This window comes from Lytechinus variegatus, chromosome 13 (genome assembly GCF_018143015.1).
Source record: "Lytechinus variegatus isolate NC3 chromosome 13, Lvar_3.0, whole genome shotgun sequence".
Classification (NCBI taxonomy): Eukaryota; Metazoa; Echinodermata; class Echinoidea; order Temnopleuroida; family Toxopneustidae; genus Lytechinus; species Lytechinus variegatus.
In genome coordinates this window covers 5,312,687-5,384,775 of record NC_054752.1, presented here as the reverse complement: position 1 = coordinate 5,384,775, position 72,089 = coordinate 5,312,687, and the positions used below count along the sequence as shown (strand labels likewise).

The window sequence follows — 72,089 nt, the reverse complement described above, 5'->3', positions numbered from 1 at the left end:
TTCTGATAAAAAGATATTGTATTATTTATTATGCCTCTTGCTTTTTGCGATATCCAATCTCTCTCTCTTCTTTTTCTTTACAGCTGACATCCTTACCTTCCTTTAAATTCTTTTAACAATGGCGTCTGAATTAAGTTCTGTACAAGAGGGCGCTGTTTGTGAAGAAGCCGACTGCAAATCAAACACTGACGTCACGTTCTACGTGAAGGAGAAGAAAAAAATCTGTCATGATTGCGCCTTAAAAAAAGAATGCATCGGAATAGCAAGAAGAGGTGGGCTTAACATGTACTGTGAGAAACATGATAAATTAATTGATCTATATTGTAAGACCCATGGCATACCTTTATGTGTCTCTTGCACTCTAATAGATCATGGGCAACAGCAATGTTTGAAACAAGACGTAGAGGACGCACTCCCGGAAATCAAAGCCTCTCTCGGCATCCTCAGCAAAAAGGTGATCGACAGACTAGAGATGCATGGAATCAAAGGCATTGAGATTCGTCAGACCAGACAAGTCGCGGACGAACGTTTGCAAAAAATTCAGAACAATGTTGATTCCGTAATCGAAATCGCGATCGAAAGAGACACAGCCAGAGAAAGGAAAGATGCTGATAAGATCGACAAGGAGATTGATGGGGAAAATGAACAAATTTAAAAGAAGATTAGAAAGCTCCAGGATGAAATTGAAAGTAACAATGAGAAGAGAGAGAGGCGGCATGAAGAAAATTGTTCAGTTGCAGAGAATAGACGAAAACCGATAATTGATAAACAGCGCATTCTTCATGCTGACATTCAGAAGATCGCTAAAAAGATCGATAGAAAGATTGGAGAGCTTGAGAAATCATGGCAAGACGATACCAAATCAGCAGAGAAAGCAAAAGAGACACTGGACAGAATTCTTGAAGAAGATAAAAATATTGTCACAGATGGACATCGTGTGCATGCATCAGTGAGTGAGGAACTTACATGTAAGAAGCAACTGAATGATGATGAGGTGAAAGAAATAAATCGTGTTGTATCAGGTGTGAGGTTTGTGAAGGGTGTTGGGAGAGAGAAGTATGATGGAAGAATTGATGGGTATGATGGAGAGTGGAAGCTCATTGATACAATCAATGTCAGAGATAAAATCACATACCCCTACATTGTTGGATGTTTAGATGAAGATAAGGTGATGATCACAGATTATACGTTTGGTGAAGGACATACCTATATGTTAGATTTGAACAGTAAATCCACACAGAGAGTGATCAACGGTAGTGATACATCATATATAAACTTATGTGCAGTACTGGCTGATGACAAGGTAGTATGTGGTAGATGCATCACAGGTTGTACAGGAGACAGTCTACCTGGGTGCATCAGTGTATACGACAGACAGTGGAATCACATCAATGACGTCACAATACCAAGAAACACGACGCGTACTGATGTAGGGGTGCACGTTGCAATCGATCAGGATGGGATGATCATCGCTGCTGAAACTGGTCAGTCTGAGATATACGTCATCAACCTAGCTAATGATGAGATTATCAATACCATCACGTGTAAAGAGGAGATAGCAATGTGCGATGTGCTGTCATCAGGTCACATCATCGCTCAACCCAGAATAGAAGATCGCAGAGCACTCATCATTGACAGAGAGGGTGATCATAGGGAAATCCCCCACAGTGATGTCATCTGGAATGTGTGTGTTGATCGTATGACAGACGACCTCTACGTCGTGACATCAGATGATGAGGACAAGACGTGTGTGATTGATCAGGTGATGAGTGAGGGTCATATGAAGAAGAGAAGAGTAGCATCATTCCCTCTATCAACTAGACTGAATAAACATGATAGATTCAATCACCTAATCGCATCTCGAGTGATTATGACGTCATCAGGGAATATGATTGCATCTGATGGAGATAATATTCTCATATTCAAAAAGACATTCATCCTCTATATAGATCCGTGACAGATAATAAGACCAAACAAACAAATGATATTGGGAATGTTGCTACATCTTACCATTATATGCTTATATGCTTTCAAATTGAAAAGAAAAAAGCACAGTGAAAACGCATGATTCATTGTAATCCATGGTTTCTTTGTGGGTAAGCTTCATATTTATATTGAAAACCTATCAGGATTATACTCTTTTATTGTACACGTTGTTTCAGAATATCTTACTAGTATACCAGACTCCGGCGTCGCTTTGTTGGCGTGAGTAAACATTAATATTAATTATGTCTGCATAGCAGCTTTTTATTACTATACCCGTGTATATTTCATTTTAGTTCAGTTCAATATGTAAAAAAGAGCAGTAAAATGTTTCTCAGTTATGTAATCATGCCGGTACATTTGGGTAAATTGCACTTTGTGCTCTTGCAAAAAAGAATACATTGTACATAACATAAATCATGTATCATTTTACAATTGGGACTTGGTAACCTGTAACTGCCACCAAGTTATTTAGACAAAGTCAAAAGATCCAACGTTTAGACGGATGTTGAAAGTTTATTCCAAACAATTCCATGAAACTGTAACAAACATTGAACAATTCAAACAATTAATTTCATACCGAATATGTACATTGCCATAATATCTTTTCCAATTAAACATATATTAATCAAGTCTTATTAAATTACTCTTTTAGTGAAATTTCCTCAACTATGACATTTCAAACAAGACGTATACGATCATTTAACATTTTATACAAAAATTCTTAACTAATTCTCATCATACATAACCAATTGTCATGTCACTAAGTTTCAAGTACAATTACGTAATATAAACAAAAAGCACATCAATATCAACCAAATTCCGAAACATAAATATCTATCACATTCCAGAATCGTTAGAATAATATTACATGAAAATAAAGAATTGATTAATAATTTATATCAGCAATATCATGAATAAGAAAAACTTTTTTCGATCTAACTCACCTCGTTGACTGGACATAAATAACTTTTGCATGGCAGTAATGCTAAAATAGATTTTGCAAAGAGGAGCCGTAAACGAAGGTCTCCTTCAAGGTCAAATAACAGCAAAGTGACAAAATCGAGAAAATAGTTATTTTGGGCTGTCATGGCACTTTGCGCGCATTCATATCATAAAATATAATCAAGAAAAATACGTTTTATAATTACACTGAATTGGCAAGTTAGACCGAGAAAAAGTATATAAAGTACAAATATAAACTACTATTATACACAGAAATTATGATACAATTCGTTCGATTAATAATTTAAATAATGTGAAAATAAATAATTATCTTTTATTATCGGAAGAATCACTGGTAAAGAGACTTAAAACTAATTAGCGCAGCGCGTAGATAATAGGGTAAAAAACGCGCATCCACAAGGGGCGCGGGAAGCTGCCAAAATGAAATTGGGGGCAGCCACATAAACAAAATGTACCAGTACAGTGTTTATTTACTAAACGGGATCTGTTGTTACCAGAATGCACATTTGAAAGTGATTTAATCCATTTTGGTCATCTATAGCTATGTTATAGCTATGTTATGTTTGTTTTTGGTTTTCGGGGTTCATTACAGGAAAACGTTTGGCTTATTGCTTTTTAATCTAATTGCTATATGAATAGGTGATTTTGCAAGAGTTAAACGGGAAATTTATTTAAATTGATGGCTGGTTTTGCTTTTGAATGTCCTTGTGCATTTAGATTAAAATTGTTTTTAATGAACAGTTGCATATTTATGATAAACTTTTAATACGTTCCATTCAAGAAGGCCTACGTCAATGACTGTTTTGCTTGCAAGAATGTCTATTAAATCTATGTTCAATTACGATTTAGTTGCAGGCGCATGAAAACGATAATTGCAATTTGCTGGATTTCTTTCATTTTCATCCTAACGGAAATGGTTTTAATGATGCTTTGTGTAATCGAAACTGTTTGCTTACATCTTTTCTTCCCAAGAATCTAAATGAATATCTGCAAGAGTTTAACAGAAGACTTTTTTTTTATTGCTGCTCGATTTTATATCAACAGATTCAGGTACATAAAGATTGATTCATTCGCTTAAAAAACATGATCAGTTAGATGTTTGTGGTAGACCGATGTAAATACGTTTATTTTAATACTGTATCGGGCAGTGACTGTTTTGCTGGAAATTTATGTTCAATTATGTGAATGACACAGACGGAGGAAATTGTGTATTCGCAGGCGCATTTATTATAATCACCTAAAGATCTAAAATCGGTTAGATTTCTTTTATTTTTCATGCGTACTGAAGTTATTTATATCAATGATTTATTCAAGATTTTTTTGACTACATCTTTTCATCTAAAGAAAGTAAATTAACTTGATTGGGAAAGACGATCAAAACTTAATTGGGAATCTGGAATGTTTGCGATAGTTGTTTTTTAAACGGTTAATCCAAACATCTTTTGATGTTTTCATGTATCATATTTCAATATGAACCACAAATTATAAACAATAAATCTTTTCAAAATGAACGAATCCTTGTTCATTTTTGTTTAAAATGTCACCTTTCTCATTCTTAGAATTTTTTATCACATATCTGCACTCAGTCATCCACTTATCTCACTTATTGATCTTTGTCCAATACACACACTCCTATTCCTTCCATAACTGAGTTTACTTGAGCGAATAAAAAGGAAACACGTGAAAACAGCATATACATTTGTATAAATGTAATTTTATATGTATTAATCAATACAAATAAATAGATAAACAAACACACATATATATATCTTCCTGTCACAGTTACATGAAGATAATTTCATCTTCCTCTTACAGCTACATGAAGATAATTTCATCTTCGTTAAACAGCTACATTACAGCTACATTAAGATAATTTCATCTTCGTTTAACAGCTACATGAAGATAATTTCAACTTCGCTACTCAGCTACATGAAGATAATTTTATCTTCCTCTTACAGCTACATGAAGATAATTTCATCTTCGTTTAACAGCTACATGAAGATAATTTCATCTTCGTTAAACAGCTACATAAAGATAATTTCATCTTCGTTTAACACCTACATGAAGATAATTTTATCTTCGTTTAACAGCTACATGAAGATAATTTCATCTCCGTTACACAGCTACATGAAGATAATTTCATCTTCGTTTAACAGCTACATGAAGATAATTTCATCTTCGTTTAACACCTACATGAGGATAATTTCATCTTCGTTTAACACCTACATGAAGATAATTTCATCTTCGTTTAACACCTACATGAGGATAATTTCATCTTCCTCTTACAGCTACATGAAGATAATTTCATCTTCGTTACACAGCTACATGAAGATAATTTCATCTTCGTTTAACACCTACATGAAGATAATTTCATCATCGTTTAACACCTACGTAAAGATAATTTCATCTTCGTTTAACACCTACATGAGAATAATTTCATCTTCCTCTTACAGCTACATGAAGATAATTTCATCTTCGTTTAACACCTACATAAAGATAATTTCATCTTCGTTTAACAGCTACATGAAGATAAATTCATCTTCCTCTTATAGCTACATGAAGATAATTTTATCTTCCTCATACATGAAGATAATTTCATCTTCGTTTAACAGCTACATGAAGATAATTTCATCTTTGTTTAACAGCTACATGAAGATAATTTCATCTTCGTTTAACAGCTACATGAAGATAATTTCATCTTCGTGAAACAGTTACATGAAGATAATTTCATCTTCCTCTTACAGCTACATGAAGATAATTTCATCTTCGTTAAACACCTACATAAAGATAATTTCATCTTCGTTTAACACCTACATGAAGATAATTTTATCTTCGTTTAATAGCTACATGAAGATAAATTCATCTTCCTCTTACAGCTACATGAAGATAATTTCATCTTCGTTAAACAGCTACATGAAGATAATTTCATCTTTGTTTAACAGCTACATGAAGATAATTTCATCTTCGTTTAACAGCTACATGAAGATAATTTCATCTTCGTTACACAGCAACATGAAGATAATTTCATCTTCATTTAACAGCTACATGAAGATAATTTCATCTTCTTCTTACAGCTACATTAAGATAATTTCATCTTCGTTTAACAGCTACATGAAGATAATTTCAACTTCGCTACTCAGCTATATGAAGATAATTTTATCTTCCTCTTACAGCTACATGAAGATAATTTCATCTTCGTTTAATAGCTACATGAAGATAATTTCATCTTCGTTAAACAGCTACATAAAGATAATTTCATCTTCGTTTAACACCTACATGAAGATAATTTTATCTTCGTTTAACAGCTACATGAAGATAATTTCATCTTCGTTACACAGCAACATGAAGATAATTTCATCTTCATTTAACAGCTACATGAAGATAATTTCATCTTCTTCTTACAGCTACATTAAGATAATTTCATCTTCGTTTAACAGCTACATGAAGATAATTTCAACTTCGCTACTCAGCTATATGAAGATAATTTTATCTTCCTCTTACAGCTACATGAAGATAATTTCATCTTCGTTTAACAGCTACATGAAGATAATTTCATCTTCGTTAAACAGCTACATAAAGATAATTTCATCTTCGTTTAACACCTACATGAAGATAATTTTATCTTCGTTTAACAGCTACATGAAGATAATTTCATCTTCGTTACACAGCTACATGAAGATAATTTCATCTTCGTTTAACACCTACATGAAGATAATTTTATCTTCGTTTAACAGCTACATGAAGATAATTTCATCTTCGTTTAACACCTACATGAGGATAATTTCATCTTCGTTTAACACCTACATGAAGATAATTTCATCTTCGTTTAACACCTACATGAGGATAATTTCATCTTCCTCTTACAGCTACATGAAGATAATTTCATCTTCGTTACACAGCTACATGAAGATAGTTTCATCTTCGTTTAACGGCTACATGAGGATAATTTCATCTTCCTCTTACAGCTACATGAAGATAATTTCATCTTCCTTTAACAGCTACATGAGGATAATTTCATCTTCGTTTAACACCTACATGAAGATAATTTCATCATCGTTTAACACCTACGTAAAGATAATTTCATCTTCGTTTAACACCTACATGAGGATAATTTAATCTTCCTCTTACAGCTACATGAAGATAATTTCATCTTCGTTTAACACCTACATAAAGATAATTTCATCTTCGTTTAACAGCTACATGAAGATAGATTCATCTTCCTCTTACAGCTACATGAAGATAATTTCATCTTCCTCATACATGAAGATAATTTCGTCTTCGTTTAACAGCTACATGAAGATAATTTCATCTTTGTTTAACAGCTACATGAAGATAATTTCATCTTCGTTTAACAGCTACATGAAGATAATTACATCTTTGTGAAACAGTTACATGAAGATAATTTCCTCTTCCTCTTACAGCTACATGAAGATAATTTCATCTTCGTTAAACACCTACATAAAGATAATTTCATCTTCGTTTAACACCTACATGAAGATAATTTTATCTTCGTTTAACAGCTACATGAAGATAAATTCATCTTCCTCTTACAGCTACATGAAGATAATTTCATCTTCGTTTAACAGCTACATGAAGATAATTTCATCTTTGTTTAACAGCTACATGAAGATAATTTCATCTTTGTTTATCAGCTACATGAAGATAATTTCATCTTCGTTTAACAGCTACATGAAGATAATTTCATCTTCATTTAACACCTACATGAAGATAATTTCATCTTCGTGAAACAGTTACATGAAGATAATTTCATCTTCCTCTTACAGCTACATGAAGATAATTTCATCTTCGTTAAACACCTACATAAGGATAATTTCATCTTCGTTTAACACCTACATGAAGATAATTTTATCTTCGTTTAACAGCTACATGAAGATAATTTCATCTTCGTTTAACACCTACATGAGGATAATTTCATCTTCGTTTAACACCTACATGAAGATAATTTCATCTTCGTTTAACACCTACATGAGGATAATTTCATCTTCCTCTTACAGCTACATGAATATAATTTCATTTTCGTTACTCAGCTACGTGAAGATAATTTCATCTTCGTTTAACACCTACATGAGGATAATTTCATCTTCCTCTTACAGCTACATGAAGATAATTTTATCTTCGTTTAACAGCTACAAATGATCTTCTATGATAGAAGATCATTTGTACATACTACAACTAAATCATTTGAATATAATATAATATAATAATATTAATAATAACTCTTATTTACCCAGGGTAGCCACTCTCAGCTGTAAGCTGTTCTTCCAGCGGGCCCTGCATAACATAATATGTTATTATTACCCTTCTCCATTCTAAATGCTGAGCGCCAAGCAAGAAAGCAGAAGGTCCCATTTTTATAAGTCTTTGGCATGACTCGGCCGGGGATCGAACCCACGACCTCCCGTCCATGAGGCGGGCGCTCTACCACTGAGCCATCATGTCCAGTCAAAATATTATTTGAATATCTGAATCTACTGTAAAAAAAACACCATGGAAACATTTATAGAGCTATGTATTATTTGGATCGTTACAAGGATAATGCTTGACTTATACTTCTATTTACTCTCAATTAGTGCATTTAAAATGTGATTCTGCTGTAGTCTAAAAGAATTTATTGATTACTTGTATGTTTTTTGAAACACAGTGCCTATATTGTAGATGCATTTGATTGAAGTAAATATGGTTTTGTTTTCTAAATACCGCCTCAGACTCTTTATCTTGTCTAACTGAATACATGATTCAAATTTATTAACTTCAATCATTTGACAAGAATATTTTGTTTTTATAATACATTCAATTCAATCTTTAAATCGCAAATAAAATAAGAAAACAAAGAAATATCAAATGTGAGTAGGTACAAAATCTATTGCGTGGCTTTCCATGAGATGAGGTTATGAAAAAAACCTGTAAGGCTGGATCGCCAAAACATGACAGTATGAAACATTATGTACGAAATTTGAATTTTCAAATATGTATAAACCACTAAGAAAATGATGGAGTATTTATGGTGTAATTATGATGAACATATATGTAATCACATAGGGGTTCTGAATAGTTTGGTTTGTAATCGATAAAATTCGTTTCATGATTCGTACTAACAAGTGGGTGTTTCATAAACCTGTTCGTAAGTAAAGAGCGACTTTAAGAACGACTGGTGATCCTTTCTTTTGGTAAATATTATATAGTATCCCTAAATTAGACCTCAAAATAGCCAATCTGGAATAAAATTATTGGAAAAGGTTTTTCAACTGATTTGAGTAGGTATTGTTGTCAACATTTACCAAAAAAAAGTTAGGAGGAATACGGGTTGAGGAAAGTGTTTTTTTTCAAGGTCAAAGGTCAATGACCTTTTCATATATACCGTATAATGATATCTCTGAGATGGAAAGGCGCAGGTTGGTGATAATGGTGTCAAAATGCACAATTTTTTACCAGAATATCAAATAAAATAAAATGAAGTACCTAGCATGCACATTCGCCGATGAAATTCAAGGTCAAAGCCTTTCAAAGGTCAATGACTTTTTTACATTATATACCATACTGTATAATGGTATCTCTGAGATGATAAGGTACAGGCTAGTAATCATGGTGTCAAAATGTACAGATTCTTACAAGAAGGTAAAATAGAATGAATGTGAGTACCTAGAATGGACATTCACCAATAAAATTCAAGGTCAAAGCTTTCAAAAGGTCAATGACCTTTTTACATTACATATATCATCATCTACAGCGCGTCCCAAAAAAAACTATACACTTTTGAAATGGCCGCCAAATAAAAAATCTAGCACTTTGGGGAAAAAGACTCATATATATGGAAAGCCAATGAAGTCAACTTTCAAATGACACCAGAAAGTTGGAAAACTATTAATGCTTGAGCGAGCACTGCCCACTGGAACAAAGGGTATGAAAATTAGGGTGGGCTGGAATTAGCCTTCCAATTTATTTCAGTTGTTGAGAGGCAAATCATTTCGAACTTGCAAAGTTAAGGGCGTTGTAATAAATTATTGATCAACCTTGATCAGTTTTGATATCTTACGCAAATTTTTTAAGTTATTTCATTGAACTTTTATGCATGAGTGAACACAAATTACACTTTTGAAGCAGCATTTCAACTGTATCATTTGGATCTCTTTTGGGGCAGCATTTCAACTTTATCATGGGGATCTCAGCAATGTGCTCATGTGAGTCGGCCAGTCGGGAGAATAGGGGGTGAGAATCGTGAGATAGGGCTTAAGTGGGAGAAGTAAGTTGATGAAATAAGGGTCAACAGAACATTCAGCCCCTGCCCCCCCCCCCTCTTTCCCACCCTCCCCTCCTGTTGAGAGACTGATGGCTATTCTCATGTACGTGTGAAGTCCAGAGCAGAATGTTGGTTTAATGATTAATTCTTAGGGCATCAACTTTTTCCTATCAATCAACAATTTATCAGTAAATCAACTCATTCAATGTGCAATGTGATCAATAAAACATTCACCTTTTCCAATAAATCATTTCATTAATCATCATAATCATTAAATTTTTTTGGTAATCATTCAAACTGACCATCAGCCAACGGTCACTTGGCAGTTAAGTTTTGAAAAGGCTACAATCCAGGAGATGAGACAGTGAGAGAGAGGGGGGGGGGGGGGCTGGAAAATGGAGATGAAGAGGGGACGGTACCTATGACTTTTAATTTGTAAAAGAACAAAAAGAAGAGGAATGCCCTTTTAACCAAGTCTTAGCATACCTCGCCCTCTTGCTTGTAACAGGTACATGTACCATCACATTACTCTGACTCTCATGAACACACTTCTGATGTCGACAAGATAAATATGCTACACTAAAATTACAATTCCTGTTCACTCATGCAGTACATTTCAATTTAGTAATTCATGAAATTTGCCTATTAAAACCAAAACTTATATCACTCATGAATAGCAGAACACCCTTAGCTTTGTAAGTTCCAAAGGACTAACCTCTAAAAAAAACTGTATGGCTAATTCCTGCCCAGCCTAGCCAAGCTTAGTCTCTCAGGAGAGAAGTGGGGGAGGGGTAGAGATGGAGGGAGGGGTTGCTAAATGTTCTGTTGACCTTTAGCCCATCAACTTACTTCACCTACCTAAGTCATATTACCCCCCTCTTCTGACTGTCATGAACACATTGTTGAGATCCACATGATCCACATGATTAAAGCTGCACTAAAAATTGCAATTCATGATCACTCATGCATTAAATTTCAATTTAATAACGTATGAAATTTTCACAAACAACAAACTGATCACATCTGATCTTTAATTCACCAAATAACCTTCAACTTTGCAAGTACAAAACAAAAAATCTGAAAGAAGTTGGAAGGCTAATTCCAGCCCACCCTAATTTGCATACCCTCTGTTTCAGTGGGCAGTGCTCGCTCAAGCATGAATAATTTTCCAACTTTTTGGTGTCATTTGAAAGTTGACTTTATTGGCTTTCCATATCTATAAGTCTTTTCCCCCAAAGTGCTACATTTTTTATTTGGCAGCCATTTCAAAAGTGTATAGTTTTTTTTGGGACGCACTGTATAATGGTATCTCTTGGATGAAAAGGCACAGGTTGGTGATCATGGTGTCAAAATGCACAGATTCTGATCAGAAGATCAAATAAAATAAAATTAAGGACATAGAATGCATATTCACCCATAAAATTTAAAGCCAAAGGTCAATGACATTTTATACATTATATACCATATTACATACTGGTATCTCGAAGATAAAACGACGCAGCTTGGTGTTCTTGGTGTCAGAATACACAGATTCTTACAGGAAGATCAAATAAAATGAAATTAAATATCGACAATGCACATTCACCCCTTAAAATTCAAAGACATAGGTCAATGTCCTTTTTGACATTAGATAATAATAATGGTATCTCTGAGATAAAACACCGCAGGTTAGTGATCTTGGTGCCAAAATGCAAAGATTTGTACAAGAATTTTCTGAAAATGGGTAGGATAGGTCTAACTCTCATGTCACAGCTAGCATCATCTGAGAGCATTTCCAAACAGCAGAGGAATGATGATGAAGTGAAGGCCATCATTAGAGCTGCATGTATATCAACTTAAACAAAGATGAATTCCCGTATTATTATTAATTACCTCTCATTGCGAGCTGCCAGAATCTCTTGAGATGCTAATGTTGCAGGACAAAACTTCATATCTGCTCTCTGCCGTACGTCACCTATAATGCTATTTCTACTAGGTATCAGTATGTACAAGGATCATTATTTGGTCCATACAACTGAGTGTTATCATGCACAAATTAGGCATATGATATGATAATGAAATTCAAAAGGAGATAATAGCTTAAAAGTACACATCCATTGACCTAACAAAACTCCTACAGCACCACGTCCAGTTCTTGAGAATCAAGCTATGCAACATATCAGCATTAATATAGACCCTAGTCTGATATCCCTTGACAGAACGTTATTAGGCTTTCATTGAATGGGCCAGATCAAAGTCCTGAAAATGTCAGAAAGTTTGCAAAAGTTTAATTACTCTTTGCTGAAGTTGAGACACTTAACTTCATTTACTATGACAAAAGCTGCAGCTCTAATGATTGTCTTATTTTAATCCTTCATCATTACCCCTGGCTACATGAAAATGTTCTTAGATGATGCATGTCATTAGGGTTAGGCCTATCCTTTCCATTTACAGATTAAGTTATAGTTTATAGTATTGATTGTAGCAATTGAGGTTAGTGACCTATTGCTACAGAAAAATTAGTACCTTGATTTAGATTCATAAAATGCATATGTAAATGCTGCTACTTTAGACAACTTCATCATTTTAGATTATATCATACATGATTTTTTTTTACACTTTTGGCAATGCATTACTACAATATATATTAAAAAGTGCTATTTGATATCGATTTCACCTCGAACTTGTATTTTGACATCATCATTGGTCAAGGAATCAACTAGGCCTATTAAATTTGTGTTCATTTTCCATGCAGGACAGTCTTTTTCCCATCAGAATCACTATATACAATGAAGTTATCAAGTTATCGACCTATTTACTTAAATTCCCTGACGTTATTGATATAGTTGATTGACTTCTAACCCTTAAATATATTTTCCATGGCCGCCATTATTTATCCTTATTTCAGAGTGAAATTATTAAACATCCAAATTTTCATTACAAATAGGTATCTTTCTTTCTATAATTCACAAATAAAATGTGAATATAATAATTATGAATTACTATCTTTTTTTTGGGGGGGGGGGGGAAATCATGCATGGATGTATAAATATTTATTAACTTTTGACCTTTGACTCTGGATATCAAAGGTGAAGGTTAATTCTTTATGATTATTTTGTGCCTTTTCATCTTCTTGCAAAAATTGCTTGTTGACACCAAATCACCAACATGCAGCATTTTATTTCAGATATACCATTATACAATATATAGCCCATTGTAGGATCTTATTCAAAATTAGATAACCCTTTTGTTAAAGTCCATGTTTTGTTAAACTCTTTTGTTAAACTCCATGTACAGATGTGGACTGCATACCTTAGTAACTAAACTGTAGGCATGATAGGTTGTCTGGTATTTTAACAGGCTGGGTTGTCATAATAAGTAGACTATAGTTTAACAGGTGTATAGGATTACAGACTCTTTGTGTTTCATATTTCTGTTTGGTGTGCTGGCAAGAAAAGCCAAGCCAGCTCACTCTCACTTTTGATTTCGGAGAAGAAGGTCCAATTTGGGGTGTTTCCTAACCAAGGAAAAGGGCGTGTGCCACCCTACCCAGTGCAGGGAGGTTCCTTTCTACTCGATGCCGAATTGTAAGTAATGCTTGGTTCATACGTTTTAATATTAATACAATTCTTATGCTTAATATGGCATGTCTGTTTTCAGAAAGAAAGACAGATTTACATATATATATATATATATATTCTGCTCATTTTGTCACCAAATGACATCTTACTCCAGTCTTCAATGTGAATATAATTATCCTTACTAAAATGAACAAAGTTGTATTTTTGAAGTCTGTTAAAGTCAATTATATAATTGATCTACGATTCAGAGAGAAATAATTATATTAGATTTCTCAACTGTTATGTATTTTCTTGACTATCAGAAAGCTCATGCTAATAGAAGCTTGTTATTCATTTACTTTGATAATAAATATGAAAACTAATTTTGATAAGCTGATATCTTTGTGAATAGAATATTGTTAGGGCCTTTGCTGTTAAGTATTTGGTCTATTCCTATTTTAGACGGCTGTCAACCTAGGGTCAGCCCAGAGTCAATGTGGAGTCAATGTAGGTCAGGGTAGCACCTACCCTCTATGTCCAGGTCATGAGTCAAAATGCATTCGAGGGGAATGACTCGCTTGAGTCAGACGAACAATAGCTTCGGCTGACTCGACCGTAATTCTTCCAAGTTAGAGCTTCAACTCAACTCTTGTTCTTCATTCTTCAAGGACACGTGTCTTCGCTGATGACGTCAGTCGTGTTCTTCGTCGTCGTCGTCGATCATCGGCATACTTGTTCCTCGTCATAATCGTCCAATCTTCGTAGTCGTCGTGGTTTGTCGATCTCTTCTGTTTCGAACTCCGCATTTACCCGATTGAAGGTTTGATCAAGCAATCGATAAACTTTCCAAGATTTTCGGTAACATAATTTAAAGGCCTATTTCCAGATCAATCTCTTCCCATAAACTTGGGACAGTCAATGATGATTATACTCCTTCTCTATATGAAATGATTTATTGAATATCTGTTTGCAATTATACTTATGTTCTCAACGATTCAATGTAAACGACTTATTATATTTTGTGACATTAAATTGATCACTTCATTTATATCTTGAATATCCTTTGGTCTTTTATTCAGGGTGGTTAAGTAGCCTGTAGATTAATAAGTTAATTAGAGCAGTTTCGCTCGTGACATTTGGGGGCTTGTCCGGGAGGTACTTAGCTGTAAAATTCCTAGTTAAAGTCAAGGATTACTCATGTTGAAGGGAAATAGTTAACTGTAATATTCCTATAAATTTTCAAGGCTTATTGATGTTGGAATTAGCGAGTGTAACATGTATGTTCATGAGATGTGTTTATTTGTTTTGTCCTTCTGATTAGGTATTTCAGATCAGTGACATTTGTGACGGTTCGAGGAGACGGGAACTCTCGCACTGTGGTTGCAAGCTTCTGGCACAAGCAAGTGACATTGGGATATTTGTAAGAGAAGGCAAATTCTAAACAAAGAGTCTGTTAACCTAACATATCTATTTCTAACAGTTTAGGATCAACCATGGATTCAAATTTGTTTGAGTTTGGGAGAGAGTTAGGGTTTACAGGTCAAGACCTTTTGTCATTTGTAGAACAGAGAGAAAAATTAGCTCGAGATGAGCGACATGCAGCTAGGGAAGATAGGCAACAACAGCTAGAGTTACAAAAACAAGAGGGAATGTTATTAGATAAGAAACTTGAATTAGCTCGTATCCAGAGTAGTTCCGAAGTAGGAAGTAGTGACGGTGACCGTCGTTCTTTGGCCCCTTCCCCTAAACTCCCTCCTTTCACGGAAGGAAAGGATAGTATGGATGCGTATCTTAATAGATTTGAACGCTATGCTGAAAATCAGGGTTGGCCGCAGACTAGCTGGGCCATAAGTCTTAGTGCTTTACTTCGTGGTAAGTCATTAGATGTGTACTCAAGGTTGTCAGCTGATCAGGCAAAAGATTATGCAACACTGAAGGATGCTTTGTTGAAGAGATTTGAACTCACGGCAGATGATTTCCGTAAGAAATTCAGATTTTCTAATCCCGAGGTAGGAGAGACTCCTAGTCAGTTTGTTGTAAGGTTGTCCCATTATTTAGATAAGTGGATAGAATTGTCTGAAGCTCAGCGCTCATATGATGGTATTGTACAATTACTTCTAATGCAGCAAGTCTTAGAGAAAGGAGGTCAAGCACTAGCGTTATTTCTAAAAGAAAGAAAACCAAAATCTGCAGATGAGATGGCAGGTCTGGCAGATACATTTGTTGAGGCACATGGGGGTCATTTTGGAGTACCTAAAAAGAATTCCCCCTTGAACCATAAGAGTAAACCTAAGGGTAATACTACGGTATCCAATGCGCCAATTGCTGAGAACAAGACTAAGGGTGAACAATCAGGTCATCGTAGGAAGGGTCCATGCTTTGTTTGCAACAAAATGGGTCATTTTGCGCAAGATTATAATGTTAGATTCCAAGGCGCGAGTTTAGTTAGTTCTCCGAAGCCACCAATAGGTAAGCGTAGGAACCAAAAGAATCAGTTAAGAGAAACTCAAGATTCAGTAGGGAAACAGACATCAGGTAGTTGTCCCACTTGTAGTTCTTCTGGGTCTCAGGAAACTCAGATCACTGATAGTGTAGAGTTAGGAGAGTTCTTAGTGTCTTCTGCTGAGTATATTGAATCTCCTTCTAAAGAAATTCTAGAGATAGAAAGGCATAGGGAAGTCACTAGTATGTGTGCTACTTGTAAGCGTCGTTGGCATGATAAGCTTCCAGTTAGAAATGGGAAACTTGAATCACATGATGTGAGTGTCCTTAGGGATACAGGTTGTTCAGGTGTAATCGTGAAGAAGTCACTGGTATTGCCAGAACAGTTTACTGGTCAGTCTAAGTGGTGTGTCTTAATTGACCAAACAATTAGGAAGTTCCCAATAGCTAGGGTCAACATTGATTCTCCTTGGTTTGTTGGCAAGGTAGAAGCTTTGTGCGTAGAGACGCCTGTATTTGACGTAGTTCTTGGTGAAATTGACAATGTGAGACCAGCGAAGGATCCAATTCCAGATTGGAAACCTGGTCAACCATGCAAGTCGCATGACCATGTGAACATGGCAGTTCAGACTCGAGCTCAAGTTCGTGAAGCTCAGCGGCCACGGCCGACTTTGAAGGTTCCGTCAGCCATACCTGATGTTTCTTCAGAAGACATCAAAGAGGCTCAGATGGCTGACCCCACGCTAAAGAAAGCGATGGAGTATGCTAGTTTGAATAGTAGAGATCGTAAAGATAGTGAAATTTCAGGACATAGTTCATATTTTGTCTTTGATGGTGGATTGTTACACAGGGTTTTTCAACCAAAGTCTGTGCTTAGTGGTAATGAAGTTAGGCAGTTAGTTGTTCCTATACCTTATCGGCAAGCTGTGTTGAAGTTAGCTCATGAGAGTATAATGGGGGTCACCAAGGTGTAAAGAAAGTAACTGATAAGGTTTTAGCTAATTTCTATTGGCCTGGAGTCCAAGCAGATATTACTCGGTATTGTAGGTCTTGCGATATCTGTCAGCGAACAGTCCCCAAGGGCAGAATTTCTAAGGTCCCTCTAGGCAAGATGCCTGTGATAGATGTTCCTTTTCTTAGAGTAGCTGTCGATTTGGTAGGCCCAATTAAACCAGTAACTGCTAGAAAGAACATGTATATTCTCACGATAGTAGATTATGCAACCCGCTATCCTGAGGCGGTTGCGTTGGCAAACATTGAGACTAGTACAGTAGCTGAAGCTATGGTAGAGGTCTTTTGTAGAGTTGGGGTTCCCCAAGAGATTCTATCGGATCGTGGTACCCAATTTACCTCGGAGATGATGCGAGAAGTAGGGAGGTTATTGTCGATTCGACAATTAACAACCACACCCTACCACCCCGCTTGTAACGGGTTAGTTGAGAGGTTTAATCAAACACTTAAGCAGATCTTGAAGAGAGTATGTGCAGACCGTCCAAGTGATTGGGACCGGTACTTGGCTCCTGTTCTGTTTGCGTACAGATCAGCCCCTCAGGCTTCACTTGGCTTCTCGCCTTTCGAACTCTTATATGGTAGACAGGTTCGAGGTCCTCTTGAGATACTTAAGGAACTTTGGAGTGGTCAGGCAAATGATTCTGAATTGAAGACTACATATCAGTACATTGTTGATCTTAAGGATAGGCTTGAGAGTACCATGGAAGTAGCACAGGAAGAGTTAAGTAAGTCAACCTCGCGAAATATGAGATACTATAATGCCAAGAGTAGGGTTAGGAAATTTGTTGCCGGAGATAAGGTTCTGCTTCTCCTTCCATCAGATCACAACAAATTGCTATTACAATGGAAAGGTCCTTTCAAGGTAGTCCATAAATTGAGTGATCTTGATTATCGTCTCGACATGAACGGAAAGGTGAAAACCTTTCATGCTAATCTCTTAAAGAGATACATTGACCGGGCAGAAAGGCCCTATGTTCCTTCGTCTGTTGACAAGTCTGAGGAAGATATCACTTCTGCTGGAGCTTTAGAGGTAGTTGTTGGAGCTTCAGTTATAGATGGGTATGAGGATAGCATTCAAGAGACTCCCTCTATCCCTAGTAGTATAAGGATAGATGTCCCAGTGTTAGAAGCACAGGAAACCATTGATGATGTTGAACTTGGTTCTGATTTGTCGACTCAACAGAGAAACGAAGTTAGTTCTCTACTTGAGGATTTTCCGGATGTAATGACTGATGTGCCAGGTAAAACCCTTTTAGGCAATCATTCTATTCGTTTGACTTCTGCTGATCCCATTCGACAAAGACCATATCCCGTCCCACATGCACTGCGTTCTGTGATACAGGATGAGACAGAGAAGATGGTCAAAATGGAAGTGATAGAGAAGTCAAATTCTCCTTACTCGTCCCCAATAGTCATAGTAAAGAAATCAGATCGCAGCAATCGTTTCTGTATAGATTTCCGTAGACTGAATCGCATCACAATATTTGATGCAGAACCTTTGCCAAGTGCAGATGAAATCTTTGCTAGTCTTTCTGGATCTTGTTACTTTTCTAAGGTGGACTTAAGCAAAGGTTACTGGCAAATCCCTTTGTCAGAAGATGCCAAAGCCGAGACAGCTTTTCAGAGTCCAAGTGGATTGTTCCAGTTTCGTGTCATGCCGTTTGGTTTGGTCAATGCACCTGCCACTTTTAGCAGGGTCATGAGGTCTTTGTTGGCAGACATGAAGCACGTCACCAATTATCTGGATGACATTCTCATTCATACTTCGACTTGGTCTGAACACATATCTACCTTGTATGAGCTTTTGGGAAGATTGCGAGCAGCAGGGCTCACTGCTCGACCCAGCAAGTGCCAACTCGGTTGCACAAAGGTAGAATTCTTAGGCCATATTGTCCAAGCAGGTAAGATCCAACCCATGTTGGATAAGGTAGAGAAGATCCGTGATGCTAAGAAGCCTGAAACTAAGAAGCAGCTTCGTGCATTCATCGGATTAGCCAGCTATTACCGGCGCTTTATCCCAAATTTTGCGTCGAAAGCATCGCGTCTGACAGACAAGACAAGGAATCGGGAGCCTAACCAGTTGAAATGGACTGCTGAAGAGGAGGCAGCCTTCAAAGTTTTGAAGGAAAGTCTCACCCAGAGCCCCATCCTTTGTCTGCCTGATGTTCAGAAGAAGTTCATTTTAAGAACGGATGCATCTTCTACTGGGCTTGGTGCTGTACTCCTTCAGGAGCATGATGGAGAGAAACAGCCTGTTGCTTATGCAAGTCGCAAGCTTCTTCCGCGTGAACAAGCCTACTCGACTATTGAGCGTGAATGTCTCGGATTGGTATGGGGAATAAGTAAATTCCGTGTTTACCTTGAAGGTACAGACTTTGTCCTTGAAACAGACCACAAACCACTTCTATACCTCAATCGAGCAAAATGTATCAACAGTAGGGTAATGAGGTGGGCCCTTTCCCTCCAGCCATTTCGCTACCGCATTGAGGCAATTCGCGGCTCCGAGAACGTAGGAGCAGACTTTCTAAGTAGGTTGTAAAAAAAAAATGCACCAAAACATTGAAATGCATGCAATTTATAAGATTGAAAATTGTATTGCAGAAATAAAATGATTTAATTTGATTTAAATTTGGAAAACATTTAAGTCGAATCTTTATACACCTATACAAATGGAGTAAATTACTGTAGGTGCTATATAGTGAGCATAGTAATATTTCACATTTATCATGCGAATCATATATTTTTACTTTGAATAAGATTTAACTCGTTTTTGGAAGAAAATCAGAGCATTTTCATGAAATTGGGGAGCAATTGTAGGATCTTATTCAAAATTAGATAACCCTTTTGTTAAAGTCCATGTTTTGTTAAACTCTTTTATTAAACTCCATGTACAGATGTGGACTGCATACCTTAGTAACTAAACTGTAGGCATGATAGGTTGCCTGGTATTTTAACAGGCTGGGTTGTCATGATAAGTAGACTATAGTTTAACAGGTGTATAGGATTACAGACTCTTTGTGTTTCATATTTCTGTTTGGTGTGCTGGCAAGAAAAGCCAAGCCAGCTCACTCTCACTTTTGATTTCGGAGAAGAAGGTCCAATTTGGGGTGTTTCCTAACCAAGGAAAAGGGCGTGTGCCACCCTACCCAGTGCAGGGAGGTTCCTTTCTACTCGATGCCGAATTGTAAGTAATGTTTGGTTCATACGTTTTAATATTAATACAATTCTTATGCTTAATATGGCATGTCTGTTTTCAGAAAGAAAGACAGATTTACATATATATATATATATATATATTCTGCTCATTTTGTCACCAAATGACATCTTACTCCAGTCTTCAATGTGAATATAATTATCCTTACTAAAATGAACAAAGTTGTATTTTTGAAGTCTGTTAAAGTCAATTATATAATTGATCTACGATTCAGAGAGAAATAATTATATTAGATTTCTCAACTGTTATGTATTTTCTTGACTATCAGAAAGCTCATGCTAATAGAAGCTTGTTATTCATTTACTTTGATAATAAATATGAAAGCTAATTTTGATAAGCTGATATCTTTGTGAATAGAATATTGTTAGGGCCTTTGCTGTTAAGTATTTGGTCTATTCCTATTTTAGACGGCTGTCAACCTAGGGTCAGCCCAGAGTCAATGTGGAGTCAATGTAGGTCAGGGTAGCACATACCCTCTATGTCCAGGTCATGAGTCAAAATGTCATTCGAGGGGAATGACTCGCTTGAGTCAGCCGAAGCTATTGTTCGTCGGACTCGACCGTAATTCTTCCAAGTTAGAGCTTCAACTCAACTCTTGTTCTTAATTCTTCAAGGACACGTGTCTTCGATGATGACGTCAGTCGTGTTCTTCGTCGTCGTCGTCGATCATCGGCATACTTGTTCCTCGTCATAATCGTCCAATCTTCGTAGTCGTCGTGGTTTGTCGATCTCTTCTGTTTTCGAACTCCGCATTTACCCGATTGAAGGTTTGATCAAGCAATCGATAAACTTTCCAAGATTTTCGGTAACATAATTTAAAGGCCTATTTCCAGATCAATCTCTTCCCATAAACTTGGGACAGTCAATGATGATTATACTCCTTCTCTATATGAAATGATTTATTGAATATCTGTTTGCAATTATACTTATGTTCTCAACGATTCAATGTAAACGACTTATTATATTTTGTGACATTAAATTGATCACTTCATTTATATCTTGAATATCCTTTGGTCTTTTATTCAGGGTGGTTAAGTAGCCTGTAGATTAATAAGTTAATTAGAGCAGTTTCGCTCGTGACACCCATGGAAATAGGTCTTTGACCTTGAACTTAATGGATTAATATGTATTCTGGGTACTTTATTTTATTTCATTTGATCTTCCTGTAAGAACCTCTGCATTTGACACCAAGGTCACCAACCTGCGACTTTCCATCTCAGACATACCATCATACCGTATATACATGTAATGCTAAAAGGTCATAGACCTTTGAAAGGCTTTGACCTTGAATTTCATTGGTAAATGAGCACTGTGTGTACTTTATTTGATTTTATTTGATCTTCTTGTAAGAATCTGTGTATTCTGACACCAAGAACACCAACCTGCGCCGTTTTATCTTCGAGATACCATTATATAATATGTTATATAATGTACAAAAGGTCATTGACCTTTGGCCTTAAATTTCATGGGTGAATATGCATTTTATGTTCTTAATCTTATTTTATTTGATCTTGTGATCAGAATCTGTGCATTTTGACACTATGATCACCAACCTGCGCCTTTTCATCTCAGAGATACCACTATACAGTATGATATCTATATAGTGTAAAAGGTCATTGACCTTTTGAAATGTCCATTCTAGGTACTCGCATTTATTCTATTTTACCTTCTTGTAAGAATTAGTACATTTTGACACCATGATCACTAGCCTGTACCTTATCTTCTCAGAGATACCATTATACAGTATGGTGATATAATGTAAAAAAAGGTCATTGACCTTTGAAAGGCTTTGACCTTGAATTTTATCGATGAATGTGCATGCTAGGTACTTAATATTTTATTTGATATTCTGGTAAAAATTTGTGCATTTTGACACCACTATCACCAACCTGAGCCTTTCCATCTCAGAGATATCATTATACAGTATATATGAAAAGGTCATTGACCTTTGACCTTGAAAAAAAAACACTTTCCCCAACCCTTTTTCCTCCTAACTTTTTTTTGGTAAATGTTGTCACCCATACCTACTCAAATCAGTTGAAAAACCATTTCCAATAATTTTATTCCAGATTGGTTATTTTGAGGTCTAATACCATGCATCTTTAGTCAATTGAAATGAACAGGGTATATTGAAGCATTAGTAAGCACAACATTTACCCTTTTTTGTGCCAGCTGGATCTGAGGACATAACTGCATCTGAACAAAACTTTCTATCAGACATCTCCAGCTCTCTTCATTAAGTTTCTATCCTTTAAATTGGGTTTATATTTCGTTTTTCATTTAATTCTTGTTTCTCCACACTTTTCCCAAGCTTGACAATGATTAACAAAAGGTAAATCAAGTCTGAACCATTTCATGTAAATCACAGTTCAGTGTAGAGCTATTATCGTCACGATGGCCTCGGTGTGGGGGGGGATGGGGTGCAATGCTCTCTTCTGGCTCTCTCTGTTTTGGGCTAGGAAACAAGTTTTGAAAAGGTAAAAGATATCTTCAAATCAGTTTCACTGGCTAAATTCCGCATGTTCTTCATGATTAAGGTCTACTTTTATTCGCATTTATATTTCAAAGTTCTGCGCAAATAATTTTTCACTAACTTTTCAAAAGTAAGTGATGCTCACTCAAGCGGATTCATTTTTCGACAGTTACATGTATATCGTCATTTGCTTAAATGGATCTTTACCAATGTTAAAGCTTGTGTATAGTTTCGGTAAATCCACAAAAATGCACCTATCACTATTCCAGTTCATTGCTAGCTAATATGAATGGATATGCCCTATAACAGTTATGATGTGGAGGATGTGAAATGAAAATGTGTTGTACAGGATAAATTTTGCGATTTTACATGGAAATTTAACTTGATCGGGTCACCCGATCAAATTCAAATATCTGCGCGTTTTTTTGTCTTCAATTAAATCCTATTCCAAATCATGGAATAGGCTGAAACTTTCAAGATATGTTCTTTGTCTGTAACTTTTGGATATCTAATCACTAAATTTATAAAATAAGTGCTTGAATGCCCATTTTTTTTATTTAAAACAAGCATCGCCGAGAGAGGGCGCTATATATCCAAGATTTGAATATTTGAAATTTTCTCAGAGAAGTGCAGTTGGAAAAATATCTAACAGTCTCTACGCCTCAGTAAGACAGTCATATTAGATGATATTCGATTATCAATCACATTATTGACCCTTTACCAAAGCTATACACAGGCTTTAAAATGTGGAAAAATCTTCAGGATATTGCAAATGTATGATTATACAGGATTATTTCTAAGTGTAAACTTTTATAGATACGCACTGTATAATTCTTTTTAACCTTTTATATTCTTTAAAAACCATAATAACTAAATGTATATACGTAATATGACAAAATAATTTCCTAAATAAGCAGGCCACTGCTTCTATGTAATTTACATTATTTTTTACAAGCATCTGTAAAGAATAATGTACATTGTCCAGTGCAGTTTTATGAATGGTCACTGGTGGCACACATACTGCAGGTTGAGAAAAACAAGCGAAGAATTTTGAATATGTATTACAAGTCATGTAAATACAGTGCTAAATTGAATGCACTAGTTATGAACATGGATACCCAATAGCGAAATTGAACGCTCTGTCTTCAGTCACGTGACCTCCGGTGTTAACTTGAGTGCACTATGACGAATCTGATTGATGTTTTTAGAGTTTTGATTGCCCTAAAGCTAAACTGAATGCCCATTATGAATTTTTGACTGCCCTATGACGATTTTGAATGACTAGTTTGAATTCTTGGTTGCTCTTTAGCGACAATGAATAAACTATTTATACTCTTGCATGCACTAAGAGTGAAATAGAGCGGGGAAACCTATATTAATTATGTCTGCATAGCAGCTCTTTTATCACTATACCCGTGCATATTTCATTTGAGTTCAGTTCCGTATTTAATACTGAGCACTTATTCCCCAATTTTATGTAATCATGCCGGTAAAAAAAATATCCTTTTAATAGTCCATTGCGTGTATTATAGCTACCAAGGTCTTATCACGCTAATGAAACAATAATTGTTACTCTAAATGAATGTTCAGTGATCCTTTATAGATTGAAAATGTGTGCTTTTGACTCCTTTAATTGAAAACACGTTATACGTTTAAATTATAATTGATCTCATAATAATGTTGCGATTTTTGAGAGGATCGTGGTCACGTTCGCTATACCTCGATGCGCATTACATCTAAACATTGCTTGCTTGTTTGTTTATTTTCACTTCCAACATCAGATCAACATAAACAAACGAATTGTTTTGATGTGGCTACATACGAAACAGCCCCTGGAATGATCTCGATCATGACATGATTATACATGTACCTGGATTTACCGAGAGAGGGGGCTGTTACAATGATTTCGATACATTTTGGTAAATTGCACTTTGTGCTCTTGCACAAAAAAAAATAGCGGGCCTACATTGCACATAACGTATAAGCAGTAGTGTATAATTTCACAATTGTGAATTGGAAACCAAAATGTACAAGTATAGTGTTTATTTACTGAACGGGATCTGCTGTTACCAGAATGCACATTTGATGGTCATTTATTTCATTTTGGTCATGTATAGCTATGTTTGATTTTGTTTTGGGGGGTTCATTACAGGAAAATGTTTCGCTTAATGCTTTTTGATCTAATTACTATATGAATGTCCATGTGTATAAAGATAAAAGTGATTTTAATGAACAGCTGCATATTTATGATATTTTTTTATATGTTCCATTCAAGTAGGCCCACGTTAATGACTGTTAATGAAATGTATGTTCAATTACGATTTAGTTGCAGGCGCAATAAAACGATAACTGCAATTTGTTGGATTTTTTAAATTTTCATTCTAACGGAAATGGTTTTAATAATGCTTTGTGTAATCGAGACTGTCTTGACTTCATTATTTCTTAAGAATTGAATGAATATCTGCAAGAGTTTAACAGAAAATTTGTCGCTGATTGCTCGTCGGTTTTATATCAAAACATCCAGATACATAAAGATTGATTCATTCGCTTTAATAAACATGATCAGTTAGATGTTTGTGGTAGGCTGATGTAAATACGTTTTTTTCAATACTTTATCGGGCAGTGACTGTGTTGCTGGAAATTTATGTTCAATTATTATGAATGACACGGACGGAGGAAATTGTGTATTCGCAGGCGCATTTATTATAATCACCTAAAGAACTGAAATCGGTTCGATTTCTTTCACTTTTCATGCGTACTGAAGTTATTTCTATCTGTGATTTGTTCATTTAAGATTGTTTTGACTACATCTTTTCATCTAAAGAATGTAAATTGACTTGATTTGGAAAGACGATCAAAACTTAAATTGGGAATCTGGAATGTTTGCGATAGTTGTTGTTTTATACACGATTTATCCATGCATCTTTTGTTGTTTTCATGTATCATATTTTACTATTAACCAAAAATGATAAAAGATCATTTGTACATAATACAACTATATTATTGAAATAAATAAATTCTTCAATTTTAAAAAGAAAACATAGAAACATTTTTATAGCTATGTATTATTTGGTTCGTTACAAGGATAATGATTTACTTATACTTTTATTTACTCTCACTTAGCATGCTTAGTGCATTCAAAAGGTGATTCTGCTATCGTCTAAAAGATTTTATTGATTGCTGGTATAATTTTTGAAACACAGGGGCTATATTTAGATGCATTTGATTGAAGGAGATTATTCTGCCGCAAATGGTGTATAAACTGCTGTAAATATGGTTTTTGTTTTCTAAATACCGCCTCAGACTCTTTATCTTGTCTAACTGAATATATAATTTAAATTTATAAACTTCATTCATTTGACAAGAATATTTTGTTTTATAATACATTCAATTCAATTCAATCTTTAAATCGCAAATAAAATAAGAATACAAAGAAACATCAAATGTGAGTAGGTACAAAATCTATTCCGTGGCTTTCCATGAGGTTATGAAAAAACTTATCGCCAAAACATGACAGTATGAAACATTATGTATGAAATTTGAATTTTCAAATATGTATAAACCACTAAGAAAATGATGTAGTATTTTTATACTGTGATTATGATGAACATACATGTAATCACATAGGGGTCCTGAAAAGTTTGGTTTGTAATCGATTTAATTCGTTTCATGTTTCGTACTAACAGGTGGGTGTTTCATAAACCTGTTCGTAAGTTAAGAGCGACTTTAAGAACGACTGGTGATCCTTTCTTTTGGTAAATGTTATTCACCATTGGCGATGGTCTAGCGCGTAAGAAAGGTTCACCAGTCGTTCTTAGAGTCACTCTTAACTTACCTTACATACGAACAGCTTTATGAAACGGCCCCCTGTATTGATTTTGTATTAATACTTAGGAGTATAAAATGAAAATAGGATGTTAGCGCTATAGTCTGCAAAAGGGGTTGTAAACGCTTTCTGAGATCGCGTATTGTTGTTTTTATGAATTATATTTTTCTATTAACCATGAGTTAGCAAAATATTTGCATACTACGTTACACTAAATCATTTCAATACAAACCTGTATATTGGTATTACCAAAGGAGATTTTAAAAGTAAATTTGGGATGTTAACTATAATTAGAATATATTTTTTCAAACACAAATACAAACACCTTTTTTATTACTATTTTCATACATTATCTTTACCACTAACCGGGAGGTGAGTGGTTACCGATCATTAACATATTCCTCACACTAAATCATTTTAATCTCTATTCAATCTGATTTCAATGAGTTTCTAAATAAAGTTATAATATCCGTGAAGGTTGGAAAATATTTCTTTTTCGAACGTTTTATCCGATCATCTTCCTTTTTTTTGCTGTTTTAAATGTACATGTATCTTTTCCATCTACTTTATACTAGATAATTTGAATATCTATAAGGAAAATTCAACCTCAACAAAAAAAAAGTAAATTTAGGTAAAATGAGAAAAAAGTCAATTTCGTTCAAGCTTGTTATTGTTGTCAAATCTGTAAACATTGAACATTGTAAAAGTTCAAACAATAAAGAAAAAAAGTTAGTGAGGGATATCATTGACTCTCTCATTTGACTGTTTGGGGATTACTGAGCAAAACTGTAACATGTCATAACAGTTTTTATTTTCAATCCGAATTTGATAAAAATTTGTAAGGGTTGTGCTTGCTTGACTTTTCTATATTGATTCAAATCATCATTTTTGGGTGGGCTTGACCTTAAAAAAGAGAAAATAATAAATACAATGAAAATGGGTGTCTATCATTGCCATGGTTGGGTTTCCGCTTTAATAAATGTCATCGCTCCTCAAGGAATCCTGTAAGAATAATTATTTCAGAAGTTAATATGTGACCAATAAGAATAAGCAAGAAGAGAGACGTAAGGAGAGAGGTAAAGAGAGGGGGAGAGAGACAGGGAAACAAAGACACAAGCAGTGAAAAGACAGAAAAGGAAGGGAAACAGGGGAAAGGGGAAGAGAGGGAGAGAGACAGAAATAGAGACACATGAAACAAAATAGAGGGAAGAGACAGAGAGGGAGAGATGAAGAATCGGACGAATTTATTCAAGGAATGAGACAGAAAGAAAGTAATATAGGAGAGGGGAGATGGCAAATGAACATTCAGAGACAGAAAAGGAACACCAGCATGACCAGAGAGATAGAGAGAGGGGGAGGGGATAGTGAGAGAATGTGACAAGCAGAAAGGGGAGAGAGACGGGGGAGAGGGGGTTGTAGTGAAGTTGACGTATCTTATTCTCCGATCATCATCAAACCCACTTGGTCTACCATCAATGTGGTATAGTATTAGATTGGTACAACCATCCCTTGGTCTTAAATGTCATTTAGTCTAATGACCAAATTGGGTATAGCTTTCATTAAGTCTGTAGTACTTACATAATGGAAATGTGATCCATAATTAATTCATATAATGATATGCCATAAATGATGTTAGATCAAGTGGATATATAAGACGATATGGGAATGGCCAAACTCGACATCATACAAATGCTCAATTGGCTAAAATAACTTAGCCCAAAATGGTTATTTATACGGACTAGTGATAACACATTGAAGTATGAAACACTTTCAACTTGATTATGTGCTAAAATGATAGCAAAACCCATTGCTTTTTTTTCTTTCATGAATTTCGTAAACAGTAGCGGAAACCCCAAACAAGACATTTTGGAAAATCTAGGTAAAAACCCATGATTCTTCTTTTAGTCAAACCTGAATATGATAGTCTGTGACGTGAGCAATGTTTTTATAAGGAAAAATTAGATCACATATTCCAGGGTATGTATTCTCTTCATGCTAGATGATTTTCATGTTTCAAAAAAAGCATTCATCTTTAACAATAGAAGCCGCACAATCTCCTGATTTCAAGAGTAAAAATACTGTGAATGATTTGACAGACGATAAGAGAGAGAGAAAGAGAGAGGGAGAGGGGTGGGAGAGATGAGAGGTTGAGGTGACTGAGAGAAGACGGAGGGAACTAAAAAGCGAGAAATGCATTCATTGAATTATAAGTACTAGATAATAAATGATTGAAAGAGAGAGAAGGGGAGAGAGATCAGTGAAGAGGGAGAGATAGCGCGGGAAAGAATGATGTCGGAAGTGAGATAGGTGGATTTTCATTACAATTTTCATGATAATACGAAGACAACCTATCTTTAAAGTATGAAAGCAATTACATTATTGCAAGATGACGATAGAGAGCGATAAAACGTAAGCGTGCTGGAGTTGGTGCGCATGCACGATTGGGTGTGAGTGAATACGTGTAAGTGTGGGTTTGCGTGTGTGTAAAGGAGAGAGGGGGGGGGGGGCAGTGAGGAGAGAAGTTTAATAGCGTATAATGTGGGCTGTTATTTATGTATGCATTTTTATATGTGCATGTTGAAAAACCGTAATCAGTATCTTCTCTCTGAAATGTAACAAATTTCGATTATGATCCATCTATTTTTTTTTACTTCAAGACGCCAATGCAATTTCGAGGTCGGTTTTTCTCTGTCTCGAAAGATAGAAAGGTTTAGCATCGATAATCATCACCCCCCCCCCCCATCTTGTGCTTCCATTGACGAGTGGGTACTAAGTGCGACCGCGAGATTCCAAAAAGCACCCTCCACATGCAGGTATTTTCCATTTTCTGAAAATGTCCCCCCTTAACAAGTTTTGGCGTATGGAAGCCTACCCTTTAAAAGTATTGAAAACAAAACGATACCCTTAACAAGTATTCCCTGAATTGACCCCCTAAACACGTACAGCGATATTATTTTGTCACGGACATCGGCTTTACCTTTGCTTACATTGGGTTTCGTACCGTCACATCTCCAAAACCTCCCTGAAATCGGACTCTAAATACGTAGTGTTGGCCAGGGCACAGAGAATTTTCTTAATAAAGAATTTTAGTCTCGTTTTTTACCCATTCAAATTTGACGTAGCTCGCTTTAATAGCGAAACGTATACCACTTTTGTGAAAATTTTAGTGCTTTTGACACCCTTATCATGCTTCTTGCATACGTGACGTGCCGAATTTTGAGAACGAGATCCTTTTTACGTGTTACTTTGATCGCGCCTCGTATCCACTCGTCATTGTAAGTGGCCCCTGGGGTGCAAATATATATCAAAATGAATTTAGAAAAACGCACTTGTCATCCATGGCCACGTTTGACAGCTCAGTTTTTCGCGTTCGATCATGTGTGATGTTATTTTGAAAAAAAATATTTGATTTCAGATTTATACATTGTTATCACATACATTCATGGGCAATCTGAGCCAATGATCAGTAATAGGTGAGGGAGGGAAGAAAAAAGAGTAATGGAAGAGAGAAAGCTGGGTTGTATAATACCTGAATACACCCCCAATCCAAAACATACTAAATAGTGTCCTTTTGTCAAGAACACTATTCATTGGGGATCAGTTGTTGGTGCCACAGCAGCCAAATTACTAACGTGTACATGGTGTAGTCACATAACATCTAACGTCAGGCGCAATCTCATTTTTTGGTTTTTTTTTTGGGGGGGGGGTTGTTTTTCAGAAGGATTAAAGTGGTCTGAATTCTGAGCCTAGCATAGTACCTTGGACTATTCCATTGCGTGCCTAATTGACACACGATTGACATGATTTGCTACTCGTGCTAGGCTTGAAGCAAGATCCAAGACCTATTTGTTATTTGATCGTTAAAGTGTCACTCTGTATACTGCGTGACTAACCACATAACACGTATCTCCGACAATTAGAGTACAAAATTACATAAACAGCATAACTATTTATGAAATCTCGTTTTCCTCTTTACTAGCATATCAATTTGTTTGCGCTCCTTTTTTGCAGTGCGTAGCGTGTTAAATTATTTCCCTATGGAGAATAATAGAAAAATACGCCTTTTTTGACGGATTTGCTAAGATATCTCCCAAACGCGTCAACAAGATGATCTATCAAAACAGAATAGAAAAGAGCAGATTCTCACCTTGAACATGATATGATTTTCATTTAATTTTAGTCAAATTAAGTTCTGTCACTTTTGAGGTTTTTGGAACCTTTCTTGATGATTTTGGAAATTCATTTGTACATGAGCCAATGGGCAAGTGCAGGAAACTAAACGTTTGGTGCGACTTCACATTGTTGTAAAAAATATATATATACGTCACAATAGACCCTATCAAAAAAGACATTTTGCAGAAAATGCTGTAGATTGCGAATACTTAAGGATTATTTTGATTGGATAAAAAAAAAACCTCTGTCACTTTTCACATTTGCAAAAGCTTTTGCAATAATTGGTCACTATAGTTTGGCGGGTTCAGCCGATGGCATTGTGTGTACACAGTACACACGCATAGCGAGGCAACGCAACGCGTGAAGAATTTTGCACGTTTTCATTATTCATACAGCGACGACTGGAGTGTATGTTGGATAGGACCGTACCATTTTTGACCGGGGGGTGTGCCAATGAATGCAAGTGATCAAGAATAGTTACAAAACTGAAGGGAGTGAGAAAACAAGGAAAGTGAGAGGGAAATTTATGAAAACAAGTAATGCGAGGAAAATGACAAGAAAAGGAGAGAAAGGAGAAGAAGTGAAAACACGCAGCTGAGTGCGCTCACGATATGTAAGTTGAACACCCCTGCACTGCAATGTAGCAGCCCGCCACTATACACGTAGATTGCCTGCACCATAGCTCTATGCCTGCACGATGCGAAGACAGCGGCGCGTATTAGTGACTGTGCGTTAAACCTCCCATTTCTATGCCTTATAAAAGGAGCGTTTTTTGTACACAACAAATTGATATGTTGGAGGTACTAGTTCGGTAATATCCCATTAATGAAATATTGAGAATTTCATCTTGCTTCTATTAAATCAATGAACAGAATGAATTGAATAATTGACGTATTTGGTATTAAGCACTATTTCTATTGAAACAAGACTAATAGGTTTTTGGACAAGAAGCTTGAGAGTTCTTTTCTTATTAAAAAAAAGCACCGTGAGAGGGCCCGATAAAAGAAACGATATCAAATTCAAATTCTAACGATTGAACAAGGATACAATGGCACCTACATCTATGTTAATATTATTATTCTTTGGTCAGAACCACTGCTAGAATTAACCACGATGATTAGTTATACTGACCACGCAGAACGTGGTCAGATGAAATAACATAATTTGACCACGTTTCGTGGTCACGGTTTGATCGACGATAATAATACTAGTCATAAAAATTGGGTCATTTTTTGTCAGCATCAAGTAGAACTAACCACGATGATTATATTGCGACCAGTAGGCCTACACGCAGAACGTTTCAAATGGAAAATAATCATTCATGCTTAATGGTCATTTTGGATGACCCCGCACAGTGGCCAAAATGACCACATAGCATGGTTACATATTTGACCTAAACGTGTCAAATTGTAACCACACTTTGTGGTCATTTTGGATAAAGCGAGGGTTTCGGACTCCGGTTACCCGGGTTCGATTCCCAACTGGTGCGCTATAGTGCCCTTTGGTAATAGGCATTTATCCTCATTACCAGGTTCCTCGGAGAGGACCTTAAGCCGTCGGTCCCCTGGTTGCTTGCTCACAGGCATTCGTGCTCTCTTAGCAGTCTGGTAAAAACTTGGGTAAAAAGCTCGATAAAACATTAACATAACCCCCACACCGTAGGGTTAGCCAAAATGACCATATAATGTGGTTATATATGTCTAACCCAGTCATGGTCAAATTTTAACCATGCTTATAAATGGTCACTTTAATTTAGTGACCCCGCACAGTGGGATTAGACAAAAAGACCACGTAGCGTGGTTACATCGGGTTATGTCATGTTATGATATGTGGCTGCTAAGTGGTTGCTACGGGTTGCTTGGCTACGCGACATGAAACCAAGATGTAAGAACTACTACGCGCTCCGAGTCGTTGTTAAATAAACTTGATAATTGAGAGTTCGATGTAAATCTCAGTGATATAGGCCTACAGTGTCATTCCCCCAACGTAATATTACATGGTGGCAGCGAGCGGAACTGAACTCCTGTCAGAAATGTGAAATACTGGACATTTGACGGGGTTACCGGAACTTAAGAGTTGGAGGAATGGACCGTCTGCTGGACTGGAATGCGTGTGTCATGTGTATTGTGTAGCTGGACCGGACGTGGGATCGGGCTAGGCTAGCTGTACTACTACGGGCCATTGGATCGCTGATCGATTTGAGGTCACACGATCGGACTCGGAAGGGAACTCCCACAGTTTTGTTATAGGCTTCTGATGCAAGTAGGAGTGAACTGTGGTTTGCTGAAGTGAAACCTGGACTAGTGTAGACTGTAGTCTGGACAGAGTTGCCGGATCTTCCGCTGTTTCGACGTCGGATGATTGAGGACCGTGACTCGTGAGCACTTGTACGGTACTAGTACTAGGCCTACCGTAGTTTGGACTGAGTGAGGGTGAACGTTCGTTAGCTCGTCCTTGGGGAGCCGACGCGTAACGTTAGACCTGATTATTGGCTGATGACATGTACGTGTTATCGATACCGTGCGTTTGGACGAATTTTGCAGTTAGAAGTTAGGCCTAGCCTACTCGGATCTTGGGGAGAGTAGGCTATCGCTTTGGAGCTAAAGACGAGAGCTGAACATGTTCTAGTGAGTACAAACTAGTTCAATATTATTGATATTTGGACGCTTTGCTGGGCTCTTATTGTTTTCTTTTCGAGCAATTGTTATTTGGACCAGTCTATACTTGTTTGTGGATCTAGCCTATATTGATGGAAACTGTAGACTACATTTCTGGACCATTTGTCTTGGACCTGGTCTAGACCTAGATGAGTGGAGTTTTCATCATTTCCTGTTCTGGTTTTGGAATATGTTTAGCTGCTGAGACAGAGTGATATCCATTTCGTGATGCCCAAACCCTTTACCTGGTCATGCTGGTTGGACTGATTGTGATGTCGAGGACTAGGACTAGAGATCTAGGACTAAGCTGTGAATTTTTGGACCTGGTGAGTTGGACTCAGTTGTGGATTACAAAAGGACTCAATTGTAAATTTCAAATTGCTATGACTATGAGATACAATTGTTGTTTACAATTTGTGTATAATGTATGCTATGTTGAACAATGTTATTCTATTTCTGGATTGAGAATTAGCTCTTACAGCTGACAGGTCATTGCTGTTTATATTATACATTGAAATGTTCACTTTTTCATGATATTTATGTATTCCCGTTGCCAACGGGAGCCGGATATATACGGTTCCCTAAAACTTATTCATGTACGGGAGCCGTATATAGTCGGTTCCCAAAGGCTATTACTCGCATCCATTTGCAGGCTTTAAAAATACAATTTCATACTATGTTTCTGCCTTTTCTGTGTTATAATTACAATGTCCATTAATTAAACTACACATTCCAGAAAGTCATACGTTTTTACCTTTTGTTTCTATAGTTTATAAAGCATTATAAAACGAGTTATGCTTCGAAGAGAGTCCAATATTGGCGGACAGTGGGCATTGCCGCGATGGAAGCTTGATTTCAACGATTTTCAGTTTCGCAGAACCACGTATATACCGTAATCAATGAAAGTGAGGGAAAGCAATGGGAGCAGCGAAATGCAACCCAAAACGCACGCAGAGCTGCGTGCGCTGATATGATCAACGATACATGTAGATCGAAAACGATCGATACTTTATAAGATTGCTTGTGAGGTTTCAAAAAGTCTGGAGTTCGATCCCGGCCGCGGCACCTATGCCCGTGAGCAAGGCATTTAATCTACAATGCTCTTTTATCCTGCTTTCAAATAAATGAAAATGCTATATGCATTACTGCTAACTAGGTGTGCACTTCTTTTTTAAAAAATGAAGCTGTTGATAAAATATAGGAAGAAGAAAAATCATGGTTTCAGTTTATAACACATCGATTTTTGTTTTCTTCTTTCATTTAGGTGCATTATTTTGCCTCTTGAAAATGGCTGTCATAATATTCAACTTCATGAACTGATCAAGCTAGATCAAACTAGAAGAGAGTACACGACTTTAAGTTGATATCGATTTCTATAATCCTAAACAAAAAGTGTATACAGCTGGCTATTGAGAATACCTCGGATCGTACGTACACTCTATTTTGTTCTAACGATACGGATGTGGTAATTGATGGAGGCATGGCCCCCTTTCCTTTGAAAATCACAAAAGGGCATCCAGCGAAGGTCAATAAAGTTGCCACTTACTAACAATGTAAAAGAGTGACTTGAAAGGGAAGGATGTACGGATGAATTCACACTTTGTCAGTTTGGTTTAACACCAAAGAGTGATAAACGCCGTGACATAGGTATAATCATGCTAATGAAGACTAATATGTGTTATTTACGATGTACAAAGTATATGAAGCATGTTTTATCCATATCAGTAATCTCATATGAATTTTCGAAAAAAAAATCTAAGGTTTCCCCAATTGATTTTATTCTGATTGAGTATGTTATCGTGGTTTGGTTTGACCTGCATATAAAAAAAATGTGATGCGATAGGAATCCAGAGCATGGAGTAAATATGCATTCCATGGATATATTATTCTAGAAGATAGAGGGAATGAAAAGCAGAATATATTAAAATAAAATATTTATGTTTATGTCTGCAAACAGGCCTATAATGCTTTTCACGGAACAAATGATGTAAGCCGGGTAATGAATAAGTAGAGCGCCTTGATCACAATGTTTAGTGGATATTATATGAATTATTAATCATTATCATCATGCGGCTCGTTTAATTTTTTTTAATTGCTTGTTAGAAGGGTGCGAGAAAAACGGCATAAAGCATATTGTGATTCCATATACGTCCATTCAGTTATTTGTTTCATTTTTGGCCGTACTCCATAGAATATAACAGACGTTCAACTTTGATAAAGATAAATATGAGATAAAGCAATCAGTACATGAATTGATTAATAAAGACAATTAATTAATTAATTAGAGATAATATATATCACTTAATATGAGCTGGAATATGATATTTAGGCAGGCGAGAATGGCCTTTCTATGTATCTCTTTTGAAGCACGCTCTTCCTCTTACAGTTCTCTAATTAACTCGTTATATTTGTATTTTCATCGGAGCTCTTATGGATTGTTGGCTACAAGGAAAAAGGAAGTGGAGAAATAAAACATAAGAATTATTTTAATACATCGAAATTCTGTAAAGGTGAATGTACCGGGTGAGAAATTATATACACTTACGACATTTTAGAATTATACTTTGGCAATGCAGGTTATTATTTTCAGAGTCCTTTTTCATCTTGACGAAATTGGATATTAAAACAAACTGAACGCAGGAGATAATAATTTCCGAACGGAAAGTTCCTAAAATGTTAATCAAATCATATATTGTCCGAAAATTTGACAGTGAGTGTGGCGAAACAAATGGGGGGGGGGGGGGTTAAATGATGGAATATAATTTATATGCACTAGAATAAAAAAAAGGGTATAAAATATAGTAATGGTGTAACTTGGGTTGCGATTTCATTGCTGACCTCTATTCCCCCCCCCTTGTCAGAAAAAAAGTAAAGAAAAAGTAGCGCATTTATAGTCCCCTCCACCAAGAATTCCTTGGTTCACCGCCGATCTCTGACAACTAGATTACCAGCAAAACCGAAAATGTCTTTCTGGTCACACTCATTTTTTTTCCATTTTAAATTGTCCAACATATACTTAAGTTATTTTTCTTGCATTTTCCATGAATTACTAATCATTTGTTGATCATTAAATCCTTTGCACATAAATGTCAAGAAAATAACCACACACGTTCTAAACTAGTGAAATAAACTGAGAATTGAGTAAGTTCACAATAAATAAAACGGTTTGCAGGGACTTATTGTATATTCTTGGATAATGAAAGAAAGGCAGAATGTCTTGTTTTTAATACAATTTTAATTACTAGAATCATTTGATACATAATATTCATTTTTTACACAAATACATGGCAACGTCTCCGTTGGATTTTGAATTAAGGAAATAATTTGGAGGTTTTTGTTGAACATTTCTCGACGACGTATAAAATCTAGAAATCATTTGAAATTGATTATGGGCCGAATATGCCGGGCACCTATCCTAATGTAGGTTCTATTTTTTAGTATGGGTTGGGCTTGGAGGGCCGGGTTTGGACATATTTCTGTGATGACGAGAATATACTCAGAAGGGAAAAAATAGAGAGAGGGCCGGGGGGGGGGCACGGAACGGGAGATGAAGAAGAGAGAGAGAGAGCATAACCCACTTGTCTGCGCAGTGTTGTAGTACATTTTTTTTCGATTAAAAGCGCCTCGTATGAAATTGAACCCTCTCCCCCCCCTGCGTAAGCTACTGATTGAATAGAAGGGAAAAAGTAAAGGGAAAATAGAGGAGAGAGAGAATATAAGTAGAGGTTGACTAGAGGTAAGGGGATTAGAGAAAGTAGAGGGGATGGCATTCATGACAATAACAATAATATTTTTCAATCGAATTAAACTAATTTTTTTATTCTTTACATGTAAAATATTCAAATGTTTACATAATATCAATGATAACAATTATAAACATTACTATCAACACTAACAATGATAATAACAAATAATAAAAGAAAATATAACAATCGGATAATAAAAAAAATAATAATATTGATAATAATAACAACAATGGTTAAGATTATGAATATAATAATGATAAGACAAAGAAAAAGATAAAATAAAAAAGCAGACGAAACAGAAAAAAGATGAAGGGAGAAGATAATGGTGATCATGGGGGATGGGGTGGGCTAACTTAAGTAATTGGATGATAAATGATAAATAATCTTCATAATAATTGTCGTATACCACCTTTAATCGAGAAGATTATGATTTCTTGTTCAGAAATTATTACTTGTATGCATATAACGATATTTTGAAGATTCATGTTTTGGGGGGCATACTTTTAAAAGGAAATATCATATTCTTCATTTTTTTTTCATTTTGCATGAAGAGAAAAACAGAGAGAACAAAATTAAGCAAAATAGGACGACGGGAGTAAAAGAATGAGAATAGGTATAAAGAGAAGATAAGACGACGAAGAAAAAAGGCGAAAAAAAGAAGCACAAGCAAATTCATAACAAGAATAAATAGAAGGGAAATAGAAAGAGAAAACTTAGGAGATGGAGGAGGTGTAGGATTACACAATTATCAGTGAAGAAGAAGGAGGAGAAAATGAAAAGGGAGCATTATAAAAAAGGAAGAAAAAAACAAGGAGGATTTCATTTGCAAGAGGAAACAAAGCAAGACTATATCAAGGGAGAAGGGGGGGGTCTATAAATAGGAAGTATAAGAACAAAAAGATGAGACAGAGATCGAACAAAAGAAGAAAGGAAATGAGGATGATAAGATAAGAAGAATATCGAAAAAGAAGAATATGAGAAGAAAAGAAATGAGAATAATAATTTTGATAATAATAAGAAGATCGAAAAAGAAGAAAAGGAAGAAGAAAGGAAGGGAGAATATTATGATAATAGTAACATTATGAGAATATTATGATAATAGTAATATCGAAAAAGAAGAAGTCCAAGAAGAACTTCAAAACCCACATCACCAACAATACATTCTCAAAGAAGTCACTCTGTACGGACATAATTATAGCACTAAAGCGACAGGTGAGCTCTGAACTCCGTGCAGCCAAAACAGGAAATGAACTACGCATGCGCGAAAACTATCGATCGATCAATTCACTCATCGTGGATCGCACACACGCTTTTGTAATCAACGATCCAGCTCGCACGCACGGAACAATGGAGCTGTTCGAACTTGACATGGCCGGCTGATTAATCTCGTTTGGGGTGTTAGAACCTATTCTACTATGCCGTCGCGAACGGGTTATATTAGAGTATTTAGACATAGTAGACCTAAACCTCGGATGTGTCGAAGTCGGTAAAGTCGAAAATCTTGTTACTCGACGCAAAATAAATTAAAAGTCCCGATTTTTACATACCGGTATGTATATACATGTTAAATAAAATTGGATTTGCCGAAGTAAGGAGTTGAGTTTCGGCTGTGTTGATGCATTTTTCTCAGTCCCGAGGACTTCGACATATGCGAGGTTTCTTTGTACTCATTTGTTTTGTTAAAGAAAGCAATAATTGTAAATTCTTCGCATTTATGTTTGGAAATGAATTGCAATGAAAAATATTGTATATTAGGAAATTACAATAGGGCTAGGCAATCGCATAGGAGAAGGTACCACATAAAATTGCAAATTGGATGTAAAGATGGAATCTATGACATTGATTTATTTCAAGGGGTAGTACCCTTATGGAACAAACACAGTGTTACCACAGTGTGTTCACATAGTTGACTATGTGTAAACTATGTGTTAACTATGTGGTCACAGTGTTGTCACAGTGTGAGACTTCAGATCACATAGTTAATCACATAATTGCCCACATAGTTGGGTAACAAACACAGTGTTACCACAGTGTGTTCACATAGTTGACTATGTGTAAAACTATGTGTTAACTATGTGGTCACAGTGTTGTCACAGTGTGAGACTTCAGATCACATAGTTAATCACATAATTGCCCACATAGTTGGGTAACAAACACAGTGTTACCACAGTGTGTTCACATAGTTGACTATGTGTAAACTATGTGGTCACAGTGTGAGACTTCAGATCACATAGTTAATCACATAATTGCCCACATAGTTGGGTAACAAACACAGTGTTACCACAGTGTGTTCACATAGTTGACTATGTGTAAACTATGTGGACACAGTGTTAGACTTCAGATCACATAGTTAATCACATAATTGCCCACATAGTTGGGTAACAAACACAGTGTTACCACAGTGTGTTCACATAGTTGACTATGTGTAAACTATGTGGACACAGTGTAAGACTTCATATCACATAGTTAATCATAATTGTCCACATAGTTGGGCAACAAACACAGTGTTGCCACAGTGTGTTCACATAGTTGACTATGTGTAAACTATGTGGTCACAGTGTGAGACTCAGATCACATAGTTAATCACATAATTGCCCACATAGTTGGGTAACAAACACAATGTTACCACAGTGTGTTCACATAGTTGACTATGTGTAAACTATGTGGACACAGTGTTAGACTTCAGATCACATAGTTAATCACAAATTTTGCTCACATAGTTGGGTAACAAACACAGTGTTACCACAGTGTGTTCACATAGTTGACTATGTGTAAACTATGTGGTCACAGTGTTAGACTTCAGATCACATTGTTAATCACATAATTGCCCACATAGTTGGGTAACACAGTAAGTTCTTTAATCATACCCGAGAAAAATTTAACAAGCAAGAACAAGGGTCTTCAAGCTCGCGCAGGGCGGGGGGGGGGGGGAGCAGGGAGGAGTTGATTAATTGTTTGATGCACTATTCCCAATACAATCTCCATTTAGTTTTTAATTTACACTGAAATTTTGCCGGTAATTTTGATATTTGATGATTTTTTTATTTTCTTTTAAGATCATCATCGCAATGGATAAACTATCAGTAAAGGCTATAACGTTAATAGAGTTATAGATCTATACTAGATATCCGGAACTCTTCGGTAAATCTCGGCCTCGGAAATCTATTTTCGGCGAGGCATGCTAGCGCGCTAGTGTAATACATGTGCGTTTCAAATTCACTCGCTAAAGCTCACCGACGCCCGTTACAGTTTATCGCTTCATCCAATATTTACGCCCGTTAGAATCTGATCTTACTGCACTTTGTCTTAATCTTCTTGAATTGATAAGGATATCAACCATGTGCGTCTTAGTACACTGGGTGGAAACAAGGAACTGTTACTTCTAGCGATTTTGTAACAAACAAAAAGATGTCGGTCAACTTGGTGGACCCGAAGTTTGAGGGCCTGGTGGAGTCCGGAACCCCGCAGAGAAACGGCCGAAACATTGGCTGGGATGTGGAAGGCCAAGGTGTTAGTGGCCAGTGGTAAATATACATTATTATATCCTGATTTGTACCTAATATGTAATTATTTATGCTCTCCCTTTGTCCAGGGGTAATTGCCGAAGAACCGTATGTATATAGATCTATAGGCTATGTGGTGCTCGACTAGCCTGGAGGAGCCTGAAACTGAACATGCTGAAACTAAGTCATGATTTAATTTAGGCAGTGTATACAGCCACACGCGTGTGTCTTTACCATCCAGCCACACGCGTGTGGTTATATCCAGAACACCTATCTGTGGATACCGCCACACGCCGCCAGTAATAACAGTAAAACACGTATGTAGGTCTGACCGTCTATATCACGATCAAAATAACCTCATTTCTTCATTAAATTCTTACATTCTAAACCCCTTTGATATCCTTAGATCGTTTCAATTTCATTCTCACTGTCTTCTCTCCTTGCTTTTCTTGTCTTGTTACAAACGGTCGTCTGTTTAACAGCAAATTCTCTTTTTCTACTTGTGTCGATTCTGGCTTCCTTCGCGGTGGCAGACCCATACAGCGTTAGCGCAGCGCAGTGCAGTAGACATACACAGTTTGGGTTTCGTACGTACGCACGTACGCGCACATAGCCTAGAGTCAGTAGAGAATCGACACAAGTAGAAAAAGTGTGGAAATTTGCTATTTAACAGGCGGCCTTTTGTAACAAGACAAGAAAAGCAAGGAAAGAAGACGGTGAGAATGAAATTGAAACGATTTAAAGAAATCAAAGGGTTTAGAATGTAAGAATTTAATGAAGAAATGAGGTTATTTTGATCGTGATATAGACGGTCAGACCTACATACGGTACGTGTTTTACTGTTATTACTGGCGGCGTGTGGCGGTATCCACAGATAGGTGTTCTGGATATAACCACACGCGTGTGGCTGGATGGTAAAGACACACGCGTGTGGCTGTATACACTGCCTTTATTTAATTTAACCCAGGGAACTCCCGCCCGCTACGCGGGCGGGAGTTTCCTGACCTGGGTTACTATGAATTTAGCTCTACATAGTACTCTACGTAGTCGTAGGGTTACTCCCCACTGACGCCTGGGATCACGAGCTATATTCACCCACGTACTGGTACAAAACCTGAAACTTTCGCCCCCGAGATTTCTACTTTCCCTCTAAATCTAGCCCTAAAACATGTAGGCCTACCTGTCATGGGGTTCAACTTATTTTCCAAGTGAAGTAGATTACCGGGTGTAACATTTCTGCGATATTGATTTCATTTTTAAAGAAGAATTCATAAAAAAACGAATTTGCGTGCTGTCGCCAAGCGAAAGACAACGAAATCAAGATGGCGACATAAACACGGCCGTAAGCTCTTTCCATCTTTTCTACTAGCCAGGAGGCTTCTAAAGAGTAAAAAATCATTTACTAATACTATACTAACGTAGTCTTGAGGAAGCAATGATGATGATTTTTTTTAGATATGTCATATACTTCTTCATCATTGACGTCTTGACACTCTCTCCATAGTGTCTTAAGCGAAGGACCAAAACAAAGATGGATTTCCCTAGAAAAACAGGCGTAGGAAGATGTAAGAATGAATAGAATTCTTGTGATTTTGGTTTAAAAAGATGGATTTTCTAGGGAAATCCATCTTTGTTTTGGTCCTTCGCTTAAGACACTATGGAGAGAGTGTCAAGACGTCAATGATGAAGAAGTATATGACATATCTGAAAAAAATCATCATCATTGCGTCCTCAAGACTAATACTAACGTATCTTATGGTGTGTTTATGCTTCCATTGCGAGGACAGAATCAGCGATTTCAAACGTCGATTCAAAACGCCGATCGTAAACGTGGTTCTGGGAGTGCTGTTTATGCTTAACTTTTCAGAGCATATGATCTCCAGCTGGCTTCGCATCGTAAAGCGAGGTCAAATTGGGCGCGCCTTTTTTCAAAAGTTTTTTTTTCCGATTGTTGTTTTTACGTAGAGATAACAAGGAGCAATACGACTGTATTTGCCCGCGGATTTTCATCTCACCGGAATCATGTACCAAATGACGTCATTTAAACACGTTTATGATCGTGGTTCTGTTTATACTTCCCCAGAAAGCCTGATTCTGGTCAAACAACGTTTACAAATGCACCTTTTTGTGAGTTTACGATCGGCGTTTTGAAACAGCGTTTAAATGAAAGTACATGTAAGCATGGACGCAACCGTGTTTTGGACTAATCACGTTTGGAAACGCTGATTCTGGCCTGAAAAGTGGAAGCATAAACACGGCCTTACTCTCACCTAGCCAGGCGGCTTCTAGTTCTAGAGAGTAAAAATCAGTTACTAACGTAAGGTTACTCTCATCCGAAGCCAGGTCTTCCTTCTCATTGACCCACACGACGGAAGCCAAACCACCTGAAACTTTCACCCCCAAGATTTCTACTTTCCTTAATAGAAAAGATCTAGGCCTAAATCATGTACATTGAAAAAACTTCATTTCCGACATTTCTACGCTCTCGTTATTTTTGAACAAGAATTCATCAAAAAAAATGAGAGAAATATTGTGAAAAGACGGAAGAGACTTGCCCGATGTTTACGCCGCCATCTTACTTCCTATTGTTCTTCGCCAACGTTACCCGACGCACGCGTCTATGAGAAGGAAGACCTGGCTTCGTATGAGAGTAACCTTACGTTAGTAAATGATTTTTACTCTCTAGAAGCCGCCTGGCTACTCTCACCCACGTTACGCGACTCAAGCGTCCATATCGTGGGTGAAGAACAATAGAAAACAAGATGGCGGTGTAAACATCGGGCAAGTCTCTTTTTTTTTCATGACAATTTTTCATTTTTTTAATGAATTCTTGTCTAAAAATAAAATCCATAGCATAGAAATGTCGGAAATGAAGTTGTATCCCAGGTACATGATTTAGGGCTAGATCTTTTAGAGAGAAAGTAGAAATCTCGGGGGCAAAAGTTTCAGGTTTTGGCTGCCTACATGCACATGTATACAATAGAAGCCCTGGCTTCGTATGAGAGTAAGTTACGTTAGTAAATGATTTTTACTCTCTTGAAGCCTCCTGGCTAGACTGGATTAGCATTACATCGGCTAATTAACAAATTTGGGGACAAATTTAATGATGTGAAAGATTCTTACTAGTTTTTAAATAATAATTATCTTATTAAGATCTACTGAAAAATATGTCTACAACTCAAAATAGTTTGTGTGTACAGAATTCAGATAAAATTATTTACGTCTATAACTTAAAAACTGGTGTCTGAATTCTGATTTGATAACTTGTCTATACTCTGTAGTAATAATTCTAATAATGCTAAAACCCCATTTTTACAATGCATTTCATAAATGGCTCTTTGAAATTACTCTGATTATTTATGTCTGTCCTTAATGTGCCTGTCCCTTACAGAAAAAAAGCTGATGTACTAAAGAAAGAGAAGGAGTTCCTAAACACCGCAACCAGAGTAGATGAGGCTATGGATGAGTCTGATGCCACAGATGAGGACATGGAGGATGAGGCTTCAACCTCAAAACAAGATGTGAGAAAGAGGGTACGTTGAAACTTTACATTCAACTTAAATTTTTAAGACGTGCATGGATCAGGAAATTTTGAAGCATACTAGCCAGGAAATTTAGTCCAAAGTGATAAGTGTTTACCTGAAGCAGGCCAGACTTTATTCTGTGATTTGCAAAAAAAAAATGACTTATACATAACTTGATATCGCTGCCAGTGGTGATTCAAAAAATTGCTCTTAAATTTCTACTTGAAAAAAAAAATTGATGGAATTGGAAAGTATTGGTGGTACTACTTCAATAAAAGAAAATTCATTAGAAAAACTAAAAATAATGATACACTTATGAATTTTGTCTGGATTGCTAGTCTAGATACAGAATTGCATTGGATTTGCACATGACCGCGTAACCAGGTGTCGCAAATTTGCACTCAGAAGATATGCGAGACTTAAATGTGAGTGGCGCGGCACGGTCACCCCAAAAAATCGTAGCTGGATGGTCTTGAAAAATGTTGAGCGGGGGAGGGGGGCTACATTAAATTTTAATTTTTAAAATTCTAAACATATTCCATATCTGTTCATATTTTATTTCCATTTTTGGTTGCAGGTTGGGAAAGCTGACAGATCTGCTATGGCAGAGCTTCTAAAGAAGAAAAAGACTGAAGACCAGCGGAACCATAAAGGTCAGTTTATAAGTTTATTATTTACGGCAAGATTCTGTGGCCAATTAAATGAAAAATCATGACCAGAAAACAAAATTCTCATATGTCCAGAAAGAGTATCTTCTCCAGAGCATTGCATTCATGCTTTTGGTGCAAATAGAATTTTACATCACAACAAAGAATACCTCTTAATTATCGAAGGTTAAACATATACCACATAAAAATTGTATCTGAAATTATGATGGAGTAGATGCTCTTTCAGGACATACATCTATATGAGATGAGAGTTATGTTTTCCGGACATGCTTTTTCACTAAATTGGTGATTTTTTTAAATGTTAAAGTTTTTTTCTGACTCTCTTGGTATATCATTGTAGGATATTGGCACTCTAAATGGATGAATTTCCATTGCTAGCCCTGGCATATCAACATTCACAAATAACACTGTGTCTCACACACGGATTTGCGTTATGGTAAATTCTAGTAGAAGGGGCTATGAATTGATGTGTCTGAGGATATATCCACCGCAAAAATAAAAAAATCACTTTCAATTTTTGAAAAAATTGCATTTTGGCCAATTCATATCGTCTGTGATGTCATAAAATCATATTCTAAAAAAATCTCTGTTCTTTAATGATATTTATCAAACCTTCACTGATATATTTCTCAATTTTTTTTTGTTTCTTATTACAACCAATTATTCATCAGGGTGAACTTCCCCTTTGATAGCTTTTACATTTTCTTGTGTATTTTGCCAAGAATGATTCTCTGCGTGAATCTACAAATGAATTCAGAATATCACAATTACTGTAAATAGGAAGATGCTCTGTAATTTCTCATATTACCAAGCTTGTCAATAATTTCAAGGCGGAGGGTTAGGGTGAATCTCCCTGAAAGAGAAACTACATGTACTAGAATAGCACAGTCTCTCCAAATGGTAATCTACGGTGAAAATAAGTTTTTGATGTGGAAACAAAAACAAACTAACAGAAAACGGAGGAAAAGGACACCGACTTTGATTTGAATCTACGTAACCATAGAAAACATTTTAATGTTTTAAGTAAGTGATTGATCTTCACAAATGTCATGTCATTTTACATTTTACAATGATGCTGCCTGTCACCGGTACAATTTCTTCCAGAGTGGCGGACCAAAAAAATTAGAAATTCACAGAGTCAAAGGCTTAGACAATCAACCAGTTTAAGAACTTAATTTCCTTTAAGTCACTTCCTTGTCATTTCATAAGATATTTTCAATCAAGTAGGACTATAGAAATAAGATTACCGAGCCTGAAATCTTGATTTTCTTGCTTTAACTTATCCGCCCCTAATATTATAATCCTGTTTCATGGGTATGCATGGTTTTTTTGTTGTGTTTGTGACTCTTAGATACTCCACTGCAGCTGAGTAACCAACAGTCACAAACAGACGGAACTTGACTTGGCTTTAATTAATATTTATATATGATGTAGAGTCTTTGATAAAAGTTTGAGACTTTGAGCCAGTTTTTGTGTCCTTTCATTTTCTTATATTCAGCACACACAACAAGCATGACAACAATTTCCCTGCACTTCCACGGGCCAAGTACGTGCACGCATGGGCCAGAAGCTGAAAGATGTCCGTGCATCTCGAAGACGTGCAGAAAAGCAGGTTTAAGTGTGATACCTTTTTTTTGTTTGGAAATAAGCCTTAATATTGCCTCATACGAGTCATTAAAAAACCCATTTTATTCTGATTATGGGTATATATTACACGAAAATGTCTTTCATGTATTATGACATGTCTGCTAATACAGCCAACTCAGGTTTATATAGTGTGTGCTTTCAAAATTTATCATGACATGCCAACTCCTGCTTTATCACCTTGTGATATTCATCAAACTCAGATTGATATATTTTTATATTTATACTATGACAAATCATTTTCTTGCCATGTGCCTTCCGTTTGATACTGTTTCCAAGTTCCAACTAATACAAAGGAATACTTATATGCAGCTATATGGACGCTAGTGTATGCACTTCATGCAAGAGATTTGTGGACATTTTTTGGCTCTTGTTCATATTTTTCTGATATTTGTATATAGGTGTGAAAAGGCAAAATATATGCAAAGTGTTCTTATTTTTGAAAAATAAATGTTGGTTACTTGTTCCTGTTTCGAAATTTCACAACTCTCTGTGATGGTAGGGATTTGCTTTACTACATGTATAGGCGTTGCTTTTCCGACTACGGCGGCGTCGTCAACATTGAAATCTTAACCAAGGTTAAGTTTTTGAAATGTCATAACTTAGGAGTTAGGAAGTATATGGACCTAGTTCATGAAACTTGGACATAAGTGTAACGAAGTATCACTGATCATCTTGCATGAGTGTCCAGGTTGAATGATCAAGTTCATTTAGGGTCTAAGTTTTTTTTATGTCATAACTTTAAAAATATAAGGGCCTATTTTATGAAACTTGTACAAAAGTTAAATTGCTGATAATCTTACATTAGTGTCAGCCTGTCAGGTCACATGATCAAAGTCAAAGGTCACAGCACTGAAACCTGAACTGTTAATTTTTTTAACTGTCATCATCATGATCCTATTTCATGAACTTGAACATAAGGGTAATCAAGTACCACTGACAATGAGTTTCAGGTCACATTGTCAAGGCCAATGATCATTTATGGTCAATAAAATTTGACCATGTTTGGTTATCAAAATTGAAATCTTTAACCAAAGTTTTTGAGATGTCATCTTAACTTTGGAATTTTATCGACCTAGTTTAGGAAAATTGGACATGAGTATTTAAAGCCTGTGTATAGCTTTGGTAAAGGGTCAATAATGTGATTGATAATCGAATATCATCTAATATGGCAGTCTTACTGAAGCGTAGAGACCGTTAGATATTTTTCCAACTGCACTTCTCTGAGAAAATTTCAAATATTCAAATCTTGGATATATAGCGCCCTCTCTCGGCGATGCTTGTTTTAAATTTAAAAAATGGGCATTCAAGCGCTTATTTTATAAATTTAGTGATGAGATATCCAAAAGTTACAGACAAAGAACATATCTTGAAAGTTTAAGCCCATTCCATGATTTGGAATAGGATTTAATTGAAAGACAAAAACGCACAGATATTTTAATTTGATCGGGTGACCCGATCAAGTTAAATTTCCATGTAAAATTGCAAAATTTATCCTGTAAAACACATTTTCATTTCATATCCTCCACATCATAACTGTTATAGGGCATATCCATTCATATTAGCTAGCAATGAATTGGAATAGTGATAGGTGCATTTTGGTGGATTTACCAAAACTATACACAAGCTTTAAGTTTCACTTATCATCTTGCATGAGTTTTAGGTCACATGATTAAGGTCAAAGGTCACTTAGGGTCAATGAACTGTGACCATGCTTGAGATATTTTTTTAAATGTCATAACTTTGAAAGATTATGGATCTGGTTCATGAAACTTGGATATAAGGGTAATCAAGTATCATTGATAGTCTTGCACTAGTTTTTAGTCAAATGATTAAGGTCAAATGTCATTTAACTTTGACTATGTTGGGAGTAATTTAAGAAATGTCTTCATAACTTTGAAGGTAAACTTGAACATTAGGGTAATCAAGTATCACTGTTTTTATTCAAAGTCAGCATTGTTGCTATATTGAATTGCGTGACGCAGGCGAGACTGTCAGAGGCGTTCCACTTGTTTTTTTTTTTCAAGTAACCTTTTCTTTTAAGGTTAAACAGGTTATTTTAGTTCGGTGTTTTCATCACTTGTAACCTTGCAAATCTTGTTTTGAATGAAGATACTTGCATTTGAATGAAAGAACAACCTCAAAGATAAATTTGTCAGAATATAGACTCATAAATGTTAGATACCTTAAAGGGGTACATATCAAAATAAATATAGTAAAATCCACCAAGCAAAACGCTGAAAATCTGACAGCAAATAGTGAAGTTATAGAATTTCAAGCTTAGCAATATTTTGTGAAAATAGTCATATGCAAGTCATCATGAATGTGCAATAGGTTGACTAATGATGTCATGTCCCCACCTTCCTTTTTCTTATTTTATTTAATAAAATCATGATCATTTCATATTTTCCTACATGTGTACACGACATGTCTCCCTTGTAACAAAATAAGTTGGCACAATGATTTTCTTACAAACTAAATAGGTTGTCAATCTAATTTTTGTAATTATATTTGGTGACAAAATTTGACTAAATATAATTTTTTGAAATAAAATACAAAAGATTACGTGGGGATATCATCAGCTTGCTCATTGCATATTCATGAAGACATGCATAGCACTGTTTTGCCCTAGTAATGCAAAAGTTAAAAATGTAATGACTTTGTCATCCTTGTCAGATTTTTATGAAATTTTCAGTATTTTGTTTGTCTCATTTTACTTTATTTGTTAAAATTGTATTATGTCAGCCTGGAGTACCCCGTTAATATGTTTACATTTAAGAAATATTTCATACCAGGCTTGTTTTCCCAAACAATTTCATTCCACAACGTATGTTTACTTGTGAAAATCGAGGAGAAAAATTCATGTTTGTATTCACTGTGCTGGTATTTATGACCCAGTTATTTTCATGTTGCTTTTATTTTATTACTGTTTATTAAACTGAACGAAATGAATTTTTTCATTTTTTATTTCTAATTATATTTTCTCGTGTCTTGTGGATTGCTCTCCCTACTCTTCAGATTGGGACCAAAGCACAATGTCTACCATGATACAACCACCCAAGTACCTACAGCCAGTGACAACAGACAAATTCTCAAATCAATTATGTAGTGATCAGGAGGATGGAAATTTTTAGTGTTGAATTTTTTTTTCTTTTATTACAACTGGGTATGCAAAATGATGAAAGATATATTCTAAAATTTGATTTGAATTGGTGACACTATTATTAGCTTCCACTCCTATTGAGATCAGCACTAATTGGCAATGATGGTATACTTTTGTGGTCAAGATTGCGGGACACTGTGCTTCGTTCCAGTTGGCCTGTGTTGCAGTGGTCTACATGGTATGTGCTGCATGGGTATGTAGTGGACTGCATGTGGTAAATGAGCTAGTGGCACATGCATACCACAGTTTGGTGGATTGTGTAGTCAATGTCCGTGTGGTGGACTGTGTGGTAGACATCACAGTAAGATGAGCACCATAGTGTGGGGGACTATGTGGTGTATGTCATAGTGTGGGGGAGTATGTGGTGTATGTCATAGTGTGGGGGACTATGTGGTGTATGTCATAGTGTGGGGGAGTATGTGGTGTATGTCATAGTGTGGTGGACTCTGTGGTATATGTCATAGTGGGGTGGACTCTGTGGTATATGTCATAGTGTGGTGGACTCTGTGGTATATGTCATAGTGTGGTGGACTATGTGGTATATGTCATAGTGTGGTGGACTATGTGGTATATGTCATAGTGTGGTGGACTATGTGGTGTATGTCATAGTGTGGTGGACTATGTGGTGCATGTCATAGTGTGGTGGACTCTGTGGTATATGTCATAGTGTGGTGGACTCTGTGGTATATGTCATAGTGTGGTGGACTATGTGGTTGATGTCATAGTGTGGTGGACTATGTGGTGTATGTCATAGTGTGGTGGACTATGTGGTGAATGCCACAGTGTAAAGGACTATGTGGTTATAAACGTGTGGTACACAGTGTGTTTAATATGTGTTTCGGACTATGTGGCGACTGTGTGGCAACACTGTGTTACACAGTGTTGTAAACACAGTGTTACCACACGTCCCAAAATAATATATTAAACACATGTGGTACACGCTGTGAACACACTGTGGTACACACTGTGGTACACACTGTGTTACACACTGTGGTACACACTGTGGTACACCCTGTGTTACACACTGTGGTACACACTGTGGTAACACTGTGTTTGTTCCATAAGGGTACAGCTGTTGACTGGCCAAGTTTTAGTAATAAAAACCTGCACGATAACATTACAAACTTAGTATTATGCTGTTAAAGTATAGAAAATTACGTAAGATTATTTGACCAGCATGTTATCATTTAAAAGAACCATTAAAATACAAGAGAGCGCTATCCAAAAAGAATTTTTAAACTTTGTTTTGATACAAAATTATACATTTGATTTTTTCTTCAATAATGATTAAATATATATAGTAATCAACAACTTTTAAAACCTCTTAGAAAATGTTCAAAAAGTTCTTGTTCTTATTTTTTTTAAAGCCTAATAAATCTTAGGGCCCAGATTTATTACGATTGGGGATACATGCATTTATCAATATTTCAGCTATTTATGAACTTTTCTGACAAAATAAATTTTGTTCTGTCATTAAAATTGAATTTTCCTTGAAATTTGCAACTCAGTTTTTTGTTGCCTCGCTAAAGATGTGAGTTGTCCAGAGCCTTCTCTACCAAAGCTGAACTACCCCTTTAACGTTGTTTTGGTGAATACATAAATCAAATGTTAATAAAATGTTTTTAATGAAATGTTTTACAAATATTCACAATATATGTTGGAATAATATTTTTATAACGTATTGTGAGAATCTCGGGGTAGGTCCTAAGCCACTCTGGCCTCTTGTTTTTTGTATGCAGTCGTTTCATTCGATTTGATATAGATAGTTTATCAAATTGCTGAAAATGTATTTATATTAATTGATTTATGCGTTGAAGCTTTGTTCTATTTTGTAATGGGAATATTGGATCGGCATAATTTGTTTCTATACTTGTACATGTGATTTGAAATGTGTAGGATATGGGGGTGCACGATTGGGTAAAACAGATATCATTAATTTCTGCCTTAATCATTGCAATTATTTCATTGTCATCCTAACTTCAAACATATGCCCCATAATAATGCAATATTAATTAACTATTTGTTAATTGTTTTGCCATTATTTAAAAGAATATATGCAAATTGTTGAATTTCACTTGATTTCGTGTGCATACTGTATGTCATTTGTTATCCACATTGTCATAAATAACCATGTTTTCGTGGCTATAGCAGGGCTGTGGAATGGCCACATTACGACCACGTTTCGTGGTTAGGAATAATAACCACGTCCGAAGGGTTATCTAATAGCCACGCAACGTGGTTAGGACAGAACCATGCACGTGTGAACATGACTGAACCACGAGTTAAATGATAACCACGTTACGTGGTCATTTTCGGTAACCACTCGAGGCGTGGTCAATTTGACCACGTGCGTGACGTGTGCATAGTTGACGACGCGTGCGTGGTCATGCGCGGTCACAAAATTGTGACCACGCAATAACCACGCTTCGTGGTCATTTTCGGTAACCACTCGAGGCGTGGTCAATTTGACCACGTGCGTGACGTGTGCATAGTTGACGACGCGTGCGTGGTCATGCGTGGTCACAAAAATGTGACCACGCAACGTGGTTATAGGACAGAACCACGTTTGGGGTTAAAGTTATAACCACGCTTCGTGGTCATATTGGGCAACCACTTGCTGCGTGGTCAATTCAACCACGTACGTGACGTGTGCATAGTTGACGACGCGTGCGTGGTCAAAAACGACCACGTTTTGGTCGTTTTTTAACCACGCATTTTTAAGAGTGGTCATTCTAACCTTCAGCTAGTAACTTAATAGTATCAATTTCTTATACAATTTTGTAGGTTTGAACATATAATTTCAAGTCAACTCAGTCATTTTACCCCACTGTCACTAAAATTGATATAATTGTGGCCATATTGTATCAACATTATTCAACATTTTGTAAACTGTTAAGGACTGTCTTAAATAGAAATCTATACTCATTGAATGAGCCGAATGATCCAAAGAGAGAAGGCCTAAAAAACGTATCAAAACAGACAAGAAAACAAACCAAACATGTATGGTGGGCATGGTGGTGAGGCCTCTGCTAAAGAAAAATTGTCACAAATATTTCATATATTTCTTTACTGATAAACAACGTACCTTGCATGTTGTAATCTATTTTCATTTCATTATTATTATATTCATGAAGTGCAGCAGTGCCTTTCATTCATTTCTTTGCTCATGGCATTACTTTATCAAACTATGTATTCAAGCATGTCAAATGATTCAGTTGTGAGCGTGCAGTGGTTCTACATGCCACGTCACTAGATAAGTTCATTGGCACAACTATCATAATAGACTCCATGTTAGTTGCCAGACTTACTTACAAAATGTACCTTTGAATTATTTGTTTTGTTTCTACAAATTGTCAACTATCGGAGATTTAACCGACTCGGCTAAACCTGTGACTTACAAAGGTAAGAACATCACTTTTGTGTTAGTTTGATAGTGTTATCGTGTTTTTGATGTGATAGAATGATAATTGTAATTGTAAAGAGTACGTGATTTTGGTCACAAAAAGAAGCACATTTTTTGTAAAAAACGAATATTAGAAAATAATGTATGAGTTTAAAAAAAAGGTACGCGTACTTGGAACTTTAAATGTAAGTGAACAGTAACCCCGCTACCCCCCCCCCCCCCCCCCCCCTCCCCTTGGCTTTCTCTCTCTCTCTTGCATACTATTTATTTCGACAAGGGAGTTTTTTCTGATAAAAAGATATTGTATATTCTATTAGGCCTCTTGCTTTTTGCGATATCCAATCTCTCTCTCTTCCTTTTCTTTACAGCTCACATCCTCACCTTCCTTTATTTTTTTTCACAATGGCGTCTGAATTAAGCTCTGTAAAAGAGGGAGCTGTTTGTGAAGAAGCCGACTGTGAATCGATTACTGACGTCACGTTCTACGTGAAGGAGAAGAAAGAACTCTGTCATGACTGTGCCTTGAAAAAAGAATGCATCGGAATAGCACGAAGAGGTGGGCTTAACATGTACTGTGAGAAACATGATAAATTAATTGATCTATATTGTAAGACCCATGGCATCCCTTTATGTGTCTCTTGCACTCTAATAGATCATGGGCAACAGCAATGTTTGAAACAAGACGTAGAGGACGCACTCCCGGAAATCAAAGCCTCTCTCGGCATCCTCAGCAAAAAGGTGATCGACAGATTAGAGATGCATGGAATCAAAGGCATTGAGATTCGTCACACCAGACAATTCGCAGACGAACATTTGCAAAAAATTCAGAACGACGTTGATTCCGTAATCGAAATCGCGATCGAAAAAGACACAGCAAGAGAAAGGGAAGATGCTGATAAGATCGACAAGGAAGTTAATGGGGAAAATGAACAAATTCAAAAGGAGATTCGAAAGCTCCAGGATAAGATTCACGAAAACAATGAGAAGCGAGAGAAGCGGCATGAAGAAAATCGTTCAATTGCAGAGAAAAGACGAAAGTCGATAAAAGATAAACAGTGCATTCTTCATGCTGACATTCAGAAGATCGCTCAAGAGATCGAAAGAAAGATTGGAGAGCTTGAGAAATCGTGGCAAGACGACACCAAATCAGCAGAGAAAGCAAAAGAGACACTGGACAAAGTTCTTGAAGACGATAAAACTATTGTCATAGATGGACATCGTGTGCATGCATCAGTGAGTGAGGAACTAAAGAAGCAACTGAATGAGGGCGAGGTGAAAGAAATAAATCGTGTTGTATCAGGTGTGAGGTTTGTGAAGGGTGTTGGGAGAGAGAAGTATGATGGAAGAATTGATGGGTATGATGGAGAGTGGAAGCTCATTGATACAATCAATGTCAGAGATAAAATCAGATACCCGTATATTGTTGGATGTATAGATGAAGATAAGGTGATGATCACAGATTTTAATATCGGTGGAACACATACCTACATGTTAGATTTGAACAGCAAAACCACACAGAGAGTGATCAACGGTAGTGATACATCATGTATAATCTCATGTGCAGTACAGAATGATGACAAGATAGTATGTGGTAGATACATCAAAGGTTGTACAGGAGACAGTCTACCTGGGTGCATCAGTGTATACGACAGACAGTGGAATCATATCAATGACGTCACAATACCAAGAAACACGACGCGTACTGATGCAGGGGTGCGCGTTGCAATCGATCAGGATGGGATGATCATCGCTGCTGAAATTGGTCAGTCTATGATATACGTCATCAACCCAGCTAATGATGAGATTATCAATACCATCACGTGTAAAGAGAAGATAGCAATGTGCGATGTGCTGTCATCAGGTCACATCATCGCTCAACCCTGAATAGCAGATCGCAGAGCACTCATCATTGACAGAGAGGGTGATCATAGGGAAATCCCCCACAGTGATGTCATCTTGAATGTGTGTGTTGATCGTATGACAGACGACCTCTACGTCGTGACATCAGATGATGAGAACAAGACGTGTGTGATTGATCAGGTGATGAGTGAGGGTGATATGAAGAAGAGAAGAGTAGCATCATTCCCTTTATCAACTAGACTGGGGAATAGATTCAATCATCTTCTCACATCTCGAGTGATGATGACGTCATCAGGGAATATGATTGCATGTGATGGAGATAATATTCTCATATTCAAAAAGACATTCATCCTCTAGATCCATGACGGATGAATCATTATACCGAACAAACAAATGAAATTGGGAATGTTGTTAGATCTTACCATTGTGTGCTTTCAAATCGAAAAGAAAAAAAATAATGAAAACACAAGATTCATTGTAATTCATGGTTTCTTTATGGGTAAGCTTCGTATTCATAATGGAAACCTGTCAGGGATATGCTATTTTACTGTATACGTTGTGTCAGAATATCTTATACCAGACTACGCTGTTGCTTTCTTGGCTTGAGTAAACATTAATATAGGTTTTCCCGTCCAATTTCGTACTTAGTGCATGCAAAAGTAAAGATAGGTCATTGAATTTCGCACGCAGTGCATGATAAAGTATGAACAGGTCATTCAATTCATTAGATAGGGCAGCCAACATCACCAGTCGGCATTCAAATTCGCTATAGTGCGACCAAAATGTCCATTTGGCATTCATGATCGATTTAGAGCAACCAAATCCGCCCCTCGGCGTACGAATTTGTACGTAGTTCAACCAAGTTCGCCCGTGAAACCCCCTCGAGCTATGCTAGGGCATTCAATTTAGCCATTGTGCATCCAATTATACAATTTGTGTATGCAATTTAGCACACCTATTTGTTTTATAACTTTCTCATGTTTATTTTCTTCAATTTTATGAGCTTACTGCAGTCAGTGAAACAAAAAATAAATATCGGATGGCTGAATATTTTCATTTTTGTCATTTTCACCATCTCTTCGATATATGCATTGACAAGAGACATAAACATAGAATGTATACAATATCATAATTTTCTTGTTTCATATTTGCGTTTAATATTTTTTTTATCTTGCATCTATTTCATATGACTTTAATCATTTGAAACAATAATATTTTCATTATAACTTAAGACATTGACTACGGTTTTCTTACCTTATACAGTGCGCATCCTGTCAAAAAAAATTTACACTTTGAAAAAACCTTGAGAATTGAAAAAATATACAACGTGTGGGTAATTTTTCACATATAATCTTATGTTTGGGTCTCTATCCAATAAAAGTTAACGTTTTGACAGAATGTTACACTTGAGTGAGCACTGTCCATTTTCGTAAAGCTCGCAGAAATGCTTTTCACGTTGTGTCAAGGGGAAAGGGCGAAATGAAACTTACCCTGCGAAACATTTCTTACACATTTTCCCTGCTAGTATCCCATAATTAGTTACCATCTGGAATAAAATTATTGGAAATGGTTTTTTGACTGATTTTAGTAGGTATGGATGTCAATATTTACCAAACAAAAGTTAGGAAGAATACGGGTTAGGAAAAGTGTTTTTTTTTTCAAGGTCAAAGGTCAATGACCTTTTTAAATATACTGTATCATGGTATCTCCCACATAAAATACGACAAGTTGGTGATCATGGTGTCAAAATGCACAGATTCTTACCAGAAGATAAAAAAAATCAAATCAAGTACCTACAATGCTCATTCACCGATGAAATTCAAGGTCAAAGCCTTTCAAAGGTCAATTACCTTTTTTTCCACTATATACCATATATGGTATAGTGATACCTCTAAGATGAAAATGCACAGGTTGGTGATCTTGGTGTCAAAATGCCGAGGTTCTTACAGGAAGATCAATTAAAATGAAATTAAGTCCCCAGAATGCACATTAACCAAAAACATTCAAGGTCAAAGCCTTTCAAAGGTCATTGACCTTTTTAAAAACATATACGGTATACGGTATAATGGTATATCTGATACGAAAAGGCGCAGGTTGGTGATCTTGGTGTCAAAATGCACAGATTCTTACAGGAAGATCAAATCAAGTGCCTACAATGTTTGTTCACCGATGAAATTCAAGGCCAAAGCCTTTCAAAGGTCAATGACCCTTTTTACATTATATACCATATTTTTTTACAATGGTATCTCTGAGATGAAAAGGCGCAGTTTGGTGATCTTGGTGTCAAAATGAACAGATTCTTACAAGAAGATCAAATAAAATCAAATAAAGTACACACAGTGCTCATTTACCAATGAAATTCAAGGTCAAAGCCTTTCAAAGGTCAATGACCTTTTTAGCATTATATACGGTATGATGGTATCTCTGAGATGAAAAGTCGCAGGTTGGTGATCTTGGTGTCAAAATGCAGAGGTTCTTACAGGAAGGTCAAATGAAATAAAATCAAGTACCCAGCATGCATATTAATCCATTAAGTTCAAAGTCAAAGACCTATTTCCATAGGCTATATATTGTATAATGGTATCTCTGAAATAAAATGCTGCATGATGGTGATTTGGTGTCAAAAAGCAATTTTTGCAAGAAGATGAAAAGGCACAAAATAATCATAAAGAATTAACCTTCACCTTTGATATCCAAAGTCAATTTATGAAAGGTCAAAAGTTAATAAATATTTATACATCCATGCATGTTTCCCCCCCCCAAAAAAAGATATTGATTCATTATATTCACATTTTATTTGTGAATTATAGAAAGATACCTATTTGTAATGAAAACTTGGATGTTTAATATTTTCACTCCGAAATAAGGATAAATAATGGCCATGGAAAATATACTTAAGGGTTAGAAGTCAATTATCTATATCAATAACGTTAGGGAATTTATGTAAATAGGTCGATAACTTGATAACTTCATTGTAGTGATTCTAATGGGAAAAAGACTGACCTCCATGGAAAATGAACACAAATTTAAAAGTTGATTCCTTGACCAATGATGACGTCAAAATACAAGTTCGAGGTGAAATCGATATCAAATAGCACTTTTTGATATATATTGTAGTAATGCATTTCCAAAAGTGTAACAAAAATCATGTATAATCTAAAATGGTGAAGTTGTCTAAAGTAGCAGCATTTACATATGCATTTTATAAATCTAAATCAATGTACTAATTTTCTGTAGAAATAGGTCACTAACCTCAATTGCTACAATCAATACTATAAACTATAACTTTATCTGTAAATGAAAAGGATAACCCCTAACCCTAATGGCATGCATCATCTAAGAACATTTTCATATAGCCAGGGACAATGATGAAGAATTAAAATAAGGCAATCATTAGAACTGCAGCTTTTGTCATAGTAAATGAAGTTAAGTGTCTCATCTTCAGCAAAGAGTTATTAAACTCTTGAAAACCTTCTGACATTTTCAGGACTTTGATCTGACCCTTTCAACGTTCTGTCAAGGGATATCAGACCAGGGGCCCGTTTCATAAAACTGTTCGTAAGATACGAATGACTTTACGCACGACTGGTAACCCCTTCTTGTGCTAAATGATCTCCCTATGTAACTGATTTAGCACAAAACAGGTTCCAGTCGTGCGTAAAGCTGAGTGTAACTTTACGAACAGCTTTATGAAACACCACCCAGGGTCTACATAATTACTGATATGTTGCATAGCTTGATTCTTAAGAACTGGAGCTGTAGGAGTTTTGTTAGGTCAATGGATGTGTACTTTTAAGCTATTATCTCCTTTTGAATTTCATTACTATGCATGATAACAATCAGTTTTTCTGGACCAAATAATGATCCTTGTACACACTCATACCTAGTAGAAATAGCATCATGGGTGACGTACGGCAGAGAGCAGATATGAAGTCTTGTCTTGCAACATTAGCATCTCAAGAGATTCTGGCAGCTCGCAATGAATGGTCATTAATAATAATACGGGAATTCATCTTTGTTGAAGTTGATATACATGCAGCTCTAATGATGGCCTTCACTTCATTATCATCCCTCTGCTGTTTGAAAATGCTCTCAGATGATGCTAGCTGTGACATGAGAGTTAGACCTATCCTACCCATATTCAGAAGATTATTGTACAAATCTTTGCATTTTGGCACCAAGATCACTAACCTGCGGTGTTTTATCTCAGAGATACCATTATTATTATCTAATGTCAAAAAAGGACATTGACCTTTGTCTTAAGGTGAATGTGCATTGTCGATACTTAATTTCATTTTATTTGATCTTTCTGTAAGAATCTGTGTATTCTGACACTAAGAACACCAACCTGCGCCGTTTTATCTTCGAGATACCATTATATAATATGTTATATAATGTACAAAAGGTCATTGACCTTTGGCCTTAAATTTTATGGGTGAATATGCATTTTATGTCCTTAATCTTATTTTATTTGATCTTCTGATCAGAATCTGTGCATTTTGACACTATGATCACCAACCTGCGCCTTTTCATCTCAGAGATACCATTATACAGTATGATATCTATATAGTGTAAAAGGTCATTGACCTTTTGAAAGCTTTGACCTTGAATTTTATTGGTGAATGTCCATGCTAGGTACTCACATTTATTCTATTTTACCTTCTTGTAAGAATTAGTACATTTTGACACCATGATCACTAGCCTGTACCTTATCTTCTCAGAGATACCATTATACAGTATGGTGATATAATGTAAAAAAGGTCATTGACCTTTGAAAGGCTTTGACCTTGAATTTTATCGGTGAATGTGCATGCTAGGTACTTAATTTTATTTTATTTGATATTCTGGTAAAAATTTGTGCATTTTGACACCACTATCACCAACCTGAGCCTTTCCATCTCAGAGATATCATTATACAGTATATATGAAAAGGTCATTGACCTTTGACCTTGAAAAAAAAACACTTTCCCCAATCCGTTTCCCTCCTAACTTTTTTTGGTAAATGTTGTCACCCATACCTACTCAAATCAGTTCAAAAAACATTTCCAATAATTTTATTCCAGATTGGTTATTTTGAGGTCTAATACTATGCATCTTTAGTCAATTGAAATGAACAGGGTATATTGAAGCATTAGTAAGCACAACATTTACCCTTTTTTGTGCCAGCTGGATCTGAGGACATAACTGCATCTGAACAAAACTTTCTATCAGACATCTCCAGCTCTCTTCATTAAGTTTCTATCCTTTAAATTGGGTTTATATTTCGTTTTTCATTTAATTCTTGTTTCTCCATACTTTTCCCAAGCTTGACAATGATTAACAAAAGGTAAATCAAGTCTGAACCATTTCATGTAAATCACAGTTCAGTGTAGAGCTATTATCGTCACGATGGCCTCGGTGTTGGGGGGGATGGGGTGCAATGCTCTCTTCGAAGTGTTTTGGGCTAGGAAACAAGTTTTGAAAAGGTAAAAGATATCTTCAAATCAGTTTCACTGGCTAAATTCCGCATGTTCTTCATGATTAAGGTCTACTTTTATTCGCATTTATATTTCAAAGTTCTGCGCAAATAATTTTTCACTAACTTTTCAAAAGTAAGTGATGCTCACTCAAGCGGATTCATTTTTTGACAGTTACATGTACATCGTCATTTGCTTAAATGGATCTTTACCAATGTTAAAATGTGGAAAAATCTTCAGGATATTGCAAATGTATGATTATACAGGATTATTTCTAAGTGTAAACTTTTATAGATACGCACTGTATAATTCTTTTTAACCTTTTATATTCTTTAAAAACCATAATAACTAAATGTATATACGTAATATGACAAAATAATTTCCTAAATAAGCAGGCCACTGCTTCTATGTAATTTACATTATTTTTTACAAGCATCTGTAAAGAATAATGTACATTGTCCAGTGCAGTTTTATGAATGGTCACTGGTGGCACACATACTGCAGGTTGAGAAAAACAAGCGAAGAATTTTTGAATATGTATTACAAGTCATGTAAATACAGTGCTAAATTGAATGCACTAGTTATGAACATGGATACCCAATAGCGAAATTGAACGCTCTGTCTTCAGTCACGTGACCTCCGGTGTTAACTTGAGTGCACTATGACGAATCTGATTGATGTTTTTAGAGTTTTGATTGCCCTAAAGCTAAACTGAATGCCCATTATGAATTTTTGACTGCCCTATGACGATTTTGAATGACTAGTTTGAATTCTTGGTTGCTCTTTAGCGACAATGAATAAACTATTTTAATGCACTAAGAGTGAAATAGAGCGGGAAAACCTATATTAATTATGTCTGCATAGCAGCTCTTTTATCACTATACCCGTGCATATTTCATTTGAGTTCAGTTCCGTATTTAATACTGAGCACTTATTCCCCAATTTTATGTAATCATGCCGGTAAAAAAAATATCCTTTTAATAGTCCATTGCGTGTATTATAGCTACCAAGGTCTTATCACGCTAATGAAACAATAATTGTTACTCTAAATGAATGTTCAGTAATATCTTGATTCAGTAATGAAAATTAACATTACATGAAGCGTTATACCCCTTTATAGATTGAAACTGTACCTTTGACTCCTTTCAACGCGTTATATTAAATTATAATTGTTCTCATAATAACATGAATAATGTTGCGATTTAAGAGAGGATCGTGGTCACGTTTGCTGTATCTCGATGCGCATTACATCTAAACATTGCTTGCTTGTTTGTATATTTTCACTTCCAACATTAGATCAACATAAAAAAAACGAAGTATTTTGATATGGTTAGATACGAAATAGCCCCTGAAATGATCTCGATCATGATATGTTTATGATCACTTGGATTTACCGAGAGAGGGGGCTGTTGCAATGATTACAATACATTTTGGTTAATTGCACTTTGTGCTAAAAAACAATGCATTATACATAACTATAATAAGCAGTAATGTATAACTTCACAATTGAGACTTGGTAACCAAAATATGCCAGTATAGTGTATATTTACCAATGGGATCTGTTGTTACCAGAATGCGCATTTGATGGTGATTTTGGTCAAGTATAGCTATGTTTTGTTTTTCTTTGGTCCATTACAGGATAATCTTTCATTATTGCTTTTTGCTTCTTCAAGAGTGAAACGGGAAATCTAATTAAAATGATGACTGGTTTGATTTTGAATGTCCATGTGTATAAAAATTATTGTGTTTTTGATGAACAGTTGCATATTTATGATAAACCATTCAAGTAGTCAATGGCTGCTTTGCTTGCTAGAATGTTCATAAAAATTATGTTCATTTACTATTTAGTTGCAGGCGCATTAAAACGATAACTGCAATTTGTTGGATTTCTTTCATTTTCATCCTAACGGAAATGGTTTTATAATGCTTTGTGTAATCGAAACTGGTTTGCTTACATCTTTTCTTCCCAAGAATCAAAATGAATATCTGCAAGAGTTTAACAGAAGACTTTTTTTTATTGCTGGTAGTTTTTATATCAACAGATTCATATATATAAAGATTGATTCATTCGCTTTAATAAACATGATCAGTTAGATGTTTGTGGTAGACTGATGTAAATACGTTTATTTCAATACTATATCGGGCAGTGACTGTGTTGCTGTAAATTTATGTTCAATCATTATGTATGAATGACAAGGGGAATTATTATGTTGGCAGGCGCATTGTTATGATTACTTAAATAACTGAAATCGGTTAGATTTGTATCGTTTCCACGCTTGTAGAAATTATTTTTATCAATGCGTTGTTCATTCAAAATTGGTTTGACGTCAACTTTTCATCTGAATAATGTAAATGAACTTGATTGGGAAAGATGATCAAAACTTAATTGGGAATATGGGATGTATGCGATAGTTGTTTTTTAAACGGTTTATCCAATCATCTTTTGATGTTTTTATGTATCATATTTTGATATTAACCACAAATTATAAAAGATCATTTGTACATACTACAACTAAATCATTTGAATATCTGAATCTACTGTAAAAAAACACCATGAAAACATTTTTAGAGCTTTGTATTATTTGTTTATTTACAAGGATAATGCTTTACTTACACTGTATACTTCTATTTACTCTCAATTACTGTAGTGCATTTAAAAGGTGATTCTGATATAGTCTAAAATGATTGCTAGTATAATCTTTTGAAACATAGGGCCTATATATTGTAGATGCATTTGCTTGAAGGAGATTATTCTGCCTCAATTGGTGTATAAACTGCTGTAAATATGTTTTTTGTTTTCTAAATACCGCCTCAGACTCTTTATCTTGTCTAACTGAATATATAATTTAAATTTATAAACTTCATTCATTTGACACGAATATTTTGTTTTATAATACATCCAATTCAATTCAATCTTTGTATCGCAAATGAAATAAATATACAAAGAAACATCAAGTGTGAGAAAATACAAAATCAAATGCGTGGCTTCCCATGAGGTTATGAAAAAACCCTGTAAGGCTGGGTCGCCAAAACATGACATCATGAAATATTGTGTATGAAATTTGAATTTTCCAATATGTATAAACCAGTAAGAAAATGATGTAGTATTTTTATACTGTGACTATGATGATTATACATGTAATCACATATGGGTCCTGAAAAGTTTGGTTTGTAATCGATCAAATTCGTTTCGTGTTTCGTACTAACAGGTGGGTGTTTCATAAACATGTTCGTAAGTTAAGAGCGACTTTAAGAACGACTGGTGATCCTTTCTTTTGGTAAATGGTAAACACCATTGGCGATGGTTTAGCGCGTAAGAAAGGTTCACCATTCGTTCTTAGAGTCACTTACCATACTTACGAACAGCTTTATGAAACGGCCCCCCTGTAATGACTTTGTATTAATACTTATGAGTATTAAATGAAAATAGGATGTTAGCGCATTAGTCTGCAAAAGAGGTTGTAAACGCTTTCTGAGATTGTCTATTGTTGTTTTTATGAATTATATTTTACTATTAACCATGAGTTAGCAAATGTCTGCATATACGTTACACTAAATCATTTCAATACAAACCTGTATATTTGTATTACCAAAGGATATTTTCTATGAAAAGTTGGGATGTTAGTGATAATTAGAATATTTTTTTTTTCAAACATAAATACAAACACCTTTTTTTATTATTATTTTCATACATTATCTTTACTATTAAGGTAACCGAGTTACTGATCATTAGCATATTCTTCATACTACTTAACTTAAGAAAAAACAAATCAATTTTGTTTAAGCTGGTTATTGTCAAATCTGTAAACATTGAAAGTTGTAAAATGTCAAACAATAACAAAAGAGAAAAGTGGGTGAGGGATATTATTGACTCTCTCATTTACATCACTGAGTTATTATTTTACATGTAAGCATATGACTGTCTTCGGAAAAACTGAGAAACTGTAACATGTCATACCTTTTTTTTATTTTTTATCCGATTTTGATAAAATTTGTAAGCGTCATGCTTGCTTGACTTTTTTTATAATGATTCAATTTATTATTTTGGGTGGGCTTGACCTTTAAAAACAATTGATAAAATGAAAATGGAAAATGAAAATGGGTGTCTATCATTGCCATGCTTGGGTTTCCGCCTTAATAAATTTCATCGCTCCTCAAAGAATCCTGTACTGCTGTAAGACTAATTATTTCAGAAGTTAATATGTGACCAATAAGAATCAGCAAGAAAAGAGATGTGCAGAGAGAGCTAAAGTGAGGGAGAGAGAGACGGGGAAACAAAGACACAAGCAGTGAAAGAGACAGAAAGGAAGGGAAACAGGGCAGGAGGGGACGAGAGGGAGATACAGAAATATAGACATATGAAACAAAATAGAGGGGAGACGGAAGGGAGACACAGAGAGAGAGATGAATAATCGGACGAAATTAATTCAAAGAACGAGACAGAAAGAGAGTAAAATAGGGAGAGGGGAGATGGCAAATGAACACTCAGAGACAGAGAAGGAACACCAGAGAGATAGATAGAGAGGGGGTAGTGAGAGAATGTGACAAGCAGAAAGGGGAGAGAGACGGGGGAGATGGCAAATGAACATTCAGAGACAGAAAAGGAACACCAGAGAGATAGATAGATAGAGAGGGGGGGGGGGTAGTGAGAGAATGTGACAAGCAGAAAGGAGAGAGAGACAGGGGAGATGGCAAATGAACATTCAGAGACAGAAAAAGAACACCAGAGAGATAGATAGATAGAGAGGGGGGGGGGTAGTGAGAGAATGTGACAAGCAGAAAGGAGAGAGAGACGGGGGAGAGGGCAAATGAACATTCAGAGACAGAAAAAGAACAGCAGAGAGATAGATAGATAGAGAGGGGGGGGGGGTAGTGAGAGAATGTGACAAGCAGAAAGGGGAGAGAGACGGGGGAGATGGCAAATGAACATTCAGAGACAGAAAAGGAACACCAGCATGACCAGAGAGAGGGAGAGAGGGGGAGGGGGATAGTGAGAAAATGTGACAAGCAGAAAGGAGAAAGAGAGACAGGAGAGGGGGGTTGTAGTGAAGTTGACGTATTTTATTCTCCGATCATCATCAAACCCTCTTGGTCTACCATCAATGTGGTCTAGTATTAGTTTGTTACAAGCATCCCTTGGTCTGAAATGTCATCTAGTCTAATGCCCGGATTGGGTATAGCTTTCATTAAGTCTATTATCTGTTGTACTTGCCTAATGGAAATGTGATCCATAATTAATTCATATAATGATATACCATAAATGCTGTTAGATTAAGTGGATATATAAGACGATATGGGAATGGCCAAACTCGACATTACATAAAGTGCTCAATTGGCTAAATAATAACTCAGCCCAGAATGGTAATTATACGGAATGGTGATAAAACATTGAAGTAACTTGACTATGTGCTAAAATGATAGCAAAATCCATTTCTTATTTTTTTTTTTTTGCTTTCATGAATTTCGTAAACAGTAGCGGAAACCCAAAACAAGAATACATTTTGAAAAAGCTAGGTAAAACCACATGATTCTTCTTTTAGTCAAACCTGAATAGGATACTCATGAGTAATGTTTGTATAAGAAAAATTAGATCATTTTATTCCAAGGTTTCTATTCTCTTCACGCTAGATGATTTTCATGTTTCAGTAAAAGCATTTATTGTTCACAATAGAAGCCACACAATCTCGTGATTTCAAGAGTAAAAATACTGTGAATGATTTGAGAGACGATGAGAGAGAGAGGGTGGGAGAGATGGGAGGTCGAGGTGACTGAGAGAAGAGGGGAGGGAACTAGAAAGCGAGAAATGCATTCATTGAATTATAAGTACTAGATAATAAGTGATTGAAAGAGGATAATTGAAATAGAGAGAAGGGGAGAGAGATGAAGAGTGAGAGAGAGAGAGGGTGGGAGAGATGGGAGGTCGAGGTGACTGAGAGAAGAGGGGAGGGAACTAGAAAGCGAGAAATGCATTCATTGAATTATAAGTCCTAGATAATAAATGATTGAAAGAGGATAATTGAGAGGGAGAAAGAGAGAGAGAAGGGAAGAGAGATCAGTGAAGAGGGAGATAGCGCGGGAAATAATGATGTCGGAAGTGAGATAGGTGGATTTTCATTACAATTCCCATGACAATAATACGAAGACACCCTATTTTTAAAGTATGCAAAGCAACTGCATTATTGCAAGATGACGATAGAGAGTGATAAAAAGTCAGGTGTGCTGGAGTTGTTGCGCATGCACGATTGGGTGTGAGTGAATACGTGGGTGGGCGTGTGTGTAAAGGAGAGGGGGGGGGGGGGCAGTGAGGAGAGAAGTTTGATAGCGTAGATATGTGGGCTACTTTTTATGTATGCATTTTTATATATGCATGTCGAAAAAAGCGTAATCAGTATCTTCTCTCTGAAATGTAACAAATTTCGATTTTGGTCCATCTTTTTTTTTTTTTTTTTTTGCTTCAAGACGCCAATACAATTTTGGGGTCGGTTTTCTCTGTCTCGAAAGAGAGAAAGGTTTAGCATCGATAATCATCCCCCCTCCCCCCTTCTGCACCGATACAAAGAGACACACATAACTGTTTTTTGTGCTAAAATTGCGCGGGGCACTTTCATTGTCGAGTGGGTACTAGGCGCGATCGCGAGTTTCCAAAAGCACCCTCCACAGGTATTTTCAATTTTCTGAAAATGTCCTCCTTAACAAGTTTTGGCATATGAAAGCCTGCCCTTTGAGGCCCGAATTCTCGAAGGGTTGCTAACTTAGCCCGTGGTAACTAAGCCCACTGGGCTAAGTTAGCCACCCTTCGAGAATTCGGGCCTTAATAAGCAAAACGATACCCTCAACAAATATTCCCTGAAATGACCTCCTAGACATGTACAGCAATATTTGTCACGGACATCGGCTTTACCTTTACTTACATTGGGTTTCGTACCGTCACATCTCCGATACCTCAAGCAAATCGGACCGTAAACACGTAGTGTTGGGGCACACAGGACTTTCTTCATAGAGAATTTTAGTCTTGCTTCAGTTACCTTCCCAAATTTGTCTTTAAACACGTAGCTTGTTTAGCGAAACACTTACCCCTTTTTGAGTATTTAAGAGTTTTTGACACCCTTATCATGCTTACTGCATACGTAACGTGCCAAATTTTGAGAACGAGATCCTTTTTACGCGTTACTTTGGTCGCGCCCGGTATCCACTCGTCATTGGAAGTGGCCCCGGGGTTCAAATATATATCAACATGAATTTAACAAAATGCATTCTGTCATTCATGGTATCAACATAATAAGGCAACGTTTGCCAGCTCATTTTATTTCGTTCGATCATGTGTGATGTCATTTAAAAAAAAATATTTTATTTCAGATTCATACATTGTTATCAAATACATTCATGGGCAATCTGAGCCAATGATCTGTAATAGGTGAGGGGAGGGAAGAAAAAAGAGTAATGGAAGAGAGAAAGCTGGGTTGTGCAGTAGACCAAAAGCTTCAGTCTCTGTATTTTGGTTGTTCCGCTGAACTGCGTTGGCTCCACTCACCATACATAGACTGAAAAGCTGCGGGGTCCGTGGCTACAGACAACGTATAGTGAACTAGCGTTTTATAGATCGCGATTTAAAACTGTTTTTTGAGTGAAAATTATGACATACATTATCAGGGAAATACAAACAATTTAAGTAATTGCATACCTTGGACCGAGATATAAAAAAATCCACTGGATGATTGAGAAATCTTCATCTAAGCCATTTTCTCCTGACCTGACGGTTTATCTTACAAGTTGCCATCTTGAATGACGTCATTATCGCTAATGTCTCGATATATCGCGATTATAACTATTATCGTTTGTCTTCGTGAGTGTATCTTATCGTATTATTGCCTTGCTGGTGGAATGCAATATCGATATCACATTCGTACATTGTTGACGCCCTCTCCGTTCGTTTGTAAATATTTCATAGTTTGGCTGCCATTTCGACCTGTTTTCCTGGGTCGTACTCAACTAAACATCGGTAAAGTATCATTTTCATGCATTTTCATCTATATCGTTTAAATAATCTGAAAATAGAAGAATCAAATATTTTCCATATTTAGTTTTCACATCCTTAGATTGTAACTTCGATGTGAAATATTACACCAAAGTTTGGACTCTGGTCGGACAAAGGTGCTGGTGTTATAACGAATGGGAGCCCACACGGACACTTTACCGTCGGTAAATGGGGATTACAGTAAAATGTCAGAAATGGTTGAATAAATCCCCAGAAACGACGGTTATTCCTGTCTAGGTTGTGTAATACCTGATTTCTTTTTACATGTAATTAAGAATAAAAGAGACCTTCCGAATACACCCCCAATCCAAAACATACTAAATTGTGTCCTTTTGTTAAGAACATTATTCAAGGGGGATCAGTTGCTGGTGCCACAGCAGCCAAATTACTAACGTGTACATGGTGTAGTCACATAACATCTAACGTCAGGCGCAATCTCGTGTTTGTGTTTTTTTTTTTTTTTGGGGGGGGTAACTTGTTTCAGAAGGATTAAAGTGGTCTGAATTACGAGCCAATCATTGTACCTTGGACTTTTCCATTGCGTGCCTTGACACACCGTTGACATGATTTTGTAACTCGTGCTAGACTTGAAGCAAAATCCAAGACCTATTTGTTATTTGATCGTTTAAGTGTCACTCTATATACCGTGCGACTAACCATATAACACGTATCTCCGCCAATGAGAGTACAAAATTACATAAACGGCATAACTATTTATGAAATCTCGTTTTCCTCTTTACTAGTTGAAGGTACTAGTTCGTTAATATCCCATTAATGAAATATTGAGAATTTCATCTTGCTACTATTAAATCAATGAACAGAATGAACTGAGTAATTGACGTATTTGGTATTAAGCACTATTTCTATTGAAACAAGACCAATAGGTTTTTGGACGAGAGGCTTGAGAGTTCTTTTCTTATAAAAAGAGCACCGTGAGAGGGCCCGATAAAAGAAACGATATCAAATTCTAACGGTTGGACAAGGATACAATGGCACCTACACCTATGCTAATATAATAGAATATCAAGGAACAGATTGAACCGAAGAATTAATGTAGTTGGTAATTAGCACTACTTTTATTGAGACAAGACTAATTGGCATTTTTTCATTCGGACAAAGGCTGGAGAGTTCTTTTTTCTTTAGAAAAATGATAAACATCACCATGAGAGGGCCCGATAAATGAAACGATTCCAAGTTCAAATTCTAACGATTGGACAAGGATGCAATGCCCCCCCTAATAATAATCATGACAGCATCTGGGTCGAGAGTGGCAAAGTGTGGATTAACGCCTTGCCTAAGGACACTAGACCACGGTGGGATTCGAATAAACGACCCTCTGTTTTAAAGGTGAGAGTCAGAACCACTACACCACGGCTCTTCCCGACACTTCTGATACCCGAGTTATGAGATTCAAATTATTGACCCTTTCAAAAAGCGATAGACGGATATTTAGACGTTAGAATGATTTGATTGCTATCTAATTTCTTACCTTGATGATGGATCCACCCCTTCTCTTCAGAGGCATAGCAGGATCAAGACCAATTCCCCCCCCCTCCCCATTGCTGCATAAATCTTTTATTTCAGTTTGAATAATTATGCTACATATTATAAGCTTGATACAGTAATTATTAATTCCTTGGTGTGATTAGTAAACCATTTAACCTTTTGAGGTGCCACGACCATCTACTATATATATCCTTGTATATCAATTCTCTTCTCTTTCTTTTCTACACCTACTACTAGTAGTAGTACTAGTAGTAGTAATAGTAGTACACTAGTAGTAGTAGTAGTTGTAGTTGTAGTAGTAGTGTAGTAGTAGTAGTAGTAGAAGTAGTAGTAGTATTAGTACTTGTAGTAGTAGTGTAGTGGTAGTAGTAGTAGAAGTACCTCTTTACTTCTCTTTTCCTTCTTCTTCTTATTTTTCCTTTTCTCTTTCTTCTCATTAGTATTACTAATATTACTACTATCATTTTCTTCATTTTTCTTCTTGTTATTTTTTTTCTTCTTTTTCATGTTCTGTAGTTACTTCTGTATTTTTATTTTTCTTCTTCTACTATTTAATTTAGAAGGGCTTAAAGTTGAATGTTGAAATTCTAGGCTTATACTTACATGTCATTCTAACCTTCAGCTAGTAACTTAATAGTATTAACTTTTTATACACTTTTGTAGGTTTGAAATATAATTTCAAGTCAACTCAGTCATTTACCCCACTATCACTAAAATGATACTTGATATAATTATGGCCGTTATGTATAAACATTATTCAACATTTTGTAAACAGTTAAGGACTGTCTTCAAGAGAAATCTAAACTCGTTGAATGAGCCGAATGATCCAAAGAGAGATGGTCTAAAGAAAAGATCAAAACAGACAAACAAAAACAACCAAACGTGTATGGCTGGCATGGTGGTGAGGCTACTGCTAAAGAAATAGTCCAAAATATGTCATACATTTCTTTCCTGATAAACACCGTACCTTGCATGTTGTAATCTAGTTGCATTTCATTTTTATTATATTCATGAAGTGCATCAGTGCTATTCATTTATTTCTTTGCTCATGGCATTTCTTTTTTCAAAATATGTATTCAAGCAGTCAAATGAATCTGTTGTGAGCGTGCTGTGATTCTACATGCCACGTCACTAGATAAGTTTATTGGCACAACTATCATAATAGACTCCATGTTTGTTGCAAGACTTACTTACAAGTTGTACCTTTGAACTTATTTTTTTGTTTCTACAAATTGTCAACCATCGGAGATTTAACCGACTCGGCTGAACCTGTGACTTACAAAGGTAAGAACATCTCTTTTGTGTTAGTTTGATAGCGTTTCCATGTTTTTGATGTGATGTAATGATAATTGTATTTGTAAAGAGTGCGTGATTTTGGTCACTTTACGTGTTTTGTAAGAAGCACATGTTTTGTAAAAAACGAATATCAGAAAATAATGTGTGAGTTTAAAAAAAGGTACGCGTACTTGGAACTTTAAATGTAAGTGAACAGTAACCCTGCGAACAGTAACCCTGCTCCCCCCCGCCCCCCGCTCTTCGCCTGATTCTCTCCCTCTCTCTCTCTTTCGCATTCTATTTATTTCTGCAAGGGAGTTTTTTCTGATTAAAAAATATTGTGCTATCTATTATGCCTCTTGCTTTTTGCGATATCCAATCTCTCTCTCTTCCTTTTCTTTACAGCTCCCCATCCTTTATCTTCCTTTAATTATTTTCACGATGGCGTCTGAATTCAGCTCAGTAGTAGAGGGCGCTGTTTGTGAAGAAGCCGACTGTGAATCGATTACTGATGTTATGTTCTACGTGAATGAGAAGAAGAAGCTCTGTCATGTACTGCGCCTGAAAAAAGAATGCATCGGAATAGTACGAAGAGGTGTACCTAATTTCTTATGTAAGGATCATGACGAATTATTTGTTTGTACTGCAGAACACATAACGTAGCATTATGTTATTCGTGTGCATCGATAAATCATCGCCAACAACATTGCGTTCAAGAGGATATCATGATCGCACTGAAGAACAATAGAGATCTCAGCATCCTA

General features: G+C 36.1%; 1 long non-coding RNA gene and 2 pseudogenes across 1 annotated transcript; all 3 read left to right on the top strand.

The window, feature by feature from the left end:
* The first annotated feature begins 118 nt into the window (after window positions 1-118).
* LOC121426599 lies at window positions 119-1,957 on the top strand (annotated as a pseudogene).
* A 42,337-nt stretch (window positions 1,958-44,294) lies between these two features.
* Window positions 44,295-46,523, top strand: LOC121426945. The gene is made up of 3 exons (XR_005971645.1): window positions 44,295-44,324; window positions 44,893-44,968; window positions 46,482-46,523. It is a non-coding gene; the product is annotated as an uncharacterized LOC121426945 (long non-coding RNA).
* Window positions 46,524-53,595: 7,072 nt separating this feature from the next.
* LOC121426865 lies at window positions 53,596-55,413 on the top strand (annotated as a pseudogene).
* The last annotated feature ends 16,676 nt before the right edge of the window (window positions 55,414-72,089 follow it).